This window comes from Anabas testudineus, chromosome 18 (assembly GCF_900324465.2).
Source record: "Anabas testudineus chromosome 18, fAnaTes1.2, whole genome shotgun sequence".
In the NCBI taxonomy this organism is placed as follows: Eukaryota; Metazoa; Chordata; class Actinopteri; order Anabantiformes; family Anabantidae; genus Anabas; species Anabas testudineus.
This window is the reverse complement of record NC_046627.1, coordinates 10,234,739-10,296,778: the sequence shown is the minus strand read 5'-3', so window position 1 is coordinate 10,296,778 and position 62,040 is coordinate 10,234,739. Positions and strand designations below refer to the sequence as shown.

General features: G+C 37.1%; 3 protein-coding genes, 1 long non-coding RNA gene and 1 pseudogene across 9 annotated transcripts; all 5 read left to right on the top strand.

Moving 5' to 3' along the window:
- Window positions 1–17,173: 17,173 nt before the first annotated feature.
- LOC113168577 lies at window positions 17,174–18,088 on the top strand. The gene is made up of 3 exons (XR_003299472.2): window positions 17,174–17,475; window positions 17,565–17,618; window positions 18,062–18,088. It is a non-coding gene; the product is annotated as an uncharacterized LOC113168577 (long non-coding RNA).
- A 7,042-nt stretch (window positions 18,089–25,130) lies between these two features.
- LOC113168304 (low affinity immunoglobulin gamma Fc region receptor II-like) lies at window positions 25,131–32,404 on the top strand. 6 transcript variants are annotated; one of them, XR_004463428.1, is made up of 10 exons: window positions 25,131–25,218; window positions 28,019–28,075; window positions 28,478–28,744; window positions 28,904–29,149; window positions 30,241–30,351; window positions 30,644–30,706; window positions 31,121–31,188; window positions 31,425–31,477; window positions 32,192–32,256; window positions 32,383–32,397. XR_004463428.1 is itself a non-coding variant. In XM_033326601.1 (9 exons), exons 1-8 carry the CDS (start codon window positions 25,188–25,190, stop codon window positions 31,446–31,448), a joined length of 867 nt encoding a protein of 288 aa, XP_033182492.1. In that variant the 5' UTR covers window positions 25,131–25,187; the 3' UTR covers window positions 31,449–31,477; window positions 32,192–32,404. The 6 variants fall into 6 exon arrangements, 5 of the variants coding, with proteins under 5 accessions (XP_033182492.1, XP_033182496.1, XP_033182495.1 ...); XM_033326601.1 differs by having other exon boundaries at window positions 32,192–32,404; XM_033326605.1 differs by lacking the exon at window positions 28,019–28,075 and adding an exon at window positions 25,522–25,575 and having other exon boundaries at window positions 28,484–28,744; window positions 32,192–32,404.
- Window positions 32,405–39,697: 7,293 nt separating this feature from the next.
- LOC117152995 (high affinity immunoglobulin gamma Fc receptor I-like) lies at window positions 39,698–41,166 on the top strand. The gene is made up of 5 exons (XM_033326519.1): window positions 39,698–39,800; window positions 39,903–39,966; window positions 40,313–40,533; window positions 40,716–40,787; window positions 41,012–41,166. Exons 1-5 carry the CDS (start codon window positions 39,698–39,700, stop codon window positions 41,164–41,166), a joined length of 615 nt encoding a protein of 204 aa, XP_033182410.1.
- A 1,431-nt stretch (window positions 41,167–42,597) lies between these two features.
- LOC113151531 (low affinity immunoglobulin gamma Fc region receptor III-like) lies at window positions 42,598–47,067 on the top strand. The gene is made up of 5 exons (XM_033326518.1): window positions 42,598–42,673; window positions 43,579–43,641; window positions 43,762–44,013; window positions 44,242–44,490; window positions 47,054–47,067. The coding sequence occupies exons 1-5, from the start codon at window positions 42,598–42,600 to the stop codon at window positions 47,065–47,067; spliced, it is 654 nt and encodes a 217-aa protein (XP_033182409.1).
- Window positions 47,068–48,381: 1,314 nt separating this feature from the next.
- Window positions 48,382–52,218, top strand: LOC117152994 (annotated as a pseudogene).
- Window positions 52,219–62,040: the final 9,822 nt, after the last annotated feature.

Genomic DNA, 62,040 nt, shown 5'->3' with positions numbered 1-62,040 from the left:
ATTTATTCCCACACTCACTCACACATCAGACTGAACAATGTCTTTTGTGGGTACACGTCTCTTTCCCGCGCTTATGTGTCGATCCTCCCACGTGAACCAACTACCTGAAGAAACAATGTACCATATCGTCACACAGACTAGACAGGTGTCTGTTATGTGAACGCATCTCTTTCCCACGCTATTGTGTCTATCTTCCACGTGAACCACACCTTCCAGACTAATCAATGTATCATCTTCACACAGACCCCGTATATATAGATTGATGTTTGCCTTGTACTCCTTTCAGTCTGAACCCAATAAGTAGGTGATTGACCAAGTGGTTCTCTGACAAAGAAGTTCTGGTCCAGGTTTTTGGACATGATAAAGAGGGCACTGAAATTAAACCAGAGATAGAGGAGGATGTCTCTTAAGTGGAAGACAACACAGATTTTGATCCAGATTATGACGAGACTGACCAGTCAACAGATGGAGAGGGAGAGGCACCTGAAGAACAGGCACCTGAGGTTCCAGTCCAAGAGTGGACACTTGCTCTGGTCTTCATCCCCTCAGGACAGAGGAAGTAAAGAGTGGAAAACATCATAAATATGATGCTAGGGCCAACACGTTATGAGACATCTCGTGTGGATGACATCAAGTCCTGCTTCCAACTCTTTTTACCATTGTGCATTGAGGGAATTATACTAGAGAAAACTAACCTGAAGGGGAACCATGTGTTTAGGGATACCTGGAGGGAAATGGACCTGGTTGACCTCCAAGCATACACAGGTCTGTTGATTTTAGCAGGAGTGTATCACTCAAACAATGAGGCTACAAGAAGTTTCGGGAAAGGCAGAAAAAAACAAGGGCATGCGTGTTGTGCTGGACATGAAAACCGATCTCCAAGGGCATAATATAACATGTGACAAGTTCTTCACATCATATGCTCTTGGTCAAGAGCTGCTAAAAAGAAAGCTCACCATGGTAGGGACAGTGAGGAAGAACAAGCCTGAACTTCCCCCTGTACTGGTATCGACCAGAAGAAGTGGGACTCTCATCAAAATTTGCTTTCAATGACATGCCTGAATGACACACACACTCTTCTATCATATGTTCCCAAGAAGAATGGAAATGTCATCCTGATAAGCATTCTGGTTGAGTTTGGTCTTTGGTTTTCAATTAATTTTTTACATTACATGATAATTTTTAATACATTTTCGGTGCCTACTTTTATTTTCACTGCAGTTATTTTTTGTCTAATTCTATAAATTCATGTTAACACTGCTTTGAGACATTGTTCAGATCTTAAAAATGTTGACTAAAAATTTGGAGGAGAAAAATGGTTTTGGTGCTAATTTAAGAGCAGTTAAAGCAGACCGGTCAATTTTGACCGGGAACACTAAAGTAAGGGGCAAGAGACGAACACGACCGGAGGGTTAAGGTAAGTAAGCTGCATTTATATTTAACATTTTTAATTTTGTTTAGTTTAGTCTTAATTATCTGTATGCAGGTCCTTGTCTAACAAGTTGTTTTCTGGCTGCAGAGGGGATCTTGACAGTCCAAAACGTAACGTACATGATGGACAACTTGAGTCTTAAAGCCAAACTGGTGCCAACATCTGCTTACTGTTCCCTGTTCAGAACATTGTTCCATGTCTGTCTTCCATCATGTCAACCTCAGTGATGTCAAGGCAAATTAGAGGTAAGCTGTGGCATAGTTTAGCAAACATTATGTAAATGCAAGCACAATTTCAATTTCACACAGTTTATGTTCCTTAAGAAAACAGCCTCATCGTACACAGAAGAAACGAGCAGTCTGAAATGTGACTGTGGATTTTGTGACTGCTTCAGTGAATCTATCGTTGTATTAAGGCTGCTGTTGATGTCTTAGTGACAAATATGTTAGTGTCTGTGTTTCACACTGATACTGTTGATAAACATATGACCTGTAAAACTATATATCAGATATCTGTGTTTAGGCATTATGCTTAAACGCTGCATCAATGTAACATTTGCTTCTGTTTTCTGGCTGCAGAGAGGATCATGCCAGTCCACGTCATACTTGACAAACATGAATGATGACAACACCTGTTCAAAGTTCCAGTTCCTGAACATCATTCCACATCTGTAGAGGACTTCAGACTTCATTCAAGTGTGAACCTTATGACTTAAACACCGCTGATGTTTAGACAAATTAGAGGTAAGCTGTATTATTGCCCCCCTCATTCATGTTAGTGTAATAAAAAATAGAAAGATGCAAGCAAAATTCAAACTTCACTCAACTTGAGCTTTCTCAAGACAACAGTTTCATTATACACAGAAGAAACCAGAACTCTAAAGTATAGTTGTGAGTCTGACTGCCTAAGTGGAGACATCTGAGTATTTAGGCTGGTAATGCTGTTGATTGCTTGGTGATGAATATGTTAGATTCTATATTTTGCCCATATACTCTAAAGATGAACATGTCCTGCAAAACTTTACTTCAGAGAAGTTTCTATCACGTGAAAATTAATTGAAACTGTGTATGTAAGGCTGTATATATGTGTGGTGGGTATAATGCTCATCACTGCATCAATCTAATTTTGCTTTGTTTGTGTTTTCTGGCTGCAGAGAAAAACCTGCCAGTCCACAGTGTGCACCTTATGGACATCTTGGGAATCTTCTAGAAGAAATGATGACAACATACATCATGGGTTCTAGTTTATGGAAAATCACGTTCATGAGAGACTCTAAACCATGTTGAGCACCATCTTCAGTCATGTCTGACTTATTACTCTTGATCAACCTGGGCAAGTGACCACATTTTTTATGATGTTTATATTGTTAATTGCACTGTACATTGTCCTAGAAATGCATGCTGTTTTTTCAAGCTCTTAAAACTACTTTGTGAGTTAAATGGGCAGTTTATTCGATCAGATCAACACAGAATGCTTAAAAGCACAATCTTTACTTTTAATGATTATAGTTTGTTGTTTTACAATGTATTTATATGTTTATTTTATCATATTTTATCAAGTAATTGTTGACTGTAAAATCTATGCCAATCAACTGTAATGCCTTATTTCATTTACCCTATTTTTTACGGTGAAATTCTGGCAACCCCAGCTGCTGGTATTTTACCGTAACTTTGAACTTTGCAATACAATGCAGTAATGTGTCATACAGGTGTACTGTGTTTATAACTGAAATAGACTGTATCTAGGTTTACATTATATCTGTTATTTTACATAGTTTACCTGTAAATAGATTTAACTATAGCAGTAATTTTTAAATTAAATTACTGTAAACAGGTTCACAGTAAACCTGTATTTTAATAGAAATTTTATTTAAACCAAAAAAGTTGCCAAGTATAAAATATACAGTTTCATATTAAATATACCGTAATGTGTCGTGCATTTTCACCCTATTTCTGCGGTAAAATTCTGGCAATCAAAGCTGCCGGTATTTCACCGTAAATTACACAGATTTTTTTTACAGCGTACACATCTTCTAATTAATTTAGATTAAGTTCTAACTTTTACCCGCTGATTTATTTATTTTTTTCTTTTAATTTTCAGGTAGTGGAGAGGCAACCATAAAGGAATATACAAAGGTGATCTATACTGTTACAACTACAAAGAAGAAAGAGACAGGTACTTGATATTATTTGTAGTATTGATAGTGTTATTTTAACTCAATATTATGCTTTGTATTAGAACAACTTAATGTTTACAGTAAATGTCACTGTAGCAGAGCAAACCTGACATTTTTGCTGCAGGACTGCATTACTTAGGTTTACGCTTAAGTTAATTTATTAAATGCCAAATACAAAAGCTGTGTTTTCTGTGAAATGTATGTGCTTAAAAATAATAAAATAGACTGGTAGTGTAAAACTATAGCCGACATGCAGGTATACACAGCTACATTGATTAAAATAGGTATCCGTTGTACCAGTTGCATACCAAAGATGTGGCTGATATACTTCTGGTCTAGTCAAGGTGGAGTGTGGAACACTTAAACCACCTTGTTCCATCTGCTCAGTCTGTTCACATGTCTGAATACAAAAATATGCTCTTTGATGTTGTGAGGATTGGCTGAATGTCCCCACAAATTATTGTGCTCATTCTGTAAGAAAAATATATTGTTTTTGTCCTCTTTATGTAGGAATAACAAGATCACACGCGCACATAGAAGTGATATAAATAGGAGAATTGAGGTAAGAATGTAACTTTGTACAAAACATTTTTGTAACAGGTGCTGTTCTATGTTTCCAGGCCACCAACAGTGAACTAATCTGACTAAAGGATGAAAGAAAACACTGTTACAGACTATGTACAAAATGCAGACATACTTTGCACTGCTAAATCAGTCAGCACGTACAATTTAGATTATTTTTGAGATTCAGTATTTAATTTTTATTAGGTATTAATTTGGTTGTTTTTTACAATACTTTTTATACATTATATACATTATCACTGACATATCTTTAGGACGATGTCATATGACAAGACACGGTCTTCGTTTTCAGTTGCTTTAAGAGATTATTATCTCTGATTTATATTTTTAAAGTGTTAGTGGTTTATTAAAGCGTATCAGTTAAACCACCTTGTTCCATCTGCACTTTCTTCTCACACTGTTTACAAGAAAAGAGCTGCTGCAGCATTTTAACTTACTCTCTGTGGTTAGTTTCTAAAATTATGGTAAAATATATAAATTTGACCTGAAGCAGACACACAAAGTGAGCCCATTATTTGTTTAATGGTTAATTAACATATTAACATATATTCACATAATAATGTTCATATATATATATATATATATATATATATATATATATATATATATATATATATATATATATGTTCAGATCACACACAACAGATCTGATGTTGTGACTTTTTATTGATTATATTGAAATACTGAGTGATTTTCATTTTGTTACATTTGTAAAGCTTATAAAGATGTCTTCAATTATTAATTATCAACTATTTTATCATGCATATTGTTGCAGTATATTTACAAAAGGTGAATAGGTATGAATAGTACCACATAGATATGCAAACTTGTATATATTCACCAAAGTTTTTTTTTTTTTAAGTTTATTTTATTTATGTTTTATTGATGCATTTTTACTTTTGGGCAAAATCAAATCAAAGTAAAAATAAACAACAACTCTCAATTCATCCATGTTAGTTAAGGGGTAAATTTCTTTTTTTATCTTATGCTCAAAGTAATAAAAGTATGAACTAACATAAACTTACGGTAGATTACAGAGTAGATTGTAAAAAGAAGAAAAGTCAAAACAGAGATAGTGGTGGCCAATTGGTCAAACCACCTAGCAACAAATACATTTTTTTCTTTTCCACAAATTTCTCTGTCAAACTAACTTTTCTAGTTTGCTCTTTGCAACACAGCTTCTTTGCCTTTTGACACTTGAGATGCTCAATCGAAATATCTTGTTTACTCAGACTAACTGGCTCTAAACTGCTGTGGTCTCCTTACAGGAAAAGGAAGTCAATCGCATATATCATACTTTCTACATGTCTTTACTCAGTCTTATGTTCAGTTACTCAGAAGCCGACAACATGGAGGTCACAGCTCTGTGCATCATATTGTGTGAGTACTGCCCCTACTCTTATTCAGAATTTAAAATTTATCTGAAATATTTTTATATAAAATGTTCATAAAATTCAAATCTACTTAAAGTTAGGTACTTTTAATCAATTTCATTTTTATTTGATGTGATAAATGTAGTAAAATACATTATTTTAATTAATTAACAGTATAAATTATCATGCAGTAGATGATATAAGATTTTATAATTTTAAATGTGATTGGAAATATTTATTTAAAAAAAATAACGTGTTCCAAACTTTTATTAAACTTAATTAAATTATTACAGTAGATCACATTGAGTTGTCGCTGAGACAAGGACTCAAGTACAATAGAATATATGTAGAAAAGAGGACAATAAAAGTATGTTGTTTGCAATAATCCTTGATTTATTTTATTGATTGTGATATGTACAGTACGTGCATTTCAGTAGAACAGTATCATTCTACATTAATTATATACACTCGCCGGCCACTTTATTAGGTACACCTTACTAGTACCGGGTTGGACCCCCTTTTGCCTTCAGAACTGCCTTAATCCTTCGTGAAATAGATTCACGAGGTACTGGAAACATTCCTTAGAGATTTTGGTCCATATTGAAATCATAGCATCACGTAGTTGCTGCAGATTTGTCGGCTGCACATCCATGATGCAAATCTCCCGTTCCACCACATCCCAAAGGTGCTCTATTGGATTGACTTCTGGTGACTGTGGAGGCCATTTGAGTACAGAACTCATTGTCATATTTAAGAAACCAGTCTGAGATTATTTGCGCTTTATGACATGGATCGTTATCCTGCTGGAAGTAGCCATCAAAGATGGCTACACTGAGGTCATAAAGGGATGGACATGGTCAGCAACAATACTCAGGTAGGCTATGGCGTTGATATGATGCTCAATTGGTACTAATGGGCCCAAAGTGTATCAAGAAAATATCCCCCACACCATTACACCACCACCAGCCTGAACCGTTGATACAAGGCAGGATGGATTCATGCTTTCATGTTGTTGACAGGAGTGGCATCTGCTGCTGTAGCCCATCTGCCTGAAGGTTCGTCGTGTTGTGCGTTCAGAGATGCTGTTCTGCATACCTTGGTTGTAATGAGTGATTATTTGAGTTACAGTTGCCTTTCTATCAGCTCAAACCAGTCTGGCCATTCTCCTCTGACCTCTGGCATCAACAAGGCATTTGAGCCCACAGAAATGCCGCTCACTGGATATTTTGTCTTTTTTGGACCATTCTCTGTAAACCCTAGAGATGGTTGTGCGTGAAAATCCCAATAGATCAGCAGTTTCTGAAATACTCAGACCAGCTGTCTGGCACCAAAAACCATGCCACATTCAAATTCACTTAAATCACCTTTCTTCCCTATTCTCATGCTCAGTTTGAGCTGCAGCAGATCGTCTTGACCATGTCTACATGCCTAAATGCATTGAGTTGCTGCCATGTGATTGGCTGAAATTTGCGTTAATGAGCAGTTGGACAGGTGTACCTGATAAAGTGGCTGTATGTGCATATATGTCTCTGAAATCAATGTTTTAAATTTACTTATAGTGAAATAATGTTCAAGTGCTGACTGCTGTTTGTTAAGAACTCCACATGGAGTTTTTAACCAGCTCAGCTGAAGACAAATATTTCTCTCTTTAGTGATCGTGTCATTGCTACTGGTGCCACAGCTTCACTTCAGTTATTGTCTGGAAAATGGTAGGTAACATGATCAGCTGCTTAGACACTGATCTAAGCAGCAAGATACTATTGTAAATGTAAAACTTGGGTCTGAGGGCCTAGTGACAATACAACAGGTTATAAACTAATGTTTTGGTCGTGAACGATTTGTTCAATATGAACGAATCTTTTCTATGACTTGGGAGTGATTAGTTCTCTCAGTGAGTGATTCGTTCATTTCCAGTTCATTGCTGTACCTTCTCTCGCCACATGGCAGCAGCTCCATAAGCTCAGTCAGCAGGACAGGAAACAGAAATGATTCGTTCACGACTCACTCAACTGTGAGTGTACTCAGCTCCTCGTTCTTTTGTCACGTGACAGTCAGGCCGCTCAGGCTCTGTGTCAGCAGCACTACAGAACGTTCACGAGTCGTTCATACGGATCATTACCGATCGTTCTTTCATTCATTTGTCACGTGACAGCTGTAGCTCCGCTACGGAAGTGTGGACTGAGAAACTAGGAAATGAATGATGTCTGATATCTGACGTTTATTTGTCACCTGACGCCCGACATACATTATTTATTAATGGAAATCATAATTAATTAGTGGTCTTTGATTCTTGTAGATGTGTGTAGTGATTTTGTGTAAATAATGTAAATTATGTTTGTACATAAATACTTTTGAAAATTATAAACATGTTTATTGTGCTATTCTCTTCCATAAAATAATAAAATGTAACATTATTAATAACAACGACAATAACAATAATAATAATAATGATAATGTCACGTTTTGGACACAATAAATGCACCATGTAAATATTTTCGGGAACTTGTTACTTGTTGCTTTAAAAGTCTAAGTATCCAAATAAGTCTAACTTTCACTCGTCCTCTACAAGCCGTCACAGTTCAGGCTGTAGCAGCAGTTCACTCGTTTGTGGATCGGTCTCTCGTTCATTTGTCACGTGACAGCTACAAAGTCACTGCTGCGCTGTTAACAACATATCAGGGGGGATGCAGGAACACAAGTCACTTTATTGTGGTGTGTATTTGCTTTCCTAGGTTTTCACATGGTTTGAATTGCTTGTGACATTTTGTGTAGGCCTATTATAATTTGTCAGCTGAACAAACCATGTTGTCTTCACTATATAGTGTCTGAGAACCGCGGCCATTTTTACATCGCCCACTACCACACCGCCACAACCCGCTGTAAAATGAACGAAATGAACAAAATGATTTGTTCACTTTACAGTTCGAGACTCATGGATCTGAGTCAGTTCAAAGACTTGTTTTTCCCACCTCTATTATAACCTATTTAAGCTTCTAATAGTAAAATAAAAAGAATACTAACAATTATTCTTTCATGGCTGCACTTTACATCACAATCCTGAGAGGGTTCAATAACTGTATATAACTGTATAATAACTTCTGATGTCATGTCTTTCATAAAGACTCAGCAAGTGATGTGCGGAACTTTTTAAGTTTACATTCATGCTGTCCACTATAAATTATATTACCGTATTTTCCGCACTATAAGACGCACCTAAAAGCCTTCAATTTTATATTTTGAAGGCAATATTGATCCATATATATTTTATATATGGATCAATATTGAGTCAGTCACGCAGTAGAACATGGGAACAGACCAGCTGCCAGAGAATTTTAACATTAATGAATCAATGGTGCGGAAGTGGAGGCAGCAACAAGATGGCTAAGTAAAGAAGACTAAACAGAGTTTCAGAGGGAACAAAGCAAGATGGCTACAGTTGGAGGACAAACTCCTATCTTTTCTTTATGTAACTGAAAGAAACAGAAACTAAATTAACAAATAATACACATTGTTACACATTTGGTATGTTACACTCTCACACGCTAGCTTGACTTGAATGAAGCTAATTACAATAACACGCACACGTAATTTATCACATGTAACAGGTAACAACTAACATACTTCTAATGACAATAAACATGTTAATACTTACAAAGACAAATGCTTTCCAAGGCACAAACGTATAAATCAACACTCAGCATAAACATGAACCAGCTCGTTTTACCGTGGAAACTAAACTAGTTTAATTTGATTTCACCAGGTATTAATATTGACTCCTTTTGTGTTTTTCTAAAGAAAAGACTGCTCAGCTGATGCTTGCGCTGTAGTTTTGTTTGTGTGCCACAATAAACGCACTGAACTGAGTAGATTGCTTCGGCCTTATTATTGGTCCTACTAACTCCTGACACTCTGACTGTTTTGTTGACATTCCCTTTAGCGCAGCTCTATCTAATGTTGCATAACGTAACCCCAGCCTCTACTGTAGCGTCTATTCTATGCGCCTTATAATACGGAAAATACGATACATATGCATCAAAAGTGTAGCCCTACAGAACTATTGCATAACAGTAATAAGATAATAATAAATAAACAAAAGTCTTGCTTTAAAATGACCAAAAACTATTAAGCATAACATATAGCTTAGCATGAGTACATACATCCTTTACAAAGCATTAATTTTACATTATTAGACATAAGCAAGTAGTTTATAATTGCCATTATTACAGTATCCGTTAATTCTTGTTCAAAAATACATTCAAATAAAGTAAACATCTTGTTTAGGGGGATTTCAAAATACCGTATTTTCCGCACTATAAGGCGCGCCTAAGAGCCTTTTAATTTTCTCAAAAGCCGACAGTGCGACTTATAATCCGGTGCGCCTTATATATGGATCAATATTGAGCCGCAACAGGTATATTATTTCTGAAAATATACATTTTATAAAATAAATATTTAATACATTCTCATACTCATTATTTGTGTCTCAGATGCAGTTTTTCCTCAGGTTGATCCAAACAGACAGCAGCACTTTGCATATGAGACCTTCACTGTCAGCTGTGAAGAACTGAATGGACTGACTGGATGGAGAGTGATGAGGAAGATCAAGGGAGTTGTTAAAACATGTGCTTCAACCTGGGAAACATCAACAGGACCTTGTGAGATTAAAACTGCATATCCAGGAATTGACAGTGGAGAGTACTGGTGTGAACTGGGAGGAGTGAAGAGAAGTAACAGAGTTAACATCACTGTCAGTGGTATGTAAATAACAACACTCATTTCAAAACATTTTCACCATCAAACAATTCTTAACATGTGTTCATGTTGATCATCATCAGCTGCTTCTGTGATCCTGGAGAGTCCTGTTCTCCCTGTGATGGAGGGTGATAATGTGACTCTGAGCTGTAGAATGAAACAGACTCCTTCAAACCTCACTGCTGAATTCTATAAAGATGGTTTCTTCATGGAGAGCAGCTCTACAGGAGAGATGATCATTAATGGTGTTTCTATGTCAGATGGAGGACTCTACAAGTGCAGCATCTCTGGAGCTGGAGAATCAGCTGAGAGCAGGTTGACTGTCACAGGTAAGTTGGTTTTATTCAGATGATGCTTTGAACTGAACCTCTCCACAGAGGCTTGGTACAGTTTGGAACTTAAATAAGGATTTTCACATGAAAATCTGCATTCAAGATAAGAAAGAGCAGCAACTGAAAACAGTCACAGTTAAAGTAAACTCCTCAGTTTGACTGTTTCATGATGTTGTCCATTGTCTTTGCAGTGGTTCACACAGAGATATGTGAATGCTCAGAGCACTCCTGTCATATTTGTCTCATCCTACTGACTGTTTTGACCATTCTGATGGTGGCTCTGCTTCACTATGGGAAACTAGAGTTTCAAACACATAATTAATGCTCAGTTTCATGTAATTTTACCGGTAAAAGAAAGTAAGATGCTGGAATAATGTTCTGGAAATCTTTTTTTGTGAGACAAGAGAAGAAAATTCAATACTGTTTGGCATCCAAACAGAGCTTATATTGTAGTAACTAGTATGCATTTTGCTTTTGCATATTTAGTTTTTTTTGTTTATTTGTATTCCAGTCATCGGTTTTGTTTATCTTTACCCTTAGCAACCTTTTATATTCTTTTCATGAATCAGTGTAATAACATAAAACATGGTCATGCACAATGGTTCCAAGTCTTGTGAGAGCCCCTACCAATGTCGTTCTGGAGGTGGAGAGTCACTAGCAAGCCTAGTGACTGTCACAGGTAAATGTTTTGTCCCCAAATTCTTTGATAACACCTTTCTGGGTTACAGTTGGAAAGAGCAGATTTCTGGATTTCTCTATTTACTGTTACAGACCATGTAAACACGTAACGAAGCTCTCGGTTATCTGTAAAAGCACATGAGCTAAATAAAGGCTGCAGACTCTGTTGCCCACTCTACTACTATCAGCTAAGAGGAGCGACATGGAGCGACACAATCTTGCTGGCTATAAAAATCATCTAATGGCAGAGAAAAAGAGAAAATGATTTTGCTGAATGTATACTTGCATTACCAGTAACCAGGTTTATGGCGTACTGGTAAACTTAATAATAATAATAATAATAATAATACTTGTTCCTGAGTTACCTGAGGAACCTGGTTTCTCTCATTAACTTGGTTACTTGAGTCTATGTAAACACAATGATTGCCAGTTTATTCTAATTCTTATTGAATTATTTCCTTCATTGTGTGGTAGACCGGCACATTCAGTGCATAGGACACTGGACAATATATTAAAAAATGAACCACCTAATGCACAAACTGTAGTGTTTAAAGAATGGTTTGTACCATTGTTTAGATATTGTGACTCTGGAGAGTCCTGCTCTTCTTGTGACTGAGGGAGAAACTGTGACTTTGCGCTGCAGAAATCAAAGAAATCCCTTTTACCTCCAAGCTGATTTCAATAAAAATGGTAACCACATCAACAGCAGCTCTACAGGAGAACTGGTCATCCACAGTGTTTGTAAGTGTAATGAAGGACTCTACAAGTGCATCTCTGGAGCTGGAGAATCGCCAGAGAAACAACTGTTAGTCAAAGGTGAGACATGTGAACAGTAAATATAAAAACATTGTTTTACTGTGTAAAAAAGTATTTTAATGCTTTTCATTGTGTTGCCACAGCAACTCTGTGCAGCTGTATAATGGTTTTGTTAATGTTTTTAATGGTTTTGTTTTTGTTGGTTGTGTTCGCTGCTTTTGTCACAAACAGTATATACTTTCAACAAGTGAGTCAGTCAGTGAAATTTCTTGAAACGCACAAAAACACTAAAACAACTTCATTTAAAATTTTAGTGCAGATCCCGATTCATCATGGCTTAGTGACAAAATGTGAGGACTCAAATACAACCTACAATAACAGAACAGGTAAGCTAAAAGATATCAGCAGAAATGCAAAAGTTCTAGTTCCATGCTATTATTAAAAGAATATTTGCCAGCAGATTTTAACATTGACTTTGCCATTGAGCTTTAAATTTATCAATTATATTTTATGTTTTACTGCCAATATATATATATATATATATATATATATATATATATATATATATATATATATATATATATATATATATATATGTTCTTCTTGACACCCACATAAAAGACAGTAGAGTTAAACATGGTGTTAACCTATCTCAATTGTTTTGTGTTATAATATTCTAGCAGATAATCTTCATAGAAAGACTTGTCCCTGCTCCGACCACTTCTTTTATATTCTGCTCATCGTAAGAACAGCTTCCACCATAGTGTTGGTGGCTCTGCTGCTGCTGCTGGTGGGACTGCTTCACTGTGGGAAACTTGGAGGAACGCAAAGATAAAAGCTCAAAACTAAAACTGAAAAATGTACAAAGGACACGTTTAGTGATGTTTATAGATTTATTGACAGTAGAGTAAATACAATGTATAATGTAATGAAGGCTAATGAAAATCTGCTTTAGGAGAAAAGACTGAAATGTGTTTCATTAAAAAAATAATAACTTGTAGAGTAAAAATAAATTACTTGGTATGAACAGTTTCTGCTCATCATTTATTATGATGCTGTCTGTTGTCTCTTTGGCACAAGGTGAAGAGATATTAAAAAACAACCAGCACAGGGGGGTTGACATAGACATACAATTTGTCTTCTCTAGGGTTTTATTTAGATGCACTCACAAAATGTATGTGAGGTTAACAGACAAGTAGACATTTAATGGCTTCTCAAGGTGCTCTGTAGAAACAAAATGTTTGGCTGTTGTTGGCTGTAGTTTAGGAGGTAGAGCAGTTGTCTACCAATCATGAGATCGGTGGATAGAATCCCTTTTAGACACCAAGTATTGTTCTGTAGAGTAATGAGGTTTAGCTTCAGCCTTTAAGGTTTTTTTTTTATATAATTCTTTGGCCAGTCATGGCATGTTGGACCAAGTGAAACCCATTAGTTCATTTAAGGCATCTAACTCCATCAAAAGAATATAAACTTGTTCAGTGAATGATGTTGATAATTTAGGCTGGATGAGGAAATACCATTTACATTAATATCAATCAATAAGAGATTAGTGTTAAAGAGATAAGTAAAAGTGTTTATGTTTAATTTCTTCTAAATCTAATAAATATTAAAATTATTTAGCTGATATGTGAGTTAGGAGTTTCTGCAGGAGATAAGAAAAAGTGCTGAAGTTGTAACAGAAAGTTTTCTAGTTCAATATCCAGTGAGCTACAGTTATTTTTTTTGGCAAAGTATCAGCTTTTAAAAGCATAAGTTCTTTGGAAAGATGTTTCAAACCCTTGCTTCACCACAACACACCAAACAAAAAAATCATGTGATCTTCTCAAATGAAGCAGTGATGCAGATTTTGCAATGGTTTTGAAAATAACATGTATTTCTTGTTCTGCTTGTTCAGAGTAGTAGAATCTATGTTAAAATGATCTAATTTGATGATGCAGCCTTTATTGGATACATTTACACAAACAGCAACATAGTCCACTTTTATTTGGACCAACAGTTTCCAAATGTAAATTTAATACAGAGATCTGACCAGCAGATGTCGCCATTTTTAACTACTTCAAAATTGCTTAAAAACAAAAAAACTGTTTCGACGAAACTGCTTCATATTGATTCAGTGGTACAGAACGCTGGAGTTTCTCTACCACTAGAAAAAGATAATACTGATCATATGTACTTGGTTTCATGATTAAACAAGCTTATTACAAACCAGGAAGATAAAAGTCATGATTCTCTACTGTACATGAGTTTTGATATCTTTTTTTTTCTTTCATGATCTACTTATTTTGCAATTGTAATAACAGTAAGTAATTTAATTAATTGAACAAGACCAAAGGTCACAGGTTTACTTCATTCAGCATTCAGACATCGACTTGGTGCCTTTTACCAGAATACCCAGGAAGTTTGTGCTGAAACTGCATCAGTAGGAGTTTTACTTCACCTAAAATAAGACACAGAATAAACAGAGTTTCTCTAGATCAGTGTGTTGTTAATTTTAATTTCACACAAACACATGCACCTGTCGCCACTTTTTTCTCTGTCACTCACTCTTTACTCAGCTCCTCCCAGTTCTTTTAAACCATTTTCCCTCCATTTTCCTCTGTCTCCGCTCACTCACCTGCTGCACCAGGTCATTAAGGACACTATATAAACTCTCAGGCACCACAGTTACAATTATGACTCTCCACCTTTTCTCTTGTGCGACTGCTTATTTTGCTTTGTTTTACTATCTGGACTTTGGATTTTAAATTAAGTTTTTTGAACTTTATTTAATCTTTGTTTCTGCCTTTAACAGTTTTTTTGCCTAAATGCCTTTGACGTTATCTGTTTACCTGTCTACTGAAGCTTTAAAGTTATTAATAGTGAAGAGAATCATTGTTTTAATATTACTCACCTTTTCTGCTGTTAAATACTCTGCCACTATGTCCAGGCCTCGACCTTTTGTCGCAACCTATGTATGTTTTTATACTAAAGTCAGCATAACTTTGCCTGAAAGACTGGTTTGTCTGTTTGAACCTAGGTTCTGTCTTTTGTTGCCTTGTTTTCTTGTTCAGTCAGCCTAGTCTAGCTAAGCTACTAGGCCTCAAGCCTGTATTTTCCTGTCTGCCAGCATCACATCACATAACTTTTGCTCCTGTTATGCCTGTATACAGTTATTTGTAGTTTACTTCCTATCAGTTAGCTCTCTAAATTAGAGATCTACAGACAGCCTGATGTTCCATAGTCAGCAAGAAAACATGGAGGTTAAACTTCACCTCAAACAGTTGTGAATGCATGGTCTGCCTTTCTCTCAAATCAATTGGAAAACTACAATGGAATTAGCTGTTAAATGTGACACCACAAAGAGGCTGTGGTCACATTATCTACAATAGGTTAATTGGTGATTACAAATACACCAGCATAGATATCAGGTTATAAATCTGCCTTTTTAAATCCCTGTCTGTCAGCAGCTAACAAGTATTCTTATATCAAACAGCTTACTAGTTTCCTATTATTATTATTGTAAAGGTTACATAATACAGTATGATTGTTCATATTTCAGGTTGCAGAGAAGAAAACGTGGTGTATGCTGTTGTCACAACAGACAGGAAGGAGACTAGTTTAATCAAATGTGTTATATTTAAATAATTTGAAGTTGAACAAAATTATTTCAGTTTGATTCCAGTCAGCCACCACTCTTCATGTGAAAGCTTCATATGATTTGAAACATCTCCATCTGTTTTTCAGACTGGACTAGATAAACTACCCTTTTCTAATGGCTGCAGCTTTGACTCAACATGGTCTACTACTGTTGTAAGATTTGTAGTACAGATAAGTGAGACTTGAAAAGACAGACTAAGCAAATTAATTTTGGTCTGGTTCTGGACTGGCAATGCAGTAAGACCTCCAGGTAGGTAGAGGTTGTTTGACAGTTTGTTATAAGAACCGAGTGTATAGTTAACAAGTTCAGTGAGTCACAAGCAGGTCACAAGGACATGTTGAGTAAAGTTTTGGGATACAAAAAGGAAGCTGAGGCATCAGGTGATAGAGCAGAACGGGAACAGAAGCAAAGCGAGGGATGTCAGTGAGATCCCCACGTGTTTCCTGGGAGCAGAGGCAAAGACGCACAGTAGCATAAGTCCAAGTTGAATATCCTAAGAATAATTAGGCAGAGATTCTACATCATCAGAGTCCAAAACATCAGTGAAAGGCCAAAGAATAACAGAGGACCATGTCTTTTTGCTGTAACACACAGTTCAACTGTTTGATGATGTTGTTCCACTGTTTTTGCAGCTGTTTACACAGAGACTGATTTTAAGTCTCACAATAACTGAGAATCTTCACAGACCAATCAGATTGTGGCATATTTCATTTGTAAAGTTGCAACGAAAGCTGTTAGACTTACTGTACTTCTGCTGCATGCTTATTTTTGCCTCAGCTCTTGACCTAAATGTAAAACAATAAACCACATACTTGACAGACGTGCGGCCTATTTTAAAAAGATGTATCTTCTATCTGGTTTTTAGATTAGACATATGCAGGTTATAAGTTGAGCCTCTACATGTGACTGTGGAAACGAGAGTTGTGCTACATGAACTGCAGTGTTTTTTTGTTTGTTTTTTATTTATTTAGATGTGAGCTGGTGATAAAACAGAATTATCAGTAGAACGTCTACAGTTGTTGATCACAGTGGGTTGAATACCAGCATACTGAGAAAGAATTGCTCTAAGTTTTACACTCTGTACCAACAAAATGGATTTAAAAAGAAGCAATCAAGATGCGTTTAAATCAGGGATTTGGTCAGAAGTTTTGTCTGAGTTGTGAAGGAATTAGAACAATGTTCATTTAGTAACCCCAAATTTTAAAGGCTCAGTAGTATTTTAACTGTAATGTTGCCTCTGTCACAAAAAGAAACAGGAAGTTCATACCTACTTTAAATTGAACCTGTTTAAACACATTAAATGATCCAGTCTGTTACACCTTGATTCCTGAAGAAAACCCTGACAAGAAGATTTAACAGCAGATAATAAAACAGGGCTCCTTTACGTAGACATGGCTTCAGCAGAAGGTTTAGCATCTACATTTACCATCATGCACAGAGAAAGAGGAGGATCCCACCTACATTTTACGTCTGCTGTTTTTCACTCTGATGCTCAGTCAGTAGCAAGACAACATGAAGACTCCAGCTCTCTGCTTCAGACAGTGTGAGTACTGAGACAGTTTGCCTCTGAAATTTATGTTTTAAATTCACTTATAGTGAAATAATGTGCTGACTGCTGTTTGTTAAGAACTGATGTAATTCCTGTTGTTCCTAGTGAAATAATGTTCAATTGATGACTGATGTTTGTCACAAATAAAATGAGCTGCTTTACACACAGTTGTCATCATCTGATGAGAATGAACTGTTAATAAGTTACGGTGAGTGGTAAACTGCTCAAGTCAAGATAAAACAAATATTAGGCACATTTTGACACATCATACAAAATTCCCTTCTCTTATCTCTCCAGTGATTGTGTTGTTGCTGTTGGGTACGCAGCTTCACCTCAGTTCATCTGAAGACGGTAAGTAAATAAAAGTAATATCCATAAAGTCATGTTACATTTATGCATGTCTGTCATTTAAGAACTTTAGGGACCCTAGTATAGTGTGTATGTGTCTCAGTAGCACAGATGGAAATCACCATTCCTTCTTTAAAGAGCGAGTTCCTTTTTCAAGACTTCATGTCTTTATTTCAGCCTCAGAAAAACGTACTAATTATGTTTTCATAATTTCCATAAATATTTGTTTTTGTTAGTATTACAGTTACCAAAAAAGAGCATATTCTAAACATTTTGCATAAAGTAATTACATTTCTAAAACTTACATCATGGATGACTAAATGTAAATGTAAATGTGTACATAGATGTGTCTGTGTGTGTGTTTGTGCGTGTGTGTGTGTGTGTATAAAAGTTTAAAAAAAATATATATATTATTTCAATTCAATACATGGCATTCTTTGTCTCAGATGCAGGTTTTCCTCAGGTTGATCCAAGACCTTCACTGTCAGCTGTGAAGGACTGAATGGACTGACTGGATGGAGAGTGATGAGGAAGATCAAGGGAGTTGTTAAAACATGTGCTTCAACCTGGGAAACATCAACAGGACCTTGTGAGATTAAAACTGCATATCCAGGAATTGACAGTGGAGAGTACTGGTGTGAACTGGGAGGAGTGAAGAGAAGTAACAGAGTTAACATCACTGTCAGTGGTATGTAAATAACAACACTCATTTCAAAACATTTTCACCATCAAACAATTCTTAACATGTGTTCATGTTGATCATCATCAGCTGCTTCTGTGATCCTGGAGAGTCCTGTTCTCCCTGTGATGGAGGGTGATAATGTGACTCTGAGCTGTAGAATGAAACAGACTCCTTCAAACCTCACTGCTGAATTCTATAAAGATGGTTTCTTCATGGAGAGCAGCTCTACAGGAGAGATGATCATTAATGGTGTTTCTATGTCAGATGGAGGACTCTACAAGTGCAGCATCTCTGGAGCTGGAGAATCAGCTGAGAGCAGGTTGACTGTCACAGGTAAGTTGGTTTTATTCAGATGATGCTTTGAACTGAACCTCTCCACAGAGGCTTGGTACAGTTTGGAACTTAAATAAGGATTTTCACATGAAAATCTGCATTCAAGATAAGAAAGAGCAGCAACTGAAAACAGTCACAGTTAAAGTAAACTCCTCAGTTTGACTGTTTCATGATGTTGTCCATTGTCTTTGCAGTGGTTCACACAGAGATATGTGAATGCTCAGAGCACTCCTGTCATATTTGTCTCATCCTACTGACTGTTTTGACCATTCTGATGGTGGCTCTGCTTCACTATGGGAAACTAGAGTTTCAAACACATAATTAATGCTCAGTTTCATGTAATTTTACCGGTAAAAGAAAGTAAGATGCTGGAATAATGTTCTGGAAATCTTTTTTTGTGAGACAAGAGAAGAAAATTCAATACTGTTTGGCATCCAAACAGAGCTTATATTGTAGTAACTAGTATGCATTTTGCTTTTGCATATTTAGTTTTTTTTGTTTATTTGTATTCCAGTCATCGGTTTTGTTTATCTTTACCCTTAGCAACCTTTTATATTCTTTTCATGAATCAGTGTAATAACATAAAACATGGTCATGCACAATGGTTCCAAGTCTTGTGAGAGCCCCTACCAATGTCGTTCTGGAGGTGGAGAGTCACTAGCAAGCCTAGTGACTGTCACAGGTAAATGTTTTGTCCCCAAATTCTTTGATAACACCTTTCTGGGTTACAGTTGGAAAGAGCAGATTTCTGGATTTCTCTATTTACTGTTACAGACCATGTAAACACGTAACGAAGCTCTCGGTTATCTGTAAAAGCACATGAGCTAAATAAAGGCTGCAGACTCTGTTGCCCACTCTACTACTATCAGCTAAGAGGAGCGACATGGAGCGACACAATCTTGCTGGCTATAAAAATCATCTAATGGCAGAGAAAAAGAGAAAATGATTTTGCTGAATGTATACTTGCATTACCAGTAACCAGGTTTATGGCGTACTGGTAAACTTAATAATAATAATAATAATAATAATACTTGTTCCTGAGTTACCTGAGGAACCTGGTTTCTCTCATTAACTTGGTTACTTGAGTCTATGTAAACACAATGATTGCCAGTTTATTCTAATTCTTATTGAATTATTTCCTTCATTGTGTGGTAGACCGGCACATTCAGTGCATAGGACACTGGACAATATATTAAAAAATGAACCACCTAATGCACAAACTGTAGTGTTTAAAGAATGGTTTGTACCATTGTTTAGATATTGTGACTCTGGAGAGTCCTGCTCTTCTTGTGACTGAGGGAGAAACTGTGACTTTGCGCTGCAGAAATCAAAGAAATCCCTTTTACCTCCAAGCTGATTTCAATAAAAATGGTAACCACATCAACAGCAGCTCTACAGGAGAACTGGTCATCCACAGTGTTTGTAAGTGTAATGAAGGACTCTACAAGTGCATCTCTGGAGCTGGAGAATCGCCAGAGAAACAACTGTTAGTCAAAGGTGAGACATGTGAACAGTAAATATAAAAACATTGTTTTACTGTGTAAAAAAGTATTTTAATGCTTTTCATTGTGTTGCCACAGCAACTCTGTGCAGCTGTATAATGGTTTTGTTAATGTTTTTAATGGTTTTGTTTTTGTTGGTTGTGTTCGCTGCTTTTGTCACAAACAGTGTATACTTTCAACAAGTGAGTCAGTCAGTGAAATTTCTTGAAACGCACAAAAACACTAAAACAACTTCATTTAAAATTTTAGTGCAGATCCCGATTCATCATGGCTTAGTGACAAAATGTGAGGACTCAAATACAACCTACAATAACAGAACAGGTAAGCTAAAAGATATCAGCAGAAATGCAAAAGTTCTAGTTCCATGCTATTATTAAAAGAATATTTGCCAGCAGATTTTAACATTGACTTTGCCATTGAGCTTTAAATTTATCAATTATATTTTATGTTTTACTGCCAATATATATATATATATATATATATATATATATATATATATATATGTTCTTCTTGACACCCACATAAAAGACAGTAGAGTTAAACATGGTGTTAACCTATCTCAATTGTTTTGTGTTATAATATTCTAGCAGATAATCTTCATAGAAAGACTTGTCCCTGCTCCGACCACTTCTTTTATATTCTGCTCATCGTAAGAACAGCTTCCACCATAGTGTTGGTGGCTCTGCTGCTGCTGCTGGTGGGACTGCTTCACTGTGGGAAACTTGGAGGAACGCAAAGATAAAAGCTCAAAACTAAAACTGAAAAATGTACAAAGGACACGTTTAGTGATGTTTATAGATTTATTGACAGTAGAGTAAATACAATGTATAATGTAATGAAGGCTAATGAAAATCTGCTTTAGGAGAAAAGACTGAAATGTGTTTCATTAAAAAATAATAACTTGTAGAGTAAAAATAAATTACTTGGTATGAACAGTTTCTGCTCATCATTTATTATGATGCTGTCTGTTGTCTCTTTGGCACAAGGTGAAGAGATATTAAAAAACAACCAGCACAGGGGGGTTGACATAGACATACAATTTGTCTTCTCTAGGGTTTTATTTAGATGCACTCACAAAATGTATGTGAGGTTAACAGACAAGTAGACATTTAATGGCTTCTCAAGGTGCTCTGTAGAAACAAAATGTTTGGCTGTTGTTGGCTGTAGTTTAGGAGGTAGAGCAGTTGTCTACCAATCATGAGATCGGTGGATAGAATCCCTTTTAGACACCAAGTATTGTTCTGTAGAGTAATGAGGTTTAGCTTCAGCCTTTAAGGTTTTTTTTTTATATAATTCTTTGGCCAGTCATGGCATGTTGGACCAAGTGAAACCCATTAGTTCATTTAAGGCATCTAACTCCATCAAAAGAATATAAACTTGTTCAGTGAATGATGTTGATAATTTAGGCTGGATGAGGAAATACCATTTACATTAATATCAATCAATAAGAGATTAGTGTTAAAGAGATAAGTAAAAGTGTTTATGTTTAATTTCTTCTAAATCTAATAAATATTAAAATTATTTAGCTGATATGTGAGTTAGGAGTTTCTGCAGGAGATAAGAAAAAGTGCTGAAGTTGTAACAGAAAGTTTTCTAGTTCAATATCCAGTGAGCTACAGTTATTTTTTTTGGCAAAGTATCAGCTTTTAAAAGCATAAGTTCTTTGGAAAGATGTTTCAAACCCTTGCTTCACCACAACACACCAAACAAAAAAATCATGTGATCTTCTCAAATGAAGCAGTGATGCAGATTTTGCAATGGTTTTGAAAATAACATGTATTTCTTGTTCTGCTTGTTCAGAGTAGTAGAATCTATGTTAAAATGATCTAATTTGATGATGCAGCCTTTATTGGATACATTTACACAAACAGCAACATAGTCCACTTTTATTTGGACCAACAGTTTCCAAATGTAAATTTAATACAGAGATCTGACCAGCAGATGTCGCCATTTTTAACTACTTCAAAATTGCTTAAAAACAAAAAAACTGTTTCGACGAAACTGCTTCATATTGATTCAGTGGTACAGAACGCTGGAGTTTCTCTACCACTAGAAAAAGATAATACTGATCATATGTACTTGGTTTCATGATTAAACAAGCTTATTACAAACCAGGAAGATAAAAGTCATGATTCTCTACTGTACATGAGTTTTGATATCTTTTTTTTTCTTTCATGATCTACTTATTTTGCAATTGTAATAACAGTAAGTAATTTAATTAATTGAACAAGACCAAAGGTCACAGGTTTACTTCATTCAGCATTCAGACATCGACTTGGTGCCTTTTACCAGAATACCCAGGAAGTTTGTGCTGAAACTGCATCAGTAGGAGTTTTACTTCACCTAAAATAAGACACAGAATAAACAGAGTTTCTCTAGATCAGTGTGTTGTTAATTTTAATTTCACACAAACACATGCACCTGTCGCCACTTTTTTCTCTGTCACTCACTCTTTACTCAGCTCCTCCCAGTTCTTTTAAACCATTTTCCCTCCATTTTCCTCTGTCTCCGCTCACTCACCTGCTGCACCAGGTCATTAAGGACACTATATAAACTCTCAGGCACCACAGTTACAATTATGACTCTCCACCTTTTCTCTTGTGCGACTGCTTATTTTGCTTTGTTTTACTATCTGGACTTTGGATTTTAAATTAAGTTTTTTGAACTTTATTTAATCTTTGTTTCTGCCTTTAACAGTTTTTTTGCCTAAATGCCTTTGACGTTATCTGTTTACCTGTCTACTGAAGCTTTAAAGTTATTAATAGTGAAGAGAATCATTGTTTTAATATTACTCACCTTTTCTGCTGTTAAATACTCTGCCACTATGTCCAGGCCTCGACCTTTTGTCGCAACCTATGTATGTTTTTATACTAAAGTCAGCATAACTTTGCCTGAAAGACTGGTTTGTCTGTTTGAACCTAGGTTCTGTCTTTTGTTGCCTTGTTTTCTTGTTCAGTCAGCCTAGTCTAGCTAAGCTACTAGGCCTCAAGCCTGTATTTTCCTGTCTGCCAGCATCACATCACATAACTTTTGCTCCTGTTATGCCTGTATACAGTTATTTGTAGTTTACTTCCTATCAGTTAGCTCTCTAAATTAGAGATCTACAGACAGCCTGATGTTCCATAGTCAGCAAGAAAACATGGAGGTTAAACTTCACCTCAAACAGTTGTGAATGCATGGTCTGCCTTTCTCTCAAATCAATTGGAAAACTACAATGGAATTAGCTGTTAAATGTGACACCACAAAGAGGCTGTGGTCACATTATCTACAATAGGTTAATTGGTGATTACAAATACACCAGCATAGATATCAGGTTATAAATCTGCCTTTTTAAATCCCTGTCTGTCAGCAGCTAACAAGTATTCTTATATCAAACAGCTTACTAGTTTCCTATTATTATTATTGTAAAGGTTACATAATACAGTATGATTGTTCATATTTCAGGTTGCAGAGAAGAAAACGTGGTGTATGCTGTTGTCACAACAGACAGGAAGGAGACTAGTTTAATCAAATGTGTTATATTTAAATAATTTGAAGTTGAACAAAATTATTTCAGTTTGATTCCAGTCAGCCACCACTCTTCATGTGAAAGCTTCATATGATTTGAAACATCTCCATCTGTTTTTCAGACTGGACTAGATAAACTACCCTTTTCTAATGGCTGCAGCTTTGACTCAATATGGTCTACTACTGTTGTAAGATTTGTAGTACAGATAAGTGAGACTTGAAAAGACAGACTAAGCAAATTAATTTTGGTCTGGTTCTGGACTGGCAATGCAGTAAGACCTCCAGGTAGGTAGAGGTTGTTTGACAGTTTGTTATAAGAACCGAGTGTATAGTTAACAAGTTCAGTGAGTCACAAGCAGGTCACAAGGACATGTTGAGTAAAGTTTTGGGATACAAAAAGGAAGCTGAGGCATCAGGTGATAGAGCAGAACGGGAACAGAAGCAAAGCGAGGGATGTCAGTGAGATCCCCACGTGTTTCCTGGGAGCAGAGGCAAAGACGCACAGTAGCATAAGTCCAAGTTGAATATCCTAAGAATAATTAGGCAGAGATCCTACATCATCAGAGTCCAAAACATCAGTGAAAGGCCAAAGAATAACAGAGGACCATGTCTTTTTGCTGTAACACACAGTTCAACTGTTTGATGATGTTGTTCCACTGTTTTTGCAGCTGTTTACACAGAGACTGATTTTAAGTCTCACAATAACTGAGAATCTTCACAGACCAATCAGATTGTGGCATATTTCATTTGTAAAGTTGCAACGAAAGCTGTTAGACTTACTGTACTTCTGCTGCATGCTTATTTTTGCCTCAGCTCTTGACCTAAATGTAAAACAATAAACCACATACTTGACAGACGTGCGGCCTATTTTAAAAAGATGTATCTTCTATCTGGTTTTTAGATTAGACATATGCAGGTTATAAGTTGAGCCTCTACATGTGACTGTGGAAACGAGAGTTGTGCTACATGAACTGCAGTGTTTTTTTGTTTGTTTTTTATTTATTTAGATGTGAGCTGGTGATAAAACAGAATTATCAGTAGAACGTCTACAGTTGTTGATCACAGTGGGTTGAATACCAGCATACTGAGAAAGAATTGCTCTAAGTTTTACACTCTGTACCAACAAAATGGATTTAAAAAGAAGCAATCAAGATGCGTTTAAATCAGGGATTTGGTCAGAAGTTTTGTCTGAGTTGTGAAGGAATTAGAACAATGTTCATTTAGTAACCCCAAATTTTAAAGGCTCAGTAGTATTTTAACTGTAATGTTGCCTCTGTCACAAAAAGAAACAGGAAGTTCATACCTACTTTAAATTGAACCTGTTTAAACACATTAAATGATCCAGTCTGTTACACCTTGATTCCTGAAGAAAACCCTGACAAGAAGATTTAACAGCAGATAATAAAACAGGGCTCCTTTACGTAGACATGGCTTCAGCAGAAGGTTTAGCATCTACATTTACCATCATGCACAGAGAAAGAGGAGGATCCCACCTACATTTTACGTCTGCTGTTTTTCACTCTGATGCTCAGTCAGTAGCAAGACAACATGAAGACTCCAGCTCTCTGCTTCAGACAGTGTGAGTACTGAGACAGTTTGCCTCTGAAATTTATGTTTTAAATTCACTTATAGTGAAATAATGTGCTGACTGCTGTTTGTTAAGAACTGATGTAATTCCTGTTGTTCCTAGTGAAATAATGTTCAATTGATGACTGATGTTTGTCACAAATAAAATGAGCTGCTTTACACACAGTTGTCATCATCTGATGAGAATGAACTGTTAATAAGTTACGGTGAGTGGTAAACTGCTCAAGTCAAGATAAAACAAATATTAGGCACATTTTGACACATCATACAAAATTCCCTTCTCTTATCTCTCCAGTGATTGTGTTGTTGCTGTTGGGTACGCAGCTTCACCTCAGTTCATCTGAAGACGGTAAGTAAATAAAAGTAATATCCATAAAGTCATGTTACATTTATGCATGTCTGTCATTTAAGAACTTTAGGGACCCTAGTATAGTGTGTATGTGTCTCAGTAGCACAGATGGAAATCACCATTCCTTCTTTAAAGAGCGAGTTCCTTTTTCAAGACTTCATGTCTTTATTTCAGCCTCAGAAAAACGTACTAATTATGTTTTCATAATTTCCATAAATATTTGTTTTTGTTAGTATTACAGTTACCAAAAAAGAGCATATTCTAAACATTTTGCATAAAGTAATTACATTTCTAAAACTTACATCATGGATGACTAAATGTAAATGTAAATGTGTACATAGATGTGTCTGTGTGTGTGTTTGTGCGTGTGTGTGTGTGTGTATAAAAGTTTAAAAAAAATATATATATTATTTCAATTCAATACATGGCATTCTTTGTCTCAGATGCAGGTTTTCCTCAGGTTGATCCAAGACCTTCACTGTCAGCTGTGAAGGACTGAATGGACTGACTGGATGGAGAGTGATGAGGAAGATCAAGGGAGTTGATACAATATGTGCTTCTACCTGGGAAACATCAACAGGACTTTGTGAAATTAAAACTGCATATAGAAATTTAGACAGTGGAGAGTATTGGTGTGAAATGGGAGCGAAGAGAACTAAGACTGTTAACATCACTGTTATATATATATTCATACATACATACACACATACACTCCTGGACAATTACATGTGTTGCTCTTGGTTTTATCTTAGTTGATTTACTATTACGGAGAAGGGCATTCAATTTAAATGTGCTGTTGAAATAAATACTTCAGTAACATATGAATTCACAACTTGTTAGAACATGTATTGTGTGCTACTAAAAAAAAGACAATAGACATTTGTGTGAGTGAAAAATACATGTGTGTGTGTGTGTGTAGAGGTGTCACTAGTTTATGTATCTTATTATGTGTTTGCATGGATTTTGGAGTTTCTCATTTCAGAACAGAACACATACTGCAATAGAAATTATAATTTGCATATTAGCTTAGTGTTTATGTATACTGCATGACGCCGGTTATAAGTGTGTACATGTTGAATCGGTAGTCTGTGCATTAAGGTTAGATCCTAATTAGATCTTGCAAAATGCACTGGACATTTACGCCCTGTTCAAACTTTATTATATACCAGAGAGTATCTGCTATGTTGCCTTTTAGCTACTTTGTAGTGGTAATTTTAAAAAGACAGGACACATTGTGCCATTGACAGTTTAACCTTATTGCTATTTATTCTTTTAGGTATTAATGTACATACATTTCCATCATAGAAGACACAGATATGTTCAGTTGAGTAAGGTTACCTCTTTGGGGATTTAAGGGCAAAGGATTAAAATAGTGAAGTGAAGACAAGTGGATTTGAGTACAGTCATTTCCTATTGTGGCCTTTAGAGAATAACTGGCTCATCTTTAAAGCCAAGATAAATGTTTTTTTTTACATGTCAGTATTTTCTATGAATCAAACAATCAAAACATAACATGTTAATTCATTAACTTTGGAGGAGTACTGGTAATATGGCTGCAAAAGCCGTTAGATTACATGTTTATTTTTACCTCAGCTGTTAACCACACGGTAGCACATTAAACCACATACTCAACAGACGTGTGGTCTATTTTAAAAAGGCGTTCTTTACATTATATGAGAATAGACAATACACATGCAGGTCATCTGTTAAGCTTCTAAGTGTGAATGCCTGTGGGAACGACAGTTGTGGTAAATGAACTGCAGTGTTTTAATGTAAACTAGTGATAAAAAAAAAAAAAAAAACACTGAGCTTTAACTCAAACAACCTTTGTACTTGTTTGCTTTTTACTTGTAGCTATGTATTCTTACACTGAGTACTTTTTCGAACACGGCTTTCTGCTTTCTTTAGTCAGTCTAATGCATCTTTTTCTGAACAATAGCAGCTGTGCCAACAACTTGAAATTACATTAATTTGTAACACTGTAAGATTTAACCTTATTTTAGAGATTTCACTTGTTGATTGAGGACAAGTAAGAGAGAAACTAATATTAAAAACAGGCATATCTGACAGGGTGATTAAACAGCAGATATCAAAGGCATAGCAGAAGGTTTAGCATCTACATTTTCCATCATGCACAGAGGAAGAGGAGGATCCCACCTACATTTTACGTCTGCTGTTTTTCACTCTGATACTCAGTCAGCAGCAAGACAACATGAAGGCTCCAGCTCTCTGCTTCAGACAGTGTGAGTACTAAGACAGTTTATCTCTGAAATCTATGTTTTAAATGTACTTATAGTGAAATAATGTGCTGACTGCTTTTTGCTAAGAACTGATGTAATTCCTGTTTTAATGGTTGTTTTAGGGTTTTTGATGGTAAAAACATTGTTAATATGCCACATGGAGTTTTTAAACAGCTTAACTGATGATACATTTCTCTCTTTAGTGATTGTGTCATTGCTACTGGTTGCACAGCTTCACTTCAGTTATTCTCTGGAAAATGGTAGGTAACATGATCAGCCACTTAGAAATAATGATCCTATTGTCATTTTTAAAACTTGAGTCTGAGGTCTAGGTGACAATTTGATATAGTAATATGAAACAGGTTAGCATAGATAAAACTGTTGGGGTCAAACAGGTTATAATCCTAGTTCTCAGAGTTTAGTTTTTATGGTGGTAATAGTAAAAAGACTGCATGTCTGTAGCACAGATATAAACGATTATTCTTTCATGGCTGCACTTTACATCAAAATCCTGAGAGGGTTTAATAACTGTATAATAACTTCTGATTTCATGTCTTTCATAAAGACTGTCCACTATAAATATTTCAATTTAAAAATATATAATTTCTAAATATAAATTTCATAAAATAAATATTTAATACATCTTATCCTTTGTGTCTCAGATGCAGTTTTTCCTCAGGTTGTTCCAAACAGACAGCAGCACTTTGAATATGAGACCTTCACTGTCAGCTGTGAAGGACTGAATGGACGGACTGGATGGAGAGTGATGAGGAAGATAAAGGACGTTACTACAATATGTGCTTCTACCTGGGAAACATCAAGAGGACCTTGTGAGATTAAAACTGCATATAGAACATTAGACAGTGGAGAGTACTGGTGTGAAATGAAAGGAGTGAAGAGAAGTAAAACTGTTACCATCACGATCACTGGTATGTAAATAGTAAAACATGTAGTTCATTTATTCAAAATCTTCAAAATTACGTTTTAGTTAACTTTGGACAGTGTATTTGTTTAATATATTAGATATTTCTGCTCAGCTTTGTTGCCCATTTAGCATGATTATAATTTCCCAATCAATTGTTGTTCAGCTGCTTCTGTGATCCTGGAGAGTCCTGCTCTCCCTGTGATGGAGGGTGATGATGTGACTCTGAGCTGTAGAATGAAACAGACTCCTTCAAACCTCACTGCTGAATTCTATAAAGATGGTTTCTTCATGGAGAGCAGCTCTACAGGAGAGATGATCATCCAGGGTGTTTCTACGTCAGATGAAGGACTCTACAAGTGCAGCATCTCTGGAGCTGGAGAATCACCGGAGAGCAGGTTGACTGTCACAGGTGAGTTGGTTTTATTTAGATGATGCTTTGTACTGAAGCTCTCCATAGAGGCTTGGTACGATTTTGAAGCTTTAAAAATTTAATAAAAATTATTTTCACATGAAAATCCGCGTTCAAGATAAGAAAAAGCACCAACTGAAAACAGTCACAGTTAAAGTAAACTCCTCAGTTTGACTGTTTCATGATGTTCCATTGTCTTTGCAGCGGTTCACACAGAGATATGTGAATGCTCAGAGCACTCCTGTCATATTTGTCTCATCCGACTGACTGTTTTGACCGTTCTGATGGTGGCTCTGCTTCACTATGGGAGACTAGAGTTTAAACACACAACTGATGCTCAGTTTTACGTAATTTTACCGGTTAAAGAAAGCAAGATGCTGGAATTATGTGATGGAAATCTTTTTTTTTTTTGTGAGACCAAAGAAGAAAATCTTAATAGTGTTTAGCGTCTCAACAGATTTCATATTGTAGTAACTATTTTTTTTTGGTTTAATTAACACCTCTCCAGAGCAGTTTGAGCAAAACTGTTCTTTATTGTACTTTCAGGACTGCTGTTTTACACTGCATTTATTTTTGCTTTTTCGTCCTAATGAACTGGCAACAAAGAGCATTTTCAAGTTCAATTTGGTGTATGTACTCTACATTAGTGAAGAGGTTAGAATTGACAATAAAGTAGACTTTGACTTTGATAATAACAATCTGTAGTTGTAGAGCACTTTTTTCATTATTAGGTACTTTACTTTAGAATAATAATAGCAATACTACAGTAAAGAAAAAACAAGTAAATAAAATGCAGCATAAATTAAAAAAGGAAAAAAAAAATGCCAACAAGCCAAAGAAAGTTGAAAAAATAAAATATGTATTAATATAACACCTCATGGATGTAGGTTCGTCATTGACATATGAAAGAACTTGATTTAGCTTAAGTATGTAATTCTATGGAAATTAAAATGATATGAACTAACCTATCCAATCAGTTAATTAGTGTCTCCTAACTTCATTGTGACTTCCTCAGGAATTTCTCATTAACAGTAGTTAACTCCCCACATATTTGGATAAAATGCTAAACTGTCAAACTCATCTTTTAACAGCATCTGTTACTTCAATACCTAAACTGACTACGGTGGCTATTGTCTCGACTGTATTGTGTGTGGCTGTAGTGCTGTTACTGGTGGGACTACGTCAATGTCGGAAACGCAAAGGTACAGAAAATACAGTATTTAGAAACTTTGCTTGAAGGTACACTGTGAATGCCATCCTTAATGGAAATGTATTTTTTTCCTAACTGTCTTATCTATACACTGTGTCATCTTAGAAATTGTCTTCTTATCATATGTTCACACTTTGTATTCTAAGCCAAGGTTTATGTACATGAAACACATCCAGCATCATGCTGGAGTTGCTAACAAGTAGCCTTACATCATCTGTTTACTGGTTTTCTATTAATCTTGTAAGGGTCACTTAATACATTATGTATGTTTGTTCATATTTCAGGTTCTACAGAAGAAAATGTAGATGTGACTTATAGTGTTGTTACAACAGAGAGGAATCAGAATGGTATGTTAACAAAATTTGTTCAGTTTAAATAATATTTTCAAGTTAAACAAAATGATTTCAGTTTGATACCAGTCAGCCACCACCCTTCATGTGAGAGTATATATGATCTGAATCACCTGCATCTATTTTTAAGAGTATGTGGTTTTTTAGACGAGACTGGTTAAACGTTTTCTAACTGCTGCAGCTTTTAAATATGCTCGGTGTGTTTACTGCTGTTGTAAGGATTGTAGTACAGATATGTTTGAATTGGGAAAGGTACTGACTAAAAGTTCTTTAAAAGGACATTAGAACAATGGAAAATTTATTTATAAGATTCTTATGATTGTGATATTAATTTTGGTTAATTTAATCCACATAGTTCTTCTAACTTTCATACAATTTCAATAAGAAATATTTCTGTCATCAACTTCTCAGTCTCCAGAGAGTCGGATGTATCAGATCCCAACAAAGCAACATATGCTGTTGTTGCTTGTAGAAACAAGGTAATGTAACAATTATTTTCTTTGTTTGTTAGCATTTTACCTTAGGTGGAGCATACCCAATAATTACAATTATTAAGCTTAATAGTTGTGCTAATCCAATGAATTTTACTTCATCATGCTTTGTCCTTTTTGTACAGATATAAACCTGGTTGTTATGCGCAGTACATAACTAATGCTAAATTTATAATAAGTTATTACAAATAGAAAAATAATTTTTAATTTTTATTTTTCATCAGGTTGACAGCAGTGTTTTTCGCTGAACGCAAAAGCTGAAGGATAAAGGAAAAACGTATGTTACAATGGGCAGGTTTTGTACATGCTTTGTTTTGTTTTCTACCTTTACAGCACAAAAGGTTGCATCACGCTGGTGTAGACAGTATTCGGTTTGTAGTTAAATATAGATGTTATAGTGAAGGAAAAAAAAAACCCTAATAATAAACCCCTTCAGTCACTGAAAACAGTAATTATCAAAAAAAATTATACATTTAGGAGGTTTCCAGCTTTACATAAAGACTATCACCCTTCCTTTATGGCTTCATTGTGATTAGGATTTTTGGTACAGTTTTATTGATGGCTCTTGGGCTGGTGATGGAACAGCCGAACTACAGGAAACCAGAAGGGTACATAAAGAATGAACAGCCCTAACACTAACCACAGTATACACATGTGAGGTTAATTTGGACCAAAACATTGTTCTGTATTGTACTATTAATAAGAATCATCTCTGTTTTTAAAAGTTATAGCCTTCTCTAAGTGCCATGCAAAGATCTCAGTTATTGCAAAAGACCATCTTAAAGAAAACAGAGGAAGTAAACCATGCATTTGAAAATGTAAATGATTCACATTGGCAGCAGACAAATCATTGTTCTCGTTATGTAAGAAAAATATGTTGTTTTGGTCCTCATTTTGTAGCAATATCAAGATCAAATCCGCAAAATACATACATAAAACTGATACAACTGTACAAAACATTTTTGCAACAGCTGCTGTTCTATGTTTCCAGGCCACAAACAGCCAACAAATCTGACTCAAGGATGAATGAAAGCACTGTTACAGACTGTATACAAGGTGCAACCATACTTTGCACTGCTAAACCAGTTAGCATGTACAATTCTCATAATTTTTGAGATTCAGTCTTTAATCTATATTGTGTTTTTATTCATCTTCTTCTTCTCTTTCGGCTTTTCCCATCAGGGGTCGCCACAGAGAATCATCCTTTTCCACCTCACTCTGTCATGGGCATCTTCTACCCTAACACTAGCGAACCTCATGTCCTCTGTCAACACATCTATATATCTCCTCTTTGGCCGTCCTCTTGTCCTCCTGCCTGGCAGCTCCATCTCCAACATCCTTCTACCAATATACTCACTATCCCTCCTCTGAACATGTCCAAACCACCTCAGTCTGGCCTCTCTGACTTTGTCGCTAACACAGTCAACGTGAGCCGTCCCTCTGATGTACTCGTTCCTTATTCTGTCTAACCTGGTCACTCCTAAGGAGAACCTCAACATCTTCATCTCTGCTACCTCCATCTCAGCCTCTTGTCTCTTTCTCACTGCTACCGTCTCTAACCCATAGAGCAGAGCTGGTCTCACCACTGTCTTGTACACCTTTCCTTTGAGTCTTGCTGACACTCTTCTGTCACACAACACTCCTGACACTTTCCTCCACCCGCTCCAACCTGCCTGCACTCGCCTCTTCACCTCTTTTCCACACTCTCCATCACACTGAACTGTTGACCCCAAGTACTTAAACTCCTGCACCTTCTTCACCTCAGCCCCCTGTAACCTAACGCTTCTACCTTGATCCCTCTCGTTCAGACACATGTATTCTGTCTTACTACGACTGACCTTCATGCCTCTTCTTTCCAGAGCAAACCTCCACCTCTCTAGCTGTTCCTCTACCTGCTCTCTACTCTCACTGCAAATCACAATGTCATCTGCAAACATCATTGTCCAGGGAGATTCCTGTCTGACCTCATCTGTCAGCCTGTCCATCAGCATAGCAAACAAGAAGGGACTCAAAGCTGATCCTTGGTGTAGTCCCACCTCCACCTTGAACTCCTCTGTCTGACCTACAGCACATCTCACCACCGTCATACTTCTCTCATACATGTCCTGAACTACTCTGACGTACTTCTCTGCCACTCCCTACAACCTCATACAGTACCATAGCTCCTCCCTCGGCACCCTGTCATACGCCTTCTCTAAATCTACAAAGACACAATGCAGCTCCTTCTGACCATCTCTGTACTTTTCCATCAACATTCTCAAAGCAAAAATGGCATCAGTGGTGCTCTTACGAGGCATGAAACCATACTGCTGCTCACAAATATCCACCTTCTTCCTAAGCCTGGCTTCCACTACTCTTTCCCACAGCTTCATTGTGTGGCTCATCAACTTTATTCCTCTATAGTTGCTGCAGTTCTTGTCACCCTTGTTCTTAAAGATCGGAACCAGAACACTTCTCCTCCATTCCTCAGACATCTTTGTTGGGTCCAAAATTAACACAACACCATTCACACACTAAGAGATGGAGACAATAAAGCACAACAAGGACACTTGGCCTTTTTACTTGCAAGGGCAGCCGGCCTGAGGTCTTAGCATCATAAATGCTTCACCCAGGATTTCCTATCTCCAACTCCGTCCGTTCCCCCTTTGTGCAAGCTTTTTATTACAAATGAGACACACCCTGAAGTCACAGATGGGGGCTGGTATGGTTAAAGGATGATCATTTTACAAGGAAAAAGAACTCCATATAAGGATAAAACACTGCTCATAGGTGTATAGCAACAAGAACTGGTCAACTCTGAGAATGCTGACCTTTTTCTGACCTGTCCTGTTTTATGTCTGTGTGCAGAGTGCAGCATCAGCAGAGTATAACATGTTCCTGTTGCTGACAGGATTAAACATCAAAGACAAATATCCTTCATAATGACAAGAAGTAAGAAACAATAATCAAACAAAAATGTAATAAGAGAATTAGATAATTATCACTGAGTAAATAATTTTTACTCTAACAATCTTCTCACTCTCTAGAATCCTATTGAACAAACTGGTTAGAAACTCCACTGCTGTCTCTCCTAAGCACTTCCACACCTCCACAGGTACGTCATCAGGACCAACAGCCTTTCCACTCTTCATCCTTTTCAAAGCCTTCCTAACCTCATCCTTTCCATTCTCTGCTATTTCCTGCTCCACAACATCCACATCTTCATTCTCATTTTCCTCGTTCATCAGCTCCTCAAAATACTCTTTCCATCTTTTCTGCACACTCTCCTGGGTTGTTAGCACCTTTCCATCTCTGTCCTTAATCACCCTTATCTGTTGCACATCCTTCCCATCTCTATCTCTCTGTCTGGCTAGCCTGTACAAGTCCCTCTCTCCTTCCTTTGTGTCTAACCTGTCATACAGCTCATCGTAAGCTTTCTGTTTGGCCTTTGCCACCTCCCTCTTCACTCTACGCTGCGCTTCCTTGTACTTCTGTCTACTTTCCTCAGTCCTTTCTACATCCCACTTCCTTCTAGCCAACCTCTTCCTCTGGATGCATTCCTGTACTTCCTCATTCCACCACCAAGTGTCTTTACCTTCTTTCCTCTTTCCAGATGACACACCTAGCACCTTCCTACCTGTTTCCCTGATAACCTCTGCTGTAGTTTCCCAGTGATATGGAAGCTCATCCTGACCACCCAGAACCTGTCTCAACTTCTGTCTGAATTCCTCACAAGTTTCTTCATTCTTTAACTTCCACCACTTGGTCTTCTTTTCTGTCTTCCCTCTCTTCTTCTTCCTGACCTCCAGAGTCATCTTGCACACCACCATGCGGTGCTGTCTGGCTACACTCTCTCCTACCACCACTTTGCAGTCACTGACCTCTCTCAAATGACCTCGTCTACATAGGATGTAGTCCACCTGCGTACTCCTACCTCCACTTCTGTATGTCACTCTATGTTCCTCTCTCTTCTGGAAGAAAGTGTTGACTACAGCCATTTCCATCCTCTTAGCAAAGTCCACCACCATCTGTCCTTCCAGATTCCTTTCCTTCACACCAAACCTGCCCATCACCACCTCATCACCTCTGTTGCCCTCACCAACATGCCCATTGAAGTCTGCTCCAACAACAACTCTCTTTCCTCTGGGGATACTCTCTATGACCTCATCAAACTCACTCCAGAATCTCTCCTTCTCTTCTAACTCACAGCCAACCTGTGGCGCATACCCACTGACTACATTCACCATCACCCCTTCAATTTCTAGCTTTATGCTCATCACCCTGTCTGAGACTCTTTTCACCTCTAGAACATTGTTCACAAACTCCCCCTTCAGAATCACTCCTACCCCGTTTCTCTTCCTATCAACACCATGGTAGAACAGTTTGTATCCTCCTCCGATACTATGTGCCTTGCTGCCCTTCCACCTTGTCTCCTGCACACACAGAACATCTAACTTCCTTCTCTCCATCATGTCTGCCAGCTTTCTGCCTTTCCCTGTCATTGTGCCAACGTTAAGAGTCCCTATTCTCAAACCTATGCTCCTGCCTTTTGCCTTGTCTCTCTGACCACGAACCCTTCTGCCTCCCCTCTTTCTTAGACCAACAGTAGTCAAATTTCCACCGCCACCCTGTAGGTTAACAGCATCGGTGGCGGTCGTTGTTAACCCGGGCCTCGACCAATCCGGTATGAAAGTGTTATTGATGATTTGTATGGTTATTTTGGCAATTTTTACACCGGATGCCCTTCCTGACGCAACCCTCTCTATTAATCCGGGCTTGGGACCGGCACAGAAGTCACTGGCTTGCAACCCCTGTGGCTAGATTATTGTGTTTTTATTCATATATATATATATATATATATATATATATATATATATATATATATATATATATATATTGTATTGTAAGAATAAAAGATTAAAATACATTTGCACATTGTATATTTTTGAGTGGTCATTATTAATCTATTAAATCTAAATACTGTAAAGTACATGCTAGAAACTATTTAGTACTATGTCATATGACAAGACATGATTGGTTTTCGTCTTCAGCTGCTATCAAAGATTATTATCTCTGATTCAATTTTTTTAATGTTAGTGGTTTATCAAAGCGCATCAGTTAAACCACCTTGTTCATCTCCTCTTTCTTCTCACACTGTTTACAAAAACAGAGCTGCTGCAGCATTTTAACTGACTCTCTGTGGTTAGTTTCTAAGGGTATAGTTAAATACAGTTTATAAATTTGACTCAAGCTGTTTATTTATTTATTTTTTTCTTTTTACTGTTGGACAAAATCAAATCAGTGTAAAACACAAAAACTCTCCTCAGATAGCAGCAAATATACTAACTTTTTCTAACAGGCATTGGACATTTCTTTCTTTTCCACATTTTTTTCTGTCAAACAAAGACAGTGTGTGTCAGAAACACAGTGTTACAAAAACACTTTTACAGTGCTCTAAACTGCTGTGTCCACCTCACAGGAAAAGGAAGTCCTTCACATATATCATACTTTCTACGTCTTTACTCGATTTTAAGTTCAGTCAGTCAGAAGCCGACAACATGAAGGTCACAGCTTTGTGCATCATATTCTGTGAGTACTGCCTCTACTCTTATTCAGAATTTAAAAATCTGACTCAAATATCAAATATTTCTCTGTAAAATGTCCTTAAATTCAAATCTACTTGAAGTTTGGTGCTTTTAAGCAAATTGTTTTGATATGATAAAAGTAGTAAAAAAAACATCATTTTAATTAATAAGTACAGTATAAATTACCAAATTACTATACAATTCAATTCAATTCAATTCAATTTTATTGTAGAGCACTTTTTACAATTGACATTGTCACAAAGCAGCTTTACACAACCAAAGAACAGTACATGAACAGTGTATGTGTATGAGTCATAATAATGTGATTGTCCCTGATGAGCAAGCCGAGGGCGACAGTGGCAAGGAAAAACTCCCTGAGAAGGCAACAGGAAGAAACCTTGAGAGGAACCAGACTCAACAGGGAACCCATCCTCATATGGGTGATTACATGCTGTGTAGGCAGCAGTCCAGTATAACAGTTAAAGTCTTTTAAGTTAATATGGAGTCCAGTTAGTTATTGCAGGCAGACTTGTTCCATTCCTTGACTATCGAGCGTTGAGTCGAGACCTCCAAGAAACAGCTTCCGACGTCCGCCGAGGCCGGGACCGACATCATAGTAGCTTGTGACCAATCCAGTCTCCAAACGCATCCCAAAGGGCAAACGGTGGATCCAGGCGACGAGATCTCCAGCCAGAAGTTGGGCATCAGGACGAGTCAGACAGGACCAGAGGGCAAAGGGTGGAATGACGTGTAGCTCGACAGAGAGACAGGAAGAGGGAAAAGAGAGAGGGAGAGGGAAAGAGAGAGAAGAGGAGAGATTGCAGTTAGTTGTATTCACAGTCAGATAAAGTTTGAGGTGAATGTATATTTATTGTAGTGCAGCAGGGACTCCGGCAGGACTAATTATGACAGCCTAACTAAAAGGGTGGGTTCAGAAGGAAACACAGACATGAGGGCGCACTGGGATGTAGAGCAACCAAACACTTCACCATCAACAAACCCGAGTGATCAGTGAGAGTTGGGAAGACAGCATCTAAACATACCAGTTCACCATAATGCTCAACGTCCATGAGTCCTTCCCAGATCTATTTACTCAAATGCTTGACTAAATAGGTAGGTTTTCAGCCTAGACTTAAACACTGAGACTGTGTCTGAGTCCCGAACGCTATTTGGAAGGCTATTCCATAACTTTGGGGCTTTGTAAGAAAAAGCTCTGCCCCAGCTGTAGTTTTTAGGATACGAGGTACTGACAGGCAGCCAGCATCCTTTGAGCGAAGTAGGCGTGGTGGATCATAAGACACTAGCAGTTCACTTAGATAATGCGGCGCAAGACCATTTAATGCTTTAAATGTCAAAAGTAGTATTTTAAAATCAATGCGAAATTTCACGGGGAGCCAATGAAGTGTAGATAAGATAGGCGTGATGTGATCATATCTTCTGGCTCGAGTGAGGACTCTCGCTGCTGCATTCTGAACTAACTGAAGCTTGTTTATGCACCTGGTTGAACAGCCAGACAGTAAGGCATTACAGTAGTCCAACCTAGAGGTGATGAAAGCATGGACTAATTTTTCTGCATCATTTAGTGACAAAATATTCCTTATCTTGGCAATATTTCTGAGGTGAAAGAAAGCTGTCCTGGTGACATTATCTACATGAGCTTCAAATGAAAGACTGGAATCTAGAATCACACCAAGGTCTTTGACTGTTGCACTAGATGTAACGGAAAGGCCATCTAGAGTTACGGTGTGGTCTAACATCTTGCTTCTAGCTGCAGATGATCCTATAACTAGTACTTCTGTCTTATCAGGATTTAGCAGAAGGAAGTTAATTAGCATCCAGTCTTGTATATCCTTTACACATTGCTCAACTTTATTAAGCAGTTTGATCTCATCTGGTTTTGATGAAACATATAACTGTGTGTCGTCAGCATAACAATGAAAGTTAATACCATGTTTACGGATAATGTTGCCCAGAGGAAGCATGTAGAGGGAAAAAAGCAGGGGACCTAAAACTGAACCCTGTGGAACACCAAACTCCACTGGAGAGCATGTGGAGTAATCGCCATTTAGATCTACATACTGATAACGATCAGTCAAATAGGACCTAATATTGTACACTATACAATATTAGTGTATACAGTAGCTTATATAAGATTATATATTTTTTTATATATGTTTGGAAATATTTATTTCAACAAATTAATGTGTGCCACACTTTTATTAAACTTAAACTTCTGTTATTACGGTAGGTCACTTTTAGTGGTGGGTGTTAAATAACAGATTGTGTTATAATGTAGATTTTTCTTTTTATATTTATATGTTTTATCTTCTAAAGTCAGTCATTAGAAGATAAACGTTTCACACTGACCCAAGTACTAAAGTACAAAATAACAGATGTGGATAAAGGACAACATAAGTTCAATTCAATTCAATTCAATTCAATTTCATTTGTATAGCGCCAATTTACAACAGAAGTTATCTCAAGGCACTTTACAGTGTAAGGTTTAAGACCTTACAGAAAATATATTTATACAAAAAATTATAGAGAAAACCCAACAATCCCATTTGAGCAAGCTTTAGGCAACAGTGGAGAGGAAAAACTCCCTTTAGAGCAGTGCTTCTCAATTATGTCCTGGTACGCCCCCCCTAAGGAAGAACTAAGCATGACAATGAATTCATTATTAGGAAAGTTCAGACCGATCAAAAGAAGCTTTACAAGAACAATGCAGTATATGCTGTATAATGCTTGTTCCTATCTGGGTTTTTCTTTCTCTCTCTTGTTTTTTTTTTTCATGCGCAGGTTTTCACATCATTACGAACAGTCTGCAGCTCTTTGAATATAAAGAGTTGACATTTATTTGTGAGGGGTTTAATGTCTCTTCTGGACTCAAAGTGAGGACCATCAAGAACATTGTTCCAAATTATCCAAATTACATGGATACATCAAGAGCCAACTGCACCATTGACTATATCTTTGTAGGAGACAGTGGTGAATACTGGCGTGAAAGTGCCAACACTGTCAACATCATTGTCACTGGTATGTTTAGTGTATGTTCATGATCTCACTGAAATTACAGTAATTACAATTATATGTATGTTACCTCAACCTCTATGTTGTCTGTAATTCTTCTTTCATAAGATGGTCCAGTGATCCTGGAGAGTCATGTACTTCCTGTGATGGAGGGAGATAATGTCTCTGTGCTGTAGAAACAAAGAGACTTCCTCCACACCCACAGCTGATTTCTATAAAGATGGAGTCTTCATTAAGACAGGTTTCACAGAAAACATGGTCGTCCACAATGTTTCCAAGTCTCATGAGGGCCTCTACAAATGTCGTTCTGGAGGTGGAGAGTCACCAGCAAGTCCGTTGACTCTCCAGTCAAACCTTAAGATACACAGTTCTGGTAAACATGAAGAAACGTGTGAAATGTCGTGTGGCAGACCGGAACATTCAATGCATGGGATAGTTAACTGCAAACAAATCAACAACATGTATATTTTTTTTAATGATTTTTTTTATACCATTGCTCAGGTGATGTGACACCTGAGTCCTGCTCTTCCTGTGACTGAGGGAGAAACTGTGACTTTGCGCTGCAGAAATCAAAGAAATCCCTTTTACCTCCAAGCTGATTTCTATAAAGATGGTAACCACATCAACAGCAGCTCTACAGGAGAACTGATCATCCACAGTGTTTCTAAGTCTGATGAAGGACTCTACAAGTGCATCTCTGGAGCTGGAGAATCGCTGGAGAAACAACTGTTAGTCAAAGGTGAGACAAGTCATCAGTAAATATAAAAACACAGTTTTACCGTGTAAAAAAATAATTGAAAATGGTTTTAAATGGTTTTCTTATTGTTATATTTGGTTGTGTTCACTGCTATTATTTCACTTACAGTATATCTTGAAATACACAAAAACACTAAATTCATAGAATTTTATTGAAAATTTTAGTGCAGATCCAGAATCTTCATGGCTCAGTGAGAAAATGTGAGGACTCAAATACACCCTACAAAAACAGAACAGGTAACCTTAAAGATATCAGCAGGAATGCAAAAGTCCTAGTGCCATGCTATTGTTAAAGGAATATTTGCAGACGTTAACATTGACTTTGCCATTGAGTTTTAAATTTGTCAATTATATGTTTTACTGCCAATATATATATATATATGTTCTTCTTGACACACACATTAAAGACAGTAGAGTTAAACATAGTGTTAACCTATCTCAATTGAGTAATAATCTTCTAGCAGATAATCTTCACAGAGAGACTTGTCTCTGCTCCGACCACTTCTTTTATATCCTGCTCATCGTAAGAACAGCTTCCACCATGGTGATGGTGGCTCTGCTGCTGCTGCTGGTGGGACTGCTTCACTGTGGGAAACTTGGAGGAACGCAAAGATAAAAGCTCAAAACAAAAACAGAAAAATGTACGAAGGACACGTTCAGTGATGTTTATAGATTTATTTACAGTAAAGTAAATATAGTGTATAATGTACATAATAAGGCTAATGAAAATCTGCTTTAGTAGAAAAGACTGCAATGTGTTTTATTAAATAAAATAATAATAACTTGTAAAGTAAAAATAAATTACTTAGTAATACTTCTCATTTCGTTTCTGCTTCTCATTTATTATGATGCTGTTTGTTGTCACTTTGACACAAAGTGAAGAGATATTAAAACACAACCAGTACAGGTTGATACCTGTCTACCTATCTACTCAGGCCTTGAAGTTATTTATATGTAAGAGAGTCATTGTTTAAAAATTACTCAACTTTTCTGCTACAAAAAGCTGTAAATTCATTCTTTCCGGGCCTCAAACTTTTGTCTCTTTTTCTGACTGACTCCTAGACCCCCAGCAAACTAACCTAAAGCAGCATAACAAGAGATGGCTCAGAGTCATCTGATCCCTCTCTAACTAGAGGCTTTATAATGACTGTTTCCCCCTGTGAAAAACCTGAACACTGTCATTTCTTCAGTTAAATTCATGACGGAGTTGCTTAGATGCATGGGGGTGCAGTCGTGTATAGAGAGTGTACATTAGGTGACTCAGCACACATGTTAAGCATGGTGTTAAGGATGAATGCTAAGGAAAGTTGAGGTCATACTGTGACCATGTGTGGGTGGTTGCTGAGGAAGTCATTAATGCAAAGGCAAGTAGATTGTGGAAGACCAAATGTTTTTTTTATTTTATTTTGTTACCTGTCTGCCAGGGATGATCGTCTTACTAGTATATAGTATGGTATACTACTATACTATACTAACCTAAAACCACAGAAAAATTTGCATGGCATAGCAATCCTTCTGTTCCAGATGGGTCAGAGTTTTGTTGATGGCTTTGTCTATAGTGTCCTTTGTCGACCTGTTATGCCTGTATCCAAATTAGTGGGGGTCAAATGGTGGAAGTTTTTGAAAAATGTGGCTTCTGACAAATTTCTCAAAATACCTGGAGTGAGAGCCACTTGCCAGCAGTCATTTAAACTGTTGGTGGTCTTTTTTGAGATAGTGATAATAGTTGAGTTTAGGCAGGATGGGAAAGTGGCTTGTGTTAAAGACAGGTTGAATATTCTAATGAAGACCCCATGATTTTATTTGCACAGTCCTTCAGCACCCTACCTGTGATGTTGTCAGGTCCTGCTGCATTTGTAAGGTTTACTGTCCTTAGCACTAGCCTCACATCATACTCCCACACATTAAAGATGTGGCTAGTGTCGGTCGATGGATGTGATGTAGTTGCTTCTGCAGTGGGCAAAAAGGAAGCACAGCATTGACACTGGGTTTGTAGTTAGTTGTTAGTAGTTAGTAGTGTTGTTGGGTTTGTTTTGGACCCCCACCTATGGTTGGCGTACAGTCGGATGTGTTTGTCCATGGTGACATTGCCTATGCAGTGCTTGATGTAGGAGAGTACAGATGTAATGTACACCTCCAGACAATTGTGAAATATTATTTATTTATATTTTGGTTTAAGCTAAAGTAAAATGTTTTATTACAAATATATTAAATAATAAAACATTCAAACCAAAAATTCATTTTCTTTCATTCATGACTAGATAATTAAGTATTTTTCCCAAACAGCAACTGGTAAGGTAGCAATGGCAGCATAACGTCATACTGCTATAAATGTATGTGGCCTCTACTCTGCACAGGAAAAGGAAGTCCTTCTCTTACACTATAGTTTACTTCTACTCATTTTAATGCTCACTCAGCAGCAAGACAGTATGGAGGTCACAGTGTTCTACATCAGACTGTGTAAGTGCTGATTCTCCTATTTCTCTGAATTTAAAGTCAAATGTGAAAAAATGTGCACTGTATTAATTAAGAGTATGATTCATGTTAAATATAATAAATATATGATTAGGTCCTTACAATGAGCAGTATAGCTTAATTGAAGTCCTTGTGTCTTTTGTACTCCCTAAACATCTCTGCGTGTTACTATGGCACAGCACTGCATATACACTCTAGCCTATGTATAATTTAAAATTAACAGTATTTTAATTTCAAACACCTATTGTACTTTGTTGAACATCATGTGACAGCTAATACTTATTTTATAGTCCTCATAACTGAGTTATGTGTATTATCATTATTTAATACCATAACTAGAAATAAACATTTCATTCTGAAACATTCAAACAGACTAAATGTTGTTAATGGTGATAATTTAATTAAAACACATTAAATTAACCTTTTTCAAAACTAATCAGAATGTCTGATAGTGACATTAGCGTCATCTGTAGTATGTATGTTATAGTATATAATTCAATATATGAAGATATATTCATATCTTACATAATGCTATGTTCTACTGTCTTTGTAGTGTTTAATTTGTTCTTGGTGCTCACTGCTCAAGGTCAGAACAGTTCCAATGAGCTGAATAAAGGTGAGTTTAGATTCATTTTATACTTTAATAAACTACTCCACTATTTTACTTTACATTTTATCAGACGTCTGATAAGTAATAAGTCTCTTGTTTATATTTTCTTACTTTTGTGTGTTACAGGCAGAGCTTCTCTTTATATCAATCCAAACAGGCTGCAGTTCTTTGACTATGAGTCCATTTTATTAAGTTGTGTTAGCTCACGTGGACCAACTGAATGGAGAGTGATGAAAAACCTTTCCTCAAATTCTCTGCACTGGGAAAGATCGACAGGATTGATGTACATTAAACCTACCCTTGTATCACACAGTGGAGAATACTTTTGTGAAAATGAAGAAGGAAAGAGAAGCAACACTGTCAACATCACTGTCACTGGTATGTTCAGTCCCTGTTAACTAATAAAATGTTGAAAGTGAAGTTTTAAATAAAAATCTTTACTTACATATTATAACAAGTGCAACTATAATATTTGCGTTACAAAACAATGGACCCTAGCGGTTATTTTTAAATTCAATAAATGTTTACTGATCACTGCATCACTGCATGATTTTGAATTGGTTTAATTTGTTTATGTATTTAGTTATTTTGGCTTTTGTTGTTCAGCTGGTGATGTGATCTTGGAGAGTCCTGCTCAACCTGTGATGATTGGACAAATACTGACTCTACGATGTAAGAAACGGGGAACATCCTCCAACCTCCCAGCTGATTTTTATAAAAATGACAACTTAATTAAGACTGAATATACAGGCCAGCTGACCATTCACAATATTTCTATGACTGATGGAGGATTCTACAAATGCAGCATTTCAGGACCTCAAGGTGAATCACCGGAGAGCTGGCTGGATGTAACAGGTGAGGCATGTGGGAAATTAAATGAAATTAAATCCTGGTATAGGGCGAGACACTAAACACCAAGTTGAGTTGAACTTAAAAATGTGTGTTTGTACACCTCATCTGTAACTTAATTTAGATAAATGTGTCTGCTAGATGAATATATTTAAATGTATAGTCTTCTTGAATTTGCAAAAAACTAATGGATGAATTATAATACTAATAATGACACCTACACTACTACAAAATATCTTAATTAAAGCAATCTCATTATAGTTTTTCTGCAATATTGTCAAATTAAATGTAGGGATTATGGTGATTGATTATATATTAAATATTACATATTTTTTTAAATCGTTTTTAATTGATTAAACAATCAGTTATTAGCTTACTAACCATACAATTCCTAAGTCGTTATTTTATAACTAGAATGATTGCATACTGTGTACATTTTTAACAACATATATTAACTCTACACCTCAAGGGACAATAACTCAAAATGGCCAAGAGACTTTTCCAAATCCTCTCCACCGTGGATCCGTTCAACTCTCCACTGTGTTCCGCTCAGTTGTCTTCACCATTTTGTCTGTGGCTGTGCTGCTGTTGGTGGTTGGACTACTTCGGCGTTGGAAACATAGAGGTACAGAAAATATATTTATTTGAGAGCTCTCTAATATTTAATAAAATACATACTAATACCTACTTAATAATATTCTGTGCAGTTAATTAACCCTAAATTACTCACACACCCTTTTTACTGTGACAGCATTTTAACATATTTGAATTGAATTTTTGTATAAATTAAACAATGAATAATGGACATAGACAAGATTCAACATCTTTTTTTTAATTTCAGAATTATTCATATCATACTATTACTTTCATCTGTTCAGTGTTTTAGTATGGTATTGAAACAGTCGAAGCATCAGTATTTGACATAGTGGGATTCATCTGGACAAAAAATATTTTTCAACTCTCATGTTGTTCAGCTAGCAGTTGAGCAACTAAAGAAAGACAATGATTTTTTTGGAGATTTAATACCAACAATCATCACTGGCAACTCATATGAAAGTAGGTCATTTGTGTAATACACTTGTGCAGATAGTACATCTCTGAGCATGAATGTTTATATCTTTGTGTTTGCCCCCCACAGTTGCCCTTATGCCCTCCCTAAAACAACTCAAAATCTGTTGTTCTTGTGGTAGGAACAGAAGGCACACTGGGACATGATTAGTTGTTGTTAACTTTTGTACTGTAACATGTTTTTGTGATTTTGATTTTCCATCATTGATTTAATTATTAATTATATTTAATTATTTAACATCAAAAATGTTATTTTACCCCTAGTTTCCAGTGAAGTGAAAGCATGAAGCATTATTGTGTTGAAAATAATTGCAACTAGATTATGTTTCTAAAAACATAGAGAGGAGAATCTCTTTACTCTTAAAATAAATGTCATGCCCTGTACTCAAACAGTACATTTTTTGTCTAAATATCTAATCTTGCGGTACAGCTCTCAGTTTTTTTGTTGGGTTCCAGAACTTACGACACTTGGCTTATTTCTAGATAACTAATAAAGCCAGCTAATAAATACAAAAGTAACATTTTATGTCACTTTACATACAATGACTTTATAAACCAAACTTTTCTCTAACCCTGACCAAAGTTCTCTACTTGCCTAAACCCAATCTGACTTAGTCAATTCCTCAGTCCTGCACATTTTACCTCCTTCATTCTCAAGAACCCCTGAAAGACACTATATTCTTTCCAAAAATATGCTAATATGATTCTGTTCAGAGATCAGTTGTGCAGGAATTCATTTTTAGGACACAGGTTTGAAAGTTTGCATCCCATCACAGATAATTTGTATTAACTATACTTATGATGTTTTTCTAACCTTATTTAGCTGTGTAACTTTAACTATACCATAACCATGTATACTTTAAAGTAGACACCTATTTTGTACACAAATTATTTGACATAACTCTACTATTTTTCTACAAATTTTTCATACTGGAATGTTTCTCTTAAATGGGTTTATGCTTAAGTACATTTATTAAATGCCAATTATCACCAGTCTTTAAGGATAGGAGTATAGGCATAGTAGAAGCACTGGAAGCTACATTGTTAGAGCGATATAAATAGGGCCAAGATGTGGGTAGTGTACACAGCTAGATTGATTAAAATAGGTGTCATCAACATGCTCATAAAATGTGCATATCAAAGACATGGTTGATTCGGGTTTGGGGAAGGCGTGAGTGTGTTCACATGTCTGAAGACATGCAGCAAGCAGAGTTGCTGCAGCCTTTAAATATCACCACTGTGACCAACTACTAATGTCAAAGAAAGTACAGGTTACTTTTGACTTGGTGAATGTCACGTTTCATCTATGAAATACCAGACACACAGAATCCCCATTATTTGCACATTTGCGAGAAAAACTTGTTGACTTAATGCATTCTGTAGCCTATTATCCTAATTGTAACCATTTACACACCTTGACAACCAAATACCTGAATGTAATTATGACCCCAACTTCTCAACAATTTATTTATTTTTAATGACTGCTGTTTTATTTTTTCAGGTCACCAACAGTGAACAAATCTGACTGAATGTTGAAGGGCATCACTGTTACAGACTATGTACAAGATGCAACCGTACATTGCACTTCTAAATTAGTCAGCATGCACAATTTTGAAATTCAATCTTTCATTTGTATTATGTTTTTATATAGTTTTGTTTTTAATGCAATCATTGGTCAAACAAAACCTAAGTTTGTACTTCAAGTCCTTTAAGAATAAAATGTTTAGGTTATACAAATGTTGTATAAAGAATAATAAAAGAAATTGAAATACATTTGCATCTTTGTACATTTTTGAGTCGTCATCATTGAGTGAGATATCTAAAGAAAGTGCAGAGTAGAAACTATTTTGCTTTGTCTTTTGTCTTCAGCTGCTATGAGAGACTTTTTTTTTTTTAAATGTTAGTGGTTTATTAAATGGTAACCGGTAAACCACTTTGTTCCATCTGCACTTTCTTCTCACACTGTTTACAGAAACAGCTGCTGCAGCATTTTAACTGACTCTATGTGGTCAGACTCTAAGGTTATAATGTCAAGTTTGACCTGAAGCTGAAACATGTGACAGATCTGCAAAGGTGAATTAACATATTAACAGAATCATATATATTCAATTTAATTTAATTCAATTTTATTTATATTGCACCTGATCACAACAGAAGTTATTTCAAGGCATATTACAGTGTTTAAAGTTTAAGACCTTACAAAATATAACAACATCACTATTTTTTAAGTAACCAGTAACCCCAGTTGAGCAGCACTAGGTGATAGTGAAGAGCAAAACATCCAGCAGAACCGGACTCAGTGTGGGCGGCCATCTGCCTCGACCAGTTGGGGTGAGTGTAACAACATTTTTTAACAATTTCTGTAATTTTAGGGATTTCAGTTTTGATACATCTACTAAATCTTAGAAAGACGTCTTTATTTAGTAATAATGGACTATTATCCCATGCATACTGTTGCAATACATTTAAGTTGTTTCAATGTATACATGTTCCATTTTCAAAAGTTCAAGGGGTGGGTGGTGTTGCTGCCCTACTGTATGATCTGCTCCATTTTTCTCCGGTACCACTCATGCAGAGAGAAAAATGACAGAATGCACTCGTTGCACGTGTGAACCAATATTGAGATGTGAGGATATAGTTTAAGCTAAAAGTGAAATTTCATGTACATTTTTGTACATTTTAACCACTTGTTATTAGATTTTATTCTCTCTTCCTCATTTTATTCTCTCTTCCTCTTCCTGTGTCATCCATGATAAGGAAAAGGAAGTCCTTCACACACACCATATATTACTTTTACTCAGTCTGATGCTCAGTCAGCAGCCAGACAACATGGAGGGCACAGTGTTCTACATCAGACTGTGTAAGTACTGATTCACCTGTTTCTCTGAATTTAAAGTCAAATATGAAATGTAATTATGTTTCTTAATATTTATGTTAAATACATTAGCTGTATGATTAGGTCCTTTCATTGAGCAGTATAGCTTAAAAGATCTCCTCGTGTTTACTGTGTCTACTCCTTACAAATCTAAGTGTGTTCATATATGATACAGCACTGTATATACACTGTGACAAATATATAATTAACTTCAAACACATAATGTGCTTTGCAACTGTAATTTGTACTTAGTGGTAATGTGTATTATCAATACACTTCACTTGCCTGTTTATGACTATAACTAGAAATAAACATTCATTTTGTACATTGTATGACCCTTTCAAAAACAAATTAACATTTGTGTCATCTATGTTATGTGTATATCAGCAGTGTACTTCTCCATATAAATATATTTATATGTGACATACAGCTATGTTCTGTTGTCTCTCTAGTGTTTAATTTGTTCTTGCTGCTCACTGCTCAAGGTCAGAAAAGTTCTGATGTGCAGGAAGCTGGTAGGTTGAGATTCATTCAATGTTATAGTCATTCAAATATTTTCTACTCAGCTTTACATTTTTATATTAGACTTTGAAACAAATTGCAAAAAACTTTCACTTTTGACTAAGAAAGTTTTTTTTCCGAGTGAAAATCAAGTTTGGAACTTGTTTAGGTCTCTTTTTGTTTCTTTTCTCTGTCACAGGCAGAGCTTCTCTTCATATCAGTCCAAACAGGCTGCAGTTCTTTGAATATGAATCATTCTCATTAACTTGTGTTGGCTCCAATGGCCCAAATGAATGGAGAGTGATGAAAAAGCTTCCCTCAAATTCTCCTCAGTGGGAAACATCGACAGGATTGATGGACATAAAGGCTGCATTTGTTTTACACAGTGGAGAATACTTTTGTGAAAATGAAGTAGGAGAGAGAAGCAGCGCTGTCAACATCACTGTCACTGGTATGGTCACCAACTGTTAACTAATACAATATTGAAAGTGCAGTTTGAAATAAAAATCTATACTTACATACTATTACCAAGTGCAAATGTAGTAATTTTATTTAACAATATAAAACATTGAACCACATAGGTTATTTTTTTTGTTTTTGTTTGTTCAGCTGGTGATGTGATCTTGGAAAGCCCTGCTCTGCCTGTGATGGAGGGAGAAACTGTGACTCTAACTTGTAGGAAACTGAGAACATCCTTCAAAACTCCCAGCTGATTTCTATAAAAATGGCAACTTAATTAATACTGGATATACAGGAGAGATGACCATTCACAATATTTCTATGTCTGATGAAGGATTCTACAAATGCAGCATCTCAAGATTTCAAGCTGAATCAATGGAGAGCTGGCTGCCTGTTACAGGTGAGGCATGTGAGAAGAAGAAAATACTAAATTAAAGTAAATCCTCTGGTTCTCACGTCAAAGTGTTTTAGGGTGAGAGACTAAACCCCAAGCGGTGTCTAAAGGTCCGTGTTTGTGTACCTCTCCTTTCAGTCAATTTAAATTAACATCTAGCTAGATGACTGAATGGAATTGTGGTATGTTCATTGTGTATTTATTGCCTTAACTGTGGCACGTTAAGTATAACAGTTAAGTTATAACAATAAAATATTTTAATATTATAATAATATTAAAAATCTAAATTAGAGCCAACCTCATCAAAGTCTTCCTGTGATGTTATAAAATTCCATGTGTTAGAATGTTTGTACTACTGTTTTTGTACTGTATTGTTCTACTGATACATTAAGCTCCTCTCTTCTATCCATTCAAATGCTACTATTGCAGGTCATTAATTTAAATGATTTTAGATTAATTAATTATTAGGTCATTTTTTGTTTTTACTCACTTTTTTATTATTCTATAACTACTTACTTATTATACTTACCATTTATGTACTGTGTACATTGTTCAAAATCATATAATACTTATTCCTCAAATCAAATACTAATCCTTCAACTCAAGGGACAACAACTCAAAATGGCCAAGAGACTTTTCCAAATCCTCTCCACCCTGGATCTGTTCAGCTCTTCACTGTGTTATCAGTTGTCTTCACCGTTTTGTCTGTGGTTTTGCTGATGTTGGCCGTGGGACTACTTCAGCGTTACAAACACAGAGGTATAGAAAATATATTTCTATTAGGACTGTCTAGCGATTAAGAAATGTAAGCAAATTATTTACATTAATTATCATAAATAAATCCTATGAAACAATTTTACTGAACTTTTTCAAAATATGAAAATCCAAATAAATTTTTGAATCAATGTGAATGAATGAATAATTTATTTAGTAATTTACTTAGACTCTAAGGTTCAACATCTCTTTTATTTCAAAATTCTATTTTGCAATAAGATTTTTCAACTATTCAGATGCAATTGTGGACACAGCATTAAAGATCTAATACTCAGAAGAAATGCAAAACCATTAGAGAATAATGCTGTTATTATCACTTTCATCTCCTCCATGTTTTCATATCCTACTGAGACAGTGAAAGCATCATTATTTGCGTTCACTCTTAATGTAAATAATATGCCCTGTACACAGGTTTGGCATTTTGTTCACTGAAGTACCCCATCTAAAGAGCAGTGTTACCTTTTATGTTTCAATATTTAATCTCGCAGTACAACATTCAGTTTTATGACCACAGTTTTATTAATATTTCAATGGTTGGGTTCATGAACTTACTACACTTGGTTGGCTTAACAAAGAAAAATTTAACTTCACACACAATGTCTTTATTAATCTAATCCTAACCAAACTGCTTTACTTACCTAAACCCAATCTGATGAGTAGATGCCTATTATGCCTGGAGTCATACACATATTATTTGCCATAACCCCAGTCTTGAAATGTCCACATTAAATTAAAATATATAATCAATAAACAAAACCAAGGGTATCAATGTGTTAGTAATGATTTGTGGCACAGTAGTGCAGTTCTCACAGTGGTCTCACATCAAAAAGTTGGATGTTCATGCTCATATTCTCTCTTTTTCCTTTTTCTCTGTATAGTTTCATGCTTTTCTTCTGAAACCCAAACACGAGAGTCAGGTCCGAGTGAGTATTAAAAAGATACACATACCATTTAGTGTTTGATATACTTTTAGATGTGTTATGTTGTTATCTTTATACGTCTAGCTACAGCTAGCAAGTAATTTTCTTGTTAATTTCTTAGTATTAATCTCTGAATAATACAGGTTTTTTTTTCATATTTCAGGATGTGGAGAAGAAAATGTAGATGATCCAAACAACGTGATGTATGCTACTGTCCCAACAAAGGGGAAGACGAGAGGTATTTCCACTCACCATTACTGACAAGTTTGATCATTTATAAAAAGACAAGTAAAAATAAAGAAAGTTCATGGTGTGTGAACAAAGAAACCACATTTTTTTCTATCTGGTACGTGTTCACACAAATGTTGCTGTTTATAAAAACAGAACAGCAGCAGATTTAAAATAAACGCTACTCTATATACTTTTTTTTACTCTAGTGAGTTTTACTTGACCATCATGCTGACATGATCTTAATAGGCCGCCTCTACAAATAGTCAGAGGTACTGTGGTTTCACCTCAGTGTCTGTATATAAGAGAAGCGTAAGTGGAGAGGCATTTTAAAGAAGGTGTCAATATCTAATAAAAATTATGAAACATATCCATATTTGAAATGTGAAATGTACATAGTTTAGTATAAACAGTATTTTTTACTTTAACAGTTTTTCTTCTACTTCTCAGTTTCTGAGGCTCATGTATCAGATCCAAACAAGTCAACATATGCTGTTGTCAGACACTGGAAGTAAAAGAGGTACTTATTGTTGTTCATTATTGTTGTTTTGTGTTTCTGTGCAGTGGATCATGTAACAAAATCTAAAGCTTTTATGTCTAGAATAGTTTCATTCAGATTTCTTAATTTACATGCATTTTAGTAATTATGATTTTTTCAAATAGGGCCACCTGTAAGACATAACGTTTAAGTTGGGTGTTTTCTGCACAATAATTCATAAATAGCAAGTAATTATAAATACACAATGATTGACTTTACAAAAATCTGTCAATTTAAGTAGTGGCTTCATTTATCAACATGTCAGATGTTCGCATTTCATACACTTTTTATTTATTTCACAACTTTATCTCTATTTGTCCTCTAGGTTGCTATGAATAAAAAGACCTCCCTGTTAGAATAATACAGTATCTTCGTTCATATTTCAGGTTCTGGAGAAGAAATTATTACTGGTGAAAAGTCTCCTGGTACAAACCATGTGCTTTGCTCAGATAAATACTGTGATGCTTGAATTAAATTGATTGAATGATGATTTTTGACTTTATAATGGGACTGAATCTTTCTCAATAAACTGTCAGCATGGCCACAATTTTCACTCTTTCTGAATAATTTCTTTACAGACAAGTAGGAATACTTGTCCTGGTTCTGATAAGCTTCTTATCTAAGCTCAGAGACAAATCGTTTTTTCTCTGTGAGCCTCAGAGTGACGGGAGTCCCCCTCCGCTCTCCCATTAGCGCCAATGTTAAATTCGGTTTCAGAATCTGTCCGACAAGCTGAACGGATCTCTCGCTCCTGTGACCACAATTTTCAGTCCTCAAACGTAAAATTCACACTAGTGGTGCATTAAAGTCTTGGCTGTCACGTGGTTAACTTTTTATGACGATAGCTATCGTAGTTTTGCTGAAAAAAGCCTGTTTTTAGGGCTCCAAATCAGTTTTCACAAGTGAAAATCTTGCCAGTGGAAGTTTCCCGCTTCTCCCCTGCAGTCTCAGTATCATCTTCATATGTTTATCTCTGTTAAAACACTTCCTGTTTCTCTTCAGATAATTTCAGCAGCGTTAAAACGTTTCAGCCTTTATCTAAATTACTGTTTAAATACATTCAGCTATGGTTTATCAACCTTAGCAAATTTATTTCAGCTTTTTTTAACTAAACATTTAACTTTACCTTTAACTGTCTAGACGACTTCAACTGTTTTATTAACTTCAGCAGATCTATTTCAGCTTTTTTTAACTAAACATTCAGCTGTTGTAGCTTCTTCTTCATATGTTTAGCTCTGTTTAAACGGTTCCTGTTTCTCTTCAGCTAATTTCAGCAGCGTTTTCAAACGTTTCATCAACTTTCAGCAGTTTTTCAGGAATCGATTCAGCATTACAGCATTCACAGTGCATTTTCTACAGGAAATGCTTTATCTAGTTCTATTTAACCTTTAATCTTTTTCGTAGACATCGCCCTCTCTCTTCTTTTACAGTGGTTGTTAATGTTTTGAACGTTGATCTTATCTGGACTTTGAGTCCTGGTAACTGGACTTCAAACATCAGAATCAGAATCAAAACTGACTGTCGGGTTTAAAATAACCACAACACTGTTCATACAGGACACTTTCACAGGAGTACAACGTCCAGACCATGTGTGGGGTAACGTAACATATGCTCTGGTACCACAAAGCCACCAACCTCCCTCTACCATAACAGTGGGTTTGAGTATTTTGTCACGCGGTTGAGGCATTTTGAAAGTCACGCAACATAGGGAGTCTGAAAGCCGTCCAACTCTAGTAGTGTGTTCTGTATGTCAGCGTTCCATACAATACGGGAACCCATGCCCCTCAACCAGGCAAGCGGGCAAAGCACCATTCGAAATTGTCACTCTCTGGAGAATGGGCTTCCCGCGAACAGTGAGGTTGAGACTTACAAGCGGCACATCAGAGCAGGATGTATTCTTATGTTCTGTAACATTGAAGAGAAGTGGTCCTTGGTCCTTAACAGACATCAGGAAAAAACAATAACCCCTATGGAAGTCCATGGGGGTTGCATAAAGGGTTAGGTGAGAGGAGGAATGTGGTATATGTGAACATACATAACAGTTAGACTTGTTATAAGAGTTGGCCAAAACTTTGGCATAACGATACCACATATTGGTCTCAAATGGATGTGCATGCTCAGTGTTCAGGTCTTTCCAGGCCCAGTCCTCAATCGGCGTAGTTGTCCATCGCTTGGTTAGGTTGTGGTGGATTGGTCCGTTGTCTGGCTGCTTCCCAGTAAGGAGTCCTGTCTCATACAGAAAAAAGAGAACAGCTACCACGACAGTGCATATTGCTGCTATGAGTTTTACCCCTGGTGCCATAGCTGGGACGCGGGGATCAGTTGGTTTCTTCAGCGACCAAAGGTTTTGGTACCGGTCGACTTCCACCCCTACGCAGTGCCAACCAGGGGAATTACTCTTTTGCAGTGGCTTTGATGAATCCACGTGGCGCGTTCTGCTATCTTCACTGCAGTGGGTGTGGTGAGCAGGACAGTGTAGGGACCTTCCCACCTTGGATGGGACCAGTTCTTTCTTTTGATGACCTTTATCAGGACCTGGTCACCTGGCTTAATAGCTGAATCCTGTGAAGACAAATCACCATCTGGCAGATTATTTGCATTTACAACTTCTTTCTCTTTCAACATTCTACACATCCAATCTGCTAAAGTGTAAGTATCTTCTGGCTTTTCTATCACATCTGTGAAGATGGGGAGTACAAAAGGTCTCCCATGGATGATCTCAAACGGGCTTAACCCGTCTCCAGTAGGAGTTATTCTCATGTATGTCTTTACTAAGTCTAAACATTCAGGCCAGGGTCTCCCTGTTTGTTCCATAGTCTTTTTCAATCTTAGTTTGATCGTGCCATTTGTCCGTTCTACCAACCCAGCACTCTGGGGGTGATATGAACAATGGTTCTTTAAAGTGATTCCCAAATGTATAGCCATCCGTTTTATGATGTCATTCACAAAGTGTGCTCCATTATCACTATAGATGACCTCTGGAATCCCGTGCTCTGGTAAAATGTATTTACATATAGCCTTAGCTACAGTTAATGCATCGGCATGTTTGCTTGGTACGATCTCCACCCACTTAGAAAAGGGGCAGATCAGTACAAGGCAATATTTATAGTTGTTGCATTTGTTTAGTTCTATAAAGTCCATGTGTAAGAACTGGAATGGATGCTTTGCCTGTGGGAATTGCCCTCTTTTAGGTCGCACATTCCCCTGTACATTATGTTTGCAACATATCAAACAAGCTCTAAAAAAATTTTTTGAATAAGTATTAAAACCATGAGCATAAAAATGTTGTTCCACCACCTTCACCATCCCTCCTGTTGAGACATGGCAGGGCCCATGGCTCAAAACTGCGGCGGTGTGGAACAAGCTTCTTGGAAGACATGGTTTATTTTGTATTCTGTAGATGCCATCTACTTTAACTGCTCCATGTTTTACCCATAAAGTTTGCTCTGGTGTGGGTGCATTCTGCTGCATGTCTATAAGAACTTGTAAATCAAATGGTGTTGCTGTTTCTGTGTCCTGCACTGTGAGCACTAAAATCCCATGCTTTCCTTTAGCTGCCTCTTTAGCAATTTTGTCAGCGAAAGCATTTCCTCTAGAAATTGGGTCTTTACCCTTTGTATGTGCTGCACATTTACAAACTGCTAAGGTCTTTGGTAGCAGTACAGCTTCTAAAAGTGCTGTTAACAATGTTGCATGTTCTACTGATTTCCCTGTAGAGGTGGTCATACCTCTCCTTGCCCACTGGGCTGCAAAGAAATGAAGTGTTGAAAAAGCATATTGGCTATCTGTGTAAACTGTTAAGTCTTTATCTTGGCCGTCTTTACAGGCCTGGGTGAGGGCAACTATTTCAGCTGCCTGGGCTGAAAAGTGTGACGGTAGTTTTCCTGCTTTCACTGTAGTGTCTTGTGTCACTATTGCAAATCCTGTCTGTGTTTGTCCAGTAGGGATCTTAGAGCATGACCCATCTACAAACCAAACCTCTCCCTTATCAAGAGCTACATCAGTTAAGTCTGGTCTTGGTTTACACTGCCATGACTTCCTGTGCATGATGGGCATAGTTCATTGTTTGTTGAACACCATCAGTACGATGGTTCACATTATGTTTTCTTATGAAGTCTGACAACTGAGGCAAGAAACCAGCCATCAGAGCCTGCTTCAGCTGTTGTTGGTAGGGAGAATCTTGAGCCTGATCTTCTTGCAGCCCACTGTGATCTTTAAATGTGTCCTCTTGTCTAGCTCTGAACTCAAACATATCCTCATTATCTTTCTGTTGACATTGTGAAATCTTCACATAATCAGGTGTTCTCTTCCATGTCTCTTTCACTGCATCGTGCACCAACTGCAATTGTGCTTGCAGAGCTTGATCCCCTGAAGACAATATCTGTCCCTGACCGTTTCTTCCTGTATAACCTGCTCTTACCCTTCCAAAATTAAATGTGAGAGATTTCTTGAGAGTCTGTTCAATCTCCCATCCATTTAGACTAAAAGAGTTGACTAATTGCTTGTGTCTCTCCGCCCATCCCTCTGGGTCTACCTTTGGATCCCCCAGTGTCTTGCAGGCTTCAGTGCATTCTGCATCTGCCCATGGTCTGTAAACTTTCATTGTCCGCCCCTCATTTTGTCCTGGAGCTCCAAAATGTGGATTAGCTACTTCTATCATAGGATAAATCCCATCACCCTCTCCTGGAGTAGGTGAGTCTGATGTTGGACCACAATCTCTGCAGTCATAATTAACATCTTTTATTCCATACTGCTCTTTTAATGGTCCTAAATCTGGGTAGGATACTTTGGCCAATAGGGAGGACGAGGAGGATGCCGCTGCTTGTCTTGCACGAGATGACATGGGGGAGGAAATTGGGGAGGCTTGTCTCTTTTCTTCTTCACGTAACTGTTTTTCTACAGCCTGAAGTAATCTGTGTAGATTTAGCACACGGCTCCGATCTTGTTGTGCTTGTCTCTGCTGCTCATAACTCTGTCTGACCCCTGCGCTTGGCCCTACAGTTTCCTCATCAGGTTTCACAAGAGCAGCCGCCTGCAGTGCAGCTTCTCCCTGCTTCTTCTTTTGTTTTTTCAGAATGTCTCTTTCCTCCTTTCTGCCTGCTCTCTCCACTTTGTAGCTTCTAATAACTGCAATTGCTTTTTTGGTTTTACTTTATCAGAGGCGCTAGCAACCTCAATTTTTAATTTATTTACCAGATTGTTACAGGATGACTCGGTCAATTTGCCATCAAAGTCATGGTTCTTTTTCCACAACTTCAAATATTGAGTACTGCCAGGCGAGAAGTTTTCCATGAATTTCTCATCGCCTTCCAAGGCAGGTTTACTGTTATTTTTCCCCATTATTAAACTATGGCCTTAATTCACCACACTGTGTACTTCAACAGACCACTGGATTTGTTATCACCGTTAGGTTTCCTCCAGTGCTGCTGCTTCCACATCAATTGGTGACATCCACACTCACAATCACACTCTTTCACACAACAACCGGTAATACTTCTGTTACAAATTAATGGCTTCTTAGTCCCACTTGACTAGATAGTGGCTTTTAATCTCCACTAACTCATGAAATTATAGTGGCTTTTAATCTATAGGTCCCACTCGACATCCTACGCGTATTACTCACTTATTGATGCTGTATTGTTCGTCTCCTGGAACTCGTCATCGACGCCGATGGAGGGGAGGATCAGGACCTATTTCACCGAATTCACGTCCCAGGATTTTCTGACGGACGTCCTAGACGTCCGGCTGTCGACAGACTTTCGGTGTTCCGTCACCCTCCTCCCACGACGTCGACTGTTGAGATCCGGCTCTCGAAGGACCAAGTTTATGTCGGATTTAAAATAACCACAACACTGTTCATACGCTGAGAGACAAAGACAATAAAGCACAACAAGGACACTGCTCGGCCTTTTTACTTGCAAAGGGGAGCCGGCCTGAGATCTTAGCATCATAAATGCTTCACCCAGGAATTTCTACCTCCGACTCCGTCCGTCTCCCCTTTGTACAAGCTTTTTATTAAAGATGAGACACACCCTGAAGTTACAGATGTGGGTGTATGGTGTGGTTAAATGGTGATCATATTACAAGAAAAAGAACCCCATAGAAAGATAACACACTTGTAAGAAAAACAACTCCATACAAGGATAAAACACTGCTTATAGGAGTATAGCAACAAGAACTCTTCAACTTCAAGGCCGCTGACCTTTCCTGACCTTTCCTGTTTCCCGTCTGTGTGCGAAGTGCAGCTTTTGTTGCTTACAGGATTAAACATCACACACACATGTATCCTTCATAATGACAATAAGTAAAACACAAGAAATTATTCTTATGAGTGAAGTAACATTGTAATAAGAAAATTATAAATCAGTGAGTAAATCATTTTTACTCTAACACTGACTACATCACTGGACCAGCTGCTCCACCTCCTGCCTGTATGCAGACTCATCACCATCCCGGATCAGTCATGTCATCTGCATACTTCAGGAGTTTCACAGACGGGTTCCCTGAGGTGGAGTCATTAGTGTACAGGGAGAAGAGCAGTGGGAAGAGGACACACCCCTGTGGTGCGCCGGTGCTGATGGTGCGGGTGCCAGATGTGATGCTGCCCAGCCGCACCTGCTGCCTCCTGTCAGTCAGGAAGCTCTTGATCCACTGACACGTGGGAGCAGGTACAGTAAGCTGGGTCAGTTTATGGTCAAGTATTCCAAGGGTGATCGTGTTAAAGGCTGAACTGAAGTCCACAAAAAGGATCCTGACATATGTGCCAGGGAGGTCCAGGTGCTGCAGGATGTAGTGGAGACCTAGGTTTGCTGCATCATCGACTGAACTGTTTTTCCTTTAGGCGAACTGCAGGGGTTCCAGCAGTGGGTCTGTGATGTCCTTCAGGTGGTTCATCACCAGCTGACTTTTTAGGCAGCGGCACGATGGTGGACTGTGTGAAGCAGTTGGGCAGTTGGTTAAAACGCTGGAACAGAACAATTCTTTCTTTGGGATTTGAAATTTAGCTCTGATTTTACTTGAAACAGTTCCCAGTTCTGTTCAGGTCAGGTTTGGGGCTGATTTACACAGAGTGGCTTTGGAAACTGGCTTTTCATTCACAGTAACACTGTACAAAATGATTATATGATGATTTCACAGATCAATAATCAAAGATTAATCAACACACTGATCAACACACTGATCAACAGAGTGATCAACAGACGGATCAGCCATCAGGGGACTTGGATCCGTGGAGCTACTTCTGGTCCTGCATGTCACTGTTTCATCTATAAAAGAGAAAAAAAACAAAGAGCAGTAAACAGTGAGAAATTAACACAGAGACGAAACCACCACGAGGTGTTTCAGAGGACCCGGAACCTCCTTAAACACCTTCACTTCATTCTGACATAATTTCAGTTACTGTGTAAAAGTCTCATTAATGAATTAGAAAGATCTTTAAATACATTTACCTTTCACCTCTAAACCACTGCTTTAACCACTAAGATCAACGTTAGTCACTGACTGGTGGCGGCTGGTTAGTGTAGAGGTAAGATCACCACCTTCCATGTGGGAGACTGGGGTTCAGCTGTGGTCTACCTCCAGTAGGGGGTCCTTAGGTAAGACCTCCTTATTACCCTGACTACCCTTGTAAGTCGCTTTTAATAAATGACTGATGACCTTTAGGAGATGCTGGTTTTGGTGGAAGGGGAATAGCTCCTGAATACGTTTGGCTTGTATTTAAACAACAGCTTAATAAAACACGTTCTACTGTGTTTCTACTGTGTTTAGTGTTACTTGAACAAGTTTACATGAACCAGCAGGATGTGATGTCATCATGACCCATAAAGTACAGTAAGAATATTAGAAACACCACATATGAGATTCCTTCTCAGAGAGATTAGATCTGATCTAAGAAAGAAGAAGAAATAAAACTACAAACAGGAAACAGACCAAACGATCAAAGCACCAGAAACAGAGGAACCGAGACAAACTATTGGAGCTGAAAGACTGGATTTAGATGATTCAACATTTAACCACAGATGAGCAGCGGTGAGAAAAAGCCAACGAGGCAGGAAGTGAACATACTTAAAAATCCGATGAGTTGGGAAAAAACACTGTTTCCTTTCTCTGTGTCTTCTTGATACAGGTTTTCCATGGTTTTCTTCCAGTCCTCTGCAGAGATGAGAGAAAATACAAAAGATTCATTCACACTGCTGTTCGAAGGTTTGGGAACTCATATTTATACTACTTATACTACTACTTATACCACACTACTTATACTACACTACTTATACCACACTACTTATACTACTACTTATACTACTACTTATACTACACTACAGTATAGTCCACTACTTATACTACTACGTATACTACACTACTTATACTACACTTCTTATACTACACTAGTTAATAATTTCCTCTGTGTTATTATAAATATGATGACATTTTTACACAACCCCTCAACGTATTTAAAATAATGAAACACACATTAATTGTGGAACATGATCCAATCTTAAATGTTTTCTGTAGCATAAGTAAGTGAACTGGTGTGAGCCCCTTTCACAGCAGTAACTTCAACATTTCCAGTAACTGTTTATTACCACTGCTCATCACTTCGATTTCAGGCTTTTTCTTCCTACTGCTTCAACTCAACATGAACTTCTTGCTTCAGGTCCTTCCACAGGGTTCAGGTCAGGACTTTAGCTCAGCCATACAACGACTTGTGTGTTCACAGTTGTTCTCCTGTTGTTTGACCCTCTTCACTCTGTACACCTCTGGTCTTCAGTACAATACTAAGTACAATACTAAGTCCAGTCATCGACATCTCAGACGACTCTGTGGTCGTGGGGTGTATCAGTGGTGGGGAGGAGGCAGAGTACAGAGGCTGGTGGACTGTTTTGTAAAGTGGTGTGGAAACAATCACAAGACTTTAAATGTAACAAAGACCACAGAGATGGTTGTGGACTTTAGGAGGAACAGAGACTGTTTAGACACTGTCTCCACTTTGGGAGTGGAAGTAGAGGTGAAGGAGGGTACAGATACCTGGGAGTTCACCTGGACGACAGACAGGACTGGAAATACAACACAGAGGCTGGTCACAGGGACAGAGCAGACTGTACTTCTTTAATGTGTGCAACTAGATGTTGAACATCTTTTACAAGGCTGTTGTATCCAGTGCATTTTTCTTTGCTGCTGTCTGCTGGATCAGCTGCATCAGATCCAGGGACAACAACAAACTGAACAAAATGATCAGGAAGGCTGGCTCTGTGCTGGGGACCTCACTGGAGCCCTTGGAGCAGGTTGTTGAGAGGAGGATGCTGAACAAACTGCTGAACATCCTCTGCACAGCTGCTGTTTAAACTGCAGAGCAGCTTAAGTCAGAGACTTCTCCAGCCCCAGTGTGAAAAAGGAAAAGGTCCAGGACGTCATTCCTGCCAACAACCATCAACCTATATTCAGACAGCGGAGAGCTCTGCTACCAACCTATCCAAACCAGCTACTGACTTCTTGACTAATTCATTATACTGGATCATATGCATTTCCACATTCCTTGGTATTGATGTGCAAATCACATCATCTCAACATACAACTGTACAGAATTCTCAGTAGTTTCCTGTTTTGTTCTGTAGATTTAACTTTGTGCAGTTTGTTTTCTGTCTAGCTCGGTTAGATGTGTTTAGATTTGTATTTTATTTATGAACTCTTTAGAAGTTCCTTTGAAAGCCAGGTGAATATCAACGGCTCTTCTTAGCTCTTCAGAAATCTGCTCTGTTCCAGTCCCAACACACTTCTACAAACCTGTGTTGTCAGGATCAGA

What these genes read in the sequence shown, in the direction of transcription:
- LOC113168304 (XM_033326601.1), top strand. Translation starts at nt 25,188, where the DNA reads ATGAAGACTCCAGCTCTCTGCTTCAGACAGT. An exon ending in AGCTCTCTGCTTCAGACAGT is followed by an intron (nt 25,219 to 28,018) that starts GTGAGTACTGAG and finishes TTCTCTCTTTAG; the next exon opens with TGATTGTGTCATTGCTACTG. An exon ending in CAGTTATTCTCTGGAAAATG is followed by an intron (nt 28,076 to 28,477) that starts GTAGGTAACATG and finishes TTTGTGTCTCAG; the next exon opens with ATGCAGTTTTTCCTCAGGTT.
- LOC117152995 (XM_033326519.1), top strand. Translation starts at nt 39,698, where the DNA reads ATGGATACATCAAGAGCCAACTGCACCATTGACTATATCTTTGTAGGA. An exon ending in GAAACAACTGTTAGTCAAAG is followed by an intron (nt 40,534 to 40,715) that starts GTGAGACAAGTC and finishes TGAAAATTTTAG; the next exon opens with TGCAGATCCAGAATCTTCAT. An exon ending in ACCCTACAAAAACAGAACAG is followed by an intron (nt 40,788 to 41,011) that starts GTAACCTTAAAG and finishes ATAATCTTCTAG; the next exon opens with CAGATAATCTTCACAGAGAG.
- LOC113151531 (XM_033326518.1), top strand. Translation starts at nt 42,598, where the DNA reads ATGGTTGGCGTACAGTCGGATGTGTTTGTCCATGGTGACATTGCCTAT. An exon ending in TGATGTAGGAGAGTACAGAT is followed by an intron (nt 42,674 to 43,578) that starts GTAATGTACACC and finishes CTGTCTTTGTAG; the next exon opens with TGTTTAATTTGTTCTTGGTG. An exon ending in TGTCAACATCACTGTCACTG is followed by an intron (nt 44,014 to 44,241) that starts GTATGTTCAGTC and finishes TTTGTTGTTCAG; the next exon opens with CTGGTGATGTGATCTTGGAG.